Source organism: Nicotiana sylvestris, chromosome 11 (assembly GCF_000393655.2).
Source record: "Nicotiana sylvestris chromosome 11, ASM39365v2, whole genome shotgun sequence".
Lineage (NCBI taxonomy): Eukaryota > Viridiplantae > Streptophyta > Magnoliopsida > Solanales > Solanaceae > Nicotiana > Nicotiana sylvestris.
In genome coordinates, this window is record NC_091067.1 from 21205572 (window position 1) to 21277660 (window position 72089).

General features: G+C 37.1%; 2 protein-coding genes across 2 annotated transcripts; one reads left to right on the forward strand and one right to left on the reverse strand.

The window, feature by feature from the left end:
* The first annotated feature begins 6735 nt into the window (after positions 1 to 6735).
* LOC104220065 (uncharacterized) lies at positions 6736 to 7521 on the forward strand. The gene is made up of 2 exons (XM_070160980.1): positions 6736 to 7126; positions 7235 to 7521. The coding sequence occupies exons 1-2, from the start codon at positions 6736 to 6738 to the stop codon at positions 7519 to 7521; spliced, it is 678 nt and encodes a 225-aa protein (XP_070017081.1).
* A 17712-nt stretch (positions 7522 to 25233) lies between these two features.
* LOC104220064 (uncharacterized) lies at positions 25234 to 28598 on the reverse strand. The gene is made up of 4 exons (XM_009770863.2): positions 28542 to 28598; positions 28185 to 28311; positions 27173 to 27286; positions 25234 to 25532 (listed from the first exon to the last, which is right to left on the reverse strand). The coding sequence occupies exons 1-4, from the start codon at positions 28596 to 28598 to the stop codon at positions 25234 to 25236; spliced, it is 597 nt and encodes a 198-aa protein (XP_009769165.2).
* Between the last annotated feature and the right edge of the window lie 43491 nt (positions 28599 to 72089).

Here is a 72089-nt window from a genome sequence, read left to right on the forward strand (position 1 = left end):
TACTATTTTGTGCTATTATTAGCATGGCTGAGTCGATTCGTACGGCACTACGATGAGACGACCTGAGCAAGTAGGGTATATGATACTTGCCGCTAGATACATAACCTAGTTGACCTTCTTATGTCGGCGATGGTATGGTACTCCCGCTGAAAGGTAAGGATGATTTTCTTATGTTTAGGCCTAAGGAGCCGAAAATGATTTCAATGACTTAAAGCAACTGAAATGAATTTGTATGATTTTATCCAAAATCTTGGATTGGTGTAAGCATTTTAAAAGTTTATATTGTAGGTTATATTTCACTTGGCTTTGGTTCAAAACGACAAGGGTCATGAATTGATAGAATTTCTTATCGTTTTATTTCAAATATTGGTGCATTATTTTTATAAAGTTTGTCCCAAGAACTTAAGTTAGAGAGAGTCCATGACACTTATTGAGTACCGCTGTGGTGTACTCAGCCCTTAGAGGCCCCCTCCAGGGCCCTGCTTATTTTACATGTTTCAGGATGATGTATGATACATGACATGCGGTCAGGTCAGTATGACTCTCTTTCCAAGGTATTATGAAGCACCACTTTTATTTCGTGGTAGCTATCATGTTCTTCCTTATTTTATTTTGTTGGAATTTCTCCAACCGTTGGTTCTATTCTTTATTATAGAGGCTCCATAGATGGTTGTGAAAGGTTGTAGTAACGGGGTTGTACATGACATTCATGGAAGTATATTTATTTTATTTACTCTCATTGTTATTATCATGAAAGGGTGTCATGTGTGATTTTGAATTGGAAAATATTTTATCATTTAACTTGAAAATGTATATGGTTTTCTAGGAGCTTCTGCAGTTAAATTGGTTTTCATGCACATGATTTGGGTGCATCATATGGGTTGGTTCACTCGGGTCAGATAGTGTGTCGGGTGCCGGTCACGTAGATTTGGGTCGTGACAAAAATATACTCTAAAGTTCTGCTAATTTGCAGAGGCTAAATTAGACTTCAAAGAAAAGGTTACACAATCCAATAGCTAGGGACATGTCATTCAACAACAACAAAAAACCTAGTGTAATCTCACAAGTGGGGTCAGGGAGAGGAGGACCTATCATTCAGACGAAGGAACACTAGTTCTATTGGCTCTAAGCCCGCATTCTTCCTAGCAACCGAGTCGATGTCAAAGAACCCGAGCGAGGGCCTTCTCTGTGCATTCATGTACTAGTGCAAACAATATGTTTAAATAGTAGATTTAGTAGTCTGCTTTCTTTCTCCGGGTATGAACTCCTCCCTTGAGGAAGGCCACTGTTGTGGCAATTCTTTCCCCCCGAAAGAAGGCGACTGTGCACTTTTTAAAAGGAAGCTTTAGCATCAGAGAAAGTTAGTTCGGGGTCGGTGAACAAAAGAAGGCTAGATCTTCAGTAGAGAAAGGAAAGAAATCAAAAAATATGGGTGAAAATGCTAGATAAATGCACAGACGTCAACCCAAAAATGGAAATGAAATCAATTACTATTATACCTTCGACAGTATTTTATCATTCTTGCTACCTAGATCACAGTGAAATGGTGTGAACTTTATATTTCAACATAATAGATAATAATTATTTAAGTAGAATGTCTTCGGGGAAAGTTCAAATTCTTCTTCAATATTTTCTCAAAATAGACCCAGTTAATATAGGTTATGTGTAAAGCTAGGAGATAAGAAGTAGGTGTAGTAGTATATATGAGAAAAGAGGCAAGTAGAGGCCATTTAAAGTTAACTTACCTAGGTGATAATCCGTTGCAGATTCACTTGATCTAATCCAAGAAAATTGATCAAGAACCATGAAGATTTCAAAGGAGACAAAGAAGCTCGAAAAGTACTTTACCATGCAACCAGAGAAAATAAGAGCAACACCTGCACCAAATCCAAACAAGTGATTGAATCTATTAGCCTCCTTGGCATCGTAATCTGCAAAGAAAATCATCTAAAACATCAACGGTAGATTCAACAACAGTGATTTCCCCACCAAAGCTCAAGGGCAATGTTTCTATAAACAGAAAGAGTCGTTGATGATCATATTACAACTTGCCAGCACTATAGTTAGACTGGTAAATAAAACCTTCACAAATTTTATATGACCAACTGCAACCGAAAAAAATTGCAGACCAAGATATAAAAGATTGCTAGCATACATAAGAAGGAAACGAAGATGAAGAATCAGGTAAAACTAACCTAATATCACTACAACAAAAACTGACGGTAGCAACAGAAGCAAAAGTGGATTCAACATTCGAACAGTAACAAAAAGTTGCTTCAACTACATCTCAACACAATAGTAGAAGACCTTTCAGTGGCATCAAAACCAACACATTGCAATCAGTTGAAGTATCTATTCAGAAGTTAAACAAATGCATTCACTCACTTAAATTCACCTCGTGGTAGAAGTTAGTTGTACGTAAAATGTAAATTGATTTGAGATGCTATGGACAACTTTATCGTAACGCACTCTTTGTTGTCTCTGCATATATATATTTCTTTGTGCAACTTCACGGTAGCCTCTGTATACCAAGTACAAATACAAATGTACTAAATTTTACTTCCACTTGTATTAACTCAAGTAAGAACTGACATATTAGACTTGTAAACAGATAGAGATTCAAACAGTTCTTTTAGATTTATTATAAGAAGTGCATTTAGACAATTCTTTAAGTTGACTATATTAGACATTTAGGTGCATCCCCTAGGATTCAACAAGCTCTTCTAGTATAAACTAGGAGTAGAAATAACAAAGATTAATCAAAAGAAAACCCAGCACAAAAGAAGAAGAAGAAAAGTTTTTACATTTTCACATTCTCCAAAACGAACACCAACATATACTTATATATAGATAATATTTATATATTATCCAAAAAGGAGATGAACATCTCATAGGTAATGAAAAACGTTAAACTCCATTAACGAGTCAAATGCCAAAACTTCAAATTCATTTAAGGCTATCAACTTTAAAATTATTTAAGACCAAAGAAGCATTAGCTATCAAAGTTAAGGAAATGTTATCAAAATTAACGTTAAGGAAACGGTCATCCAAGACCAACTTTGGTCAGATTCAAAGTTATAAAAAGATAACCGACTTTGATAGCCATTCAATATTAATAAAATATTATATTTAAAGTTATTATAATGTACCATTACACACATTAAAATATTTTCAAATTGATTGTATAATAAATACCCATTAACATAATGTTAAAAGAATGAATCTAAATATCAATTTAAATATTTCTTTTTGAGTTATTAAAATTATTTTTCTAACAATCCCCCACATAACTCAAAAAGAATATTATAAAAAAAATTCAATGGGTTTCACAAATAAGCATAATGCGTCGAATCTGGTGTCTCTTAGACTATGAACCAAACCTAGATAAAATAAGAATAAACTTACAGAACAATTGGTGAAGTTTAAAACTTCTATGAACCAAGAATTCTTTTGTAAATTTAGTGTCTTATCTATCACATTATACTCGCACAAACTTTGTTGTTTGACGCGGTTTTGCTCTAATAGGCCATGCGCGCGCCTGCTTTTTATGAGTGCTCTAGAAATTTTGCCACAAATTCCATAGGAGCGGCCCCACTCCACACTCATATAGGTCCATCCATCAAGTGTATTCTGCAGTGCAATACTGATAATAGGCTATATAGTTGTTATTTACACCATAATTGCCCATGCTTTGTTGTTGTTTTATAATGTAAGTTGCCAATAAAATGCTTTAATTGATACTATTTGGTTTTGCAGGGAATATAAGATGTGAGGAAGCAACATGAAGTGTTTAGAGGCAATAACGTGAAGAAAACACCCACTCAAGAAGTACCCGAACACAAAAGAGCTAAAAGAGAAGGAACGTGGAGAAGAAAAGGCTCAACAGTTCTCACTGCGATTGCCACCGCGGTCCGCGCCGCGGTTTGGGTCAGTGCTTCCCGCGGTCAGCACCGCGGCCGCGACGAGTTGTCCACAGTCTAGAAATTCAAGGAGTCAAAGCGACAATTCGGGGGAAACTATTTGTAAAACCCTTATAAGATGTAGAAACTCGCCCAAGACGAGGGGAGGCTGATTATTGGAGATTACTTTTGCATGAAGAACAAGTGTGAGAGATCACCCAAAACATCATAGTTCTTATTCTCTTCTATTTTTCTTGTAATTTTTCATTATGAATATTTTCGTAGTTTATTCTTACGTTGTCATGAGTAGCTAAATACTTTAATCTAAGGTTTTGGTGAAACCCGTTGGGGATGACTTGGTTATGATAGTAATATAATTTGAATTGGTTGTTAATCTCTATTTGTTCATCTACATTTTGATTGTGGTTAGTTGAAAGGGCCCTCAATTATCCGTTCCTATTTATTATGTATCTTCTTGAGAGAGAGTGCATATTTAGGTAGTTGTTTGAACAACATCACTCCCGGAGTATAGACGAGAGTCATAACCGAGGGTTTAGAGGTTGGATTAGAGATAACGATACCTCGAGTGCAATCTAAAAGAACGGTAATGTGAATCTAGCTAGCGTAGCTTGAGAGAGTGCGTCTAGTAAATTATCATAATTGCTTGAGAGAGATTTATGATAGCTGGTGAGTTCTTGATTGATAGAGATAACTAAGACATCTCTATAAGAAACATACAACCAAGGAAATCACCAACGGGGGAAACCATTACCTTAGACCTTATTCCAACTGTTTACACATCAAGCATAGTTAATTTTCAGCTGTTAATTATTTTCAGTTTTTAGTTGTTAGAAATATCATCAATTGTGAATTACAAAGTTTGGGGGAAATTGATTATGTGAATTTAGTAAATCCGACAAAAGTAATTGATAGGTTAATTCTCTGTGGTTCGACTCTGAGCAAGAATTACTCAGATTATATTTGCTACGTCCGTATGTGTCCTTGTATAAGGCATAGTTTGGCGTTATCAAATTTTGGCGTCGTTGCCGGGGACTTAACGGTGTTATCAATTACAATTGAGAGATGTACAAAAATTCTAAGTGTAGTCAGTTTTCTCTATACCCAATCTTTTTATTGAAATTCTAACGTTTGAGCTCTTGTGGAAAGTAGGTGTATGCCTAGAAGTTCTTCGAGGACTGGAGAACTGCTAGAAGGACTCTCAGACCCTGAGAAAACATTCAGGTCATTGAACCGTGCCAACAAAAGACTTCAACAATCTCAATAATCACACCAACTCGAATTTGACATGGGTGACGTAGATAACGTCAACAGTAACATTAGGAATGAGCCAACTGACTTAAATGTCAGAGGGGTGGCATCTCTTGTGCCCAAAGCTGCACTTTATGACTGGGCACAACCCACAACTGATAATCTGGCCACTGCCATAGCTGTGCCCGCAATTCAAGCGGAGACATTCCAGATCACCAACAACATGCTGCATCTGCTGTATAATAAGGGACTGTTCTCCGGGTCACACATTGAAGACCCACAATAACACTTGAATTTTTTTTGTCAATTTGTATGACCCAAAGGCAGCCAAATGCGACTCCATAAGCTATCAAGTTGCTACTATTTCCATTCTCGGTAACCGGGGAAGCTCAGACTTGGCTAAATTCACTCCATATCAACTCTATTACCACCTGGGAGGAATTAGTCAAGCAGTTCCTAAACAAGTTCTATCCGCCTAACAAGACTGCAAAACAGATTGATGACATATTGCAGTATAGGCAGCAACCCACTGAGTCTTTGCAAGAAACTTGGGAAAGATTTAAAGGGATGTTAGTAAAGTGTCCTCACCATGGCATTCCAGACCAGATGCTCGGCCAGAGATTCTACATGGGGCTAGCTGACAATTTGAAAGCAAATGTGGATGCTTCAGCTGGAGGTGCATTTTTAAGTAAAACATTCATTGAGTGCAAAATCCTTCTTGATAAGATGTCACAAAATTCAGGGTGGATGACTAGAGGTACAACACTGGCATCCATAGTGCATTCAGTTCCTCTTGACCCAAATAATTCGCATGTAGAGAACATGGCCACACTCATGACCCAGATGAGTATATTGACAAAGAAGATTGATAAACAGGTGCACATTGTTGATACAACAAATGGGGGACTGTGTACACCTTGTATTAATCAGTCTTATGCATGTTCATGGAGCGGAGAAGGTGAAAATCAAAGGGCAAGTGAAGATATGAATTATGTCAACAACTATGGGGTCAGAGGCAAGGATCACAACAGTGGAGACCGCAACAAAATCAGCAGTACATGCCTAATATGCAGTAGCCTGGGGGTATGCACCCTCAAACCAATTAGTGCCAGTGCCATATCAGAAACCACGGGGCTATCCACAGCAAAATCAGCAACAATTGACATACCAACCACCCCCTCAGCAGCAAAATAACAACATGGTGAAAATCAGGGGTATGCTTCAGCAACTCATTGGGACAAATAATAAAGTGCAGGAAAAATTGGCAGTGCATGATTCAGCCATAAAGAATATTGAAACGCAGCTGGGTCAACTGTTCATGGCTTTGAACAACCTTCCTCAGGGAACTTTGCCTGCAGACACAAACATAAACCCCAAGAACCAAAACCCGAATCAGCTGATGGCAGTAAGTCTTCGGAATGGGAGAGATTTAGACAGAGAGCAGGAAATTGCACAAGCCAGCAAGGATACTACGCCATCCACTCCAGTTCAATTAGAGGTAAAGGAACCAACAGAACTTACTGAAGTGGTGGTTGAGTAGAGTCAGGAGGAAAAAGGCAAAGAAAAGATGAATGACCAAGTTGCAGAACATGTGGCACCTCTTGTGCCAGAAAATTCTAACAGAGAGAATCCAGCAAGCAATGCACAAAGGGTGATACCTGCACCCTTCCCTCAGAGACTGGTCAAACAAAAGAAGGCAGACCAATACAAGAAGTTCATGGAGATGCTGCGTCAAATTCAGTTGAATATTCCTTTGATGGATGCCTTGAGGGAGATGCCTGCCAAGATGATGAAAGATCTAATGTCACAGAAGTTTGATTTTCAGGATCTATCCACTGTAACTCTAACACAGACCTGCAGCACAGTGATGGCAAAACGGATGGCTCAAAAGATGTCGGACCTAGGTAGCTTCACTATTCCATGCACAATTGGAAGTTATGCCTTTGCAAAGGCGTTGTGTGATTTGGGAGCCATCATAAATCTGATGCCACTGGCTGTGTACACCAAACTGGGCATTGGCATAGCTAGGCCAACTTCGATGCTGCTATAACTGGATAACCGCACAGTGAAGAGGCCCACTGGTATTCTTGATGATGTGTTGGTGCAAGTGGGGAAGTTCGTGTTCCCTGCAGACTTTGTTATCCTGGATTGTCAGGTGGATGAGGAGATACCCTTTATTTTAGGGAGACCATTTTTAGCCACTGGGAGAGCACTGATCGACTGTGAGACTGGGGAATTAAAAATGAGATTGAACGATGAAGAAGTTATATTCAATGTTCAGAAATCTATGAGGAGTCCTAGTGAATATGCTAATTGCTCTCTAGTGGAGGTCGTGGATGTAATCCTGCAATAAGATGATATGACCCTAACTGTAAAAGATCCATTGGAGGCATGTCTGACGAATTTAGAAGAAATGGATGGTGAAGGGTTAGTTTAATGGGTCATGGCACTGGAAGGCCGAGGATTTTGGTCAAGGGAACCTCAGTTCGAGTCCCTTGAGCTAGAAAAAAGGGACACTCCTCCAGCAAAGCCATCAATAGAGGAACCACCCAAGTTGGAACTGAAGCCACTCCTAGATCACCTCAGGTATGTGTTCTTAGGCCCTGATTCGACCTTGCCTGTTATTATATCATTCGGTTTGCTAGATGTGCAGGTAGAACGACTCTTACACGTACTGCAGAAAAACAAGACTGCCATTGGTTGGACTATGGCAGACATAAAGAGTATCAACCCAGCCTTCTATATGCATAAGATTCTACTGGAGGAGGGGCACAGATATTCCAGGGAACACCAGCGAAGGTTGAACCCAAAAATGAAAGAGGTTGTAAAGAAAGAAGTGATCAAATGGCTAGATGCGGGAATCATCTTCCCCATCTCTGATAGTAATTGTGTCGGCCCTATCCAATATGTACCGAAAAAGGGGGGAATGACTGTTGTAAAAAATGAGAACAATGAGTTGATCTCAACTCGTACAGTCACAGGGTGGCGTATCTACATGGATTACAGGAAATTGAACACAGCCACCTGGAAGGACCATTTCCCCTTACCCTTCATTAACTAAATGTTGGACAAGCTGGCTGGGCGATCGCACTTTTGTTTCTTGGATGGATATTCGGGGTACAATCAGATATCAATAGCCCCCAAAGATAGAGAGAAAACATCCATCGCCTGTCCATATAGCATCTTTGCCTTTCGGAGAATGCCTTTTGGGCTTTGCAATGCACCCTCGACTTTTCAACGGTGCATGTTAGCCATATTCACAGACATGGTAGAGGATATTATGGAGGTCTTTATGGATGATTTCTCCGTGGTGGGAGATTCATTCGAAGACTGTCTTTACAACTTAAGGAGAGTGCTTAAAAGATGTGTGGAGACAAACTTAGTGCTAAACTGGGAGAAGTGTCATTTTATGGTACAAGAAGGTATAGGCCTGGGGCATCGAGTGTCCAGTAAAGGAATTGAGGTTGACCATGCTAAAGTTGACGTGATTGAGAAGCTACCACCGCCCACTTCAGTCAAGGCGGTGAGAAGTTTTCTTGGACACGCTGGGTTCTACCGGCGTTTCATAAAAGATTTTTCCAAAATTGCTAACCAATTATGCAAACTCCTTGAAAAGGATCAGCCCTTTGTGTTTTCTAATGATTGTAGGTTGGCATTTGACGAACTGAAGAAGAGGTTGATAACTGCACCCATCATTGTTGCACCCAACTGGGAGCAACCATTTGAGCTCATATGTGATGCCAGCGACTATGCTATAGGAGCAGTCTTGGGGCCGTGAAGAGATAAGCTGATGCACCCGATTTACTATGCAAGCAGAACGCTAAGCGGTGCACAACTCAATTACACAGTGACGCAGAAGGAGATGTTGGTAGTGGTGTTTGCTTTTGACAAGTTCCGATCATATCTGATTGGTTCCAAGGTAATTGTATATACTGACCATGCAGCTCTCAGGTACCTAATTGAGAAAAGGAGTCTAAGTTGCGCCTGGTTCATTGGGTACTACTGTTGCAAGAATTCGACCTCAAAATTCGTGACCGTAAGGGCACAGAAAATCAAGTCGATGATCATCTATCGCGACTTGAATGAGCTGAAAAATCAGTCGAGGTCGAAGATATCCTGGAAACCTTTCCAGACGAGCAGCTGCTCGCAGCCAGTCTTGAGGATGCGCCATGGTATGCAGATTTTGCAAACTACCTAGCCTGCAGTATTGTTCCCTATGACCTTTTATCTGTCCAAAAGAAAAAGTTTTATCGTGATTGTCGCATGTATTATTTGGACGAGCCTTATTTGTTTAGAATCTGTGTTGATAATATGATCCGGAGGTGTGTCCCCGAGGTAGAACAATCTTCTGTTTTGCAGGCTTGTCACACATCAGCATATGGAGGACATTTTGGAGGAGCCAGGACAGCTGCGAAAGTGCTAGAGGCCGGGTTCTTTTGGCTAACAGTGTTTAGAGATGCACACCTATGGGTGAAGGGCTGCGATGAATGTCAGTGAACTGGGAACATTTCCCGTCGCCATGAGATGCCCATGAATCTGATTCAAGAGGTAGAGGTGTTTGATGTTTGGGGGATTGACTTCATAGGCCCCTTCGTCAGCTTGTGGCAATAAGTACATACTTGTTGCCGTGGATTACATGTCTAAATGGGTGGAAGCTGCAGCGTTGCCCACTAATGATGAAAGAGTGGTGATAGGTTTTGTGAAAAATAACATATTCACCCGATTTGGGATACCAAGACCGATCATCAGTGATGGAGGCACTCACTTCTGTAACAGAGCCTTCGAGAAATTGCTTGCAAAGTATGATGTACGCCACAAGGTGGCCACCCCTTACCATCCGCAAACCAGTGGGCATGTTGAAGTGTCCAATAGGGAGATAAAAAGTGTACTAACCAAGACGGTGAATGCCACACGAACTGATTGGGCAAAGAAGCTTGATGACGCACTCTGGGCATATAGAACTGCGTTCAAAACACCAATAGGTATGTCACCATACAAGTTGGTATTTGGGAAGGCCTGTCACCTACCTGTTGAGCTAGAACATCGAGCTTGGTGGTGGGCATTAAAACAATTGAACATGGATCCCGAAGCAGCTGGACAAAATTGACTGATAGAGTTGCATGAGCTGGAAGAATTTAGATATCAAGCCTTTGAAAGCATGAGGCTCTACAAGGAAAGAATGAAGAATATGTATGACAAGCACATTGTGGACAGAAATTTCAAATCCGGTGACAAGGTAATTGTATAATTCAAGGTTGAGATTGTTTCCGGGTAAGTTAAAGTCCCGATGGTCAGGGCCATTTAGAGTGGTGCAAATGTTTGCAAGTGGAGCTGTTGAGATCAAGTCAGAAGATGGGACAAACAAGCTCTCAGTAAATGGGCAAATGTTGAAACATTACCGTGGAATAGCTGAAGAAAAAGGGGATACAGTGATGATCAATTTGAAAGAACCCCAGTACGCGAATGAGGAGTGATGGCTCAACTACTTGCATCGTGCCGCGACGTTAAATCAGGCGCTGCATGGGAGGCAACCCACGAATGTGTTGTAAGTGTAGTATGTAACTTCGTGTTTAAAAAAAAAAGTTGCCAGCCGCGACCGCGACCAGGACCGCGGGAGACACTGCCTGGCGACGTAAAGTCACCGCGACTGCAGTGCGGACTGCGAAAATCACTGAAGCATTGCAAATCCTCTGAGACCGCAACGTGGACTGTGGTGTCGACCGCGGCGCGGACCGCGGTGTCGACCGTGGCGCGGACCGCGGTGTCGACCGCGGGAGACTCTGTCCTAAACCGCGGCGCGCACGACCGCGGTCGGGTACCAGGCGATAATTGTTTTTAATAATTTTTCTTTTGTTTCGTTTTCTTCAACAAAAAAAAATTTCTTCTCTTCAAATTAAAAATAAAACACAACCCCCCTTCCCCTAAATCAAACGTAACTCCCCCCTAAAGTCCCCAAATCCCTCTCTCTCTCTAAACCCTAGCCTTTCCCCCATACTCTCTTCTTCTTCTTCCTCTTTCACAATCACCCCCATCTTCTTCCCCCTAAGGTATGATTCCGACCCCCTTCTCTTTTCTTTCCATTTGTTTTTGTTGTATTATGCTAGTTAATGTTGTTCTAATGTAGTGTTAGTGATAGGATTTTGTTTTGTTTAGTTTTTTCTTCTTCTTTTTAGTGTAATTTCGTTTTTAGCATATGTTTGGTGAAGGGGATGTGTTTTGAATGTCTGGAATGGTGTTGTTGGTGGATAGTTGAATTGGGGAAGTTTTCTTGATTCCCTTGGGGCCATGAATATGAAGAAAAATGCCTTGCCCACAATGTGTTTGAGAAATTGCCTCAATGGAGATATAAGGAGATGTTGTGACATGGTTGTGGTGAAGTCTGAGTAACCACGCATAGTCACACATTTTAGGCTCATCCTAACACGCGTTTCTCTATTTTGACAGGTATTATGAGTTCAGCCCGTAAGAGACGAAACACCGGGTCCTTTGCTAGTGGCCTAGGAGGCTCCTCATGAGCTAGGGGCCAAACCAGTGCACCACGATTTGATAGCACTCAGTTCATCTCTGTAGAAGCAGAGGCAAGGTACAATCAAAAACTTGCCAAGAAGTTACTCCATGAGGTCCATATCGACATGAAGGCATTGGTGAAGGAATGCCCCAATATGTTTGATGAGCTACGGGGGTGTCAGCTGGACATCTTTTTTGAGGCTCCCGAGTAAGTCAATATTTAGCTAGTGAGGGAGTTCTATGCAAACCTGCCAGAACACGAGGACAAGGTTGTGACTGGGCGCAACACCCCGGTTAATGCTTCTATATAGGTCATCCGCAGAGTGTATCGCCTCCCCGCATTCACGGGTGATGATCATTACATCATGGCTAGTCGCCCGATGGTTGACTGGGACAGAATTTTGGAGGTCATTTGTATACCTGGCAGACAACCCAAATGGGTAGCACAACCGACGACTCTGCACTCCAAGTCTCTTACTTGGGAGGCCAAATGTTGGCTCACTATCATCACCACTCGGTTGCTACCATCCAGCAATACCACCGATGTAAATGGGCCACTAGCCGCTATGATCTACTGCTTCATGACTCACCAAGGGTTTGATGTCGCCCGAGTCCTCTCTGAAGAAATGTTCATCCGATTGCCCGAACTAAGAAAAGGCCACTACTTCCCTTCGCTTGTCACCCGTCTATGCCACCTTGCTAATGTTCCTGAGAACTTTCGAGTTGATGGGAAATTACCTAAAAAAACCCTTTCCGGGCGAGAAAAATTGGGCAAGAGGGAAGAGAGCCGGTACAACACAATGACGACTCGTCTGAGTCTGAGGATGAGGCTGATGCTGCTGAAGCTACTGAGATCATAGCCCCTCCTAAAGGGGACGAGGCAGGATCATCACAGCCACGCCAGAGCACTCGCATGACTGATTTGGAGCAGGAAATGACTGGACTGCGGACCTCCGTCGCTGACTTGGGTACCCGCATTGATGTTGTGGATGACCGATAGGTGAAGTCGGAAAAGAAGTTCATGGGCTGGTTGAAAGCTCTGGGTCGCGCCTGCAAAGTGAACCCAGACACTGTTTCGGATCAAGAGTGACCCTTCAGGGAAGTTTCTTTACCTCACTACTTTTTATATTGTCAAGCCATGGGGACATGTCTTTTTTTCTTTAAGTGTGAGGTGGGGGAAACTTCGTTGTATGTTGTACTTGTGAATATTATCTGTTTGTTTTTCTTGGTTTTGTTTTATGTTAGTTGCTTTAGAAATAGAGTAATAGTTTTTTTTAGGAAGTTAAAATAGAAGCGACTTGTCCCAACGATGGATCTCTTTCGGTGGGGTTCTTGAGGGACTAAGTTGAGAAAAAGAAACCCTTAGCATTCTTACACCTGAACGTGAAAGACGCTAGAGTATAGTGCTTAGCTTCAAGGGTTGAATCTTGTTTAAGTGCCTTAAAAATTGTATGTTTGTACCTAACTTGAACACTCAAAATAGAATGTCTTGATAAACTAATCCGGAGTGAGTCGTGCCATGTGGGTGTGAGTATTATTTTATTCCATGCTGTACATTTGATGCCTAGAACTTGCCCTGTGTGTTTGCAAAGCGAAATAGTAGCTTCATTCAGTTTTAGAAGTGATATAAGCATTTCTTTGTTGAGCCAGACATATAAAGTGAACCCACCTGAATGCATTACATCGTAGTTAACCCCGTTGAGCCTATAAGCTTATTTCTTTAGCAACCACAATGTGAACCTTACCCAATTGTTTGAATAACATGCTGTTTGAACCAATTTTCCTCCCTCTCACTAAGCACTAGAATGGTATTGAGATTATGCAAAAACAAAAGTGTGGGGTGGTGGTTTGGTTTTTGAAGTGGAACCATGGAAATAGAGAAAAGGTGCAGAATGTGAAGCGTAAAAAGAGAAGCACCACGAAAAAAAAAATCATATATTTTGTAGTGGTTAATAAGTGGTAGCTTGTACAAATTGCACCTAATGTATGGGGATGTTTAAATAAATGTGGTGGAGTGTTGTCTTACAAAATGATGATCTTGAAGTTCAATGTAATGGTATTAAAAGTGCTTAGGGAGGTTAGTCACTATATCCAAATGTATCCTACTCGTCCCTTAGCCTACATTACAACCAAATAAAGTCCTATTGATCTTAGACTGAGTGGGGCTCGATTAGTCAAGTACTACATTAGGGGAAAGCCTATGGTGTATCTTTGTGGCATGTGAATGTTCTTTTTGGAGAGTTAGCGAATTCTGTCTATTTGAGTTCCTAATTGTTATCACTATCATTATATAGATAGAACTACTCTCTTGTGTGATGTGAGGGCATGTAATTCACAAAGGAAAGGCATCTTGACTAGTGTGTAGAGTGGTTTGAGTAAGTGCAAATGTTACAGGGTACGAAAAACTTGATTCTTGAGGTAAAGGCTGCTCACTACTAGGTGTAACACTTGTAAAATGTTCATGGTGTGAGTCGTTGAGGGAAAAGCATAGGGAATGAATTTTTATGGAGTGTGGTGAATTGCTTGAGGACTAGCAATAATTTAGGTGTGGGGTGTTGATAATAGGCTATATAGTTGTTATTTACACCATAATTGCCCATGCTTTGTTGTTGTTTTATAATGTAAGTTGCCAATAAAATGCTTTAATTGATGCTATTTGGTTTCGCAGGGAATATAAGATGCGAGGAAACAACATGAAGTGTTTAGAGGCAATAACGTGAAAAAAACACCCATTCAAGAAGTACCCGAACACAAAAGAGCTAAAAGAGAAGGAACGTGGAGAAAAAAAAGGCTCAGCAGTACTCACTGCGATTGCCACCGCGGTCCGCGCCACAGTTTGAGTCAGTTCTTCCTGCATCAGCATCGCGGTCGACGCTGCGGCCGCGGCGAGTTGTTCACAGTCCAGAAATTCAAGGGGTCAAAGTGTCAATTCGGGGAAAACTATTTGTAAAACCCTTATAAGATGTAGAAACTCGCCCAAGACAGGGGGGAGGGATGATTTTTGGAGATTACTTTTGCAAGAAGAACAAATGTGAGAGATCACCCAAAACATCATAGTTCTTATTCTCTTTTATTTTTCTTGTAATTTTCCATTATGAATATTTTCGTAGTTTATTCTTACGTTGTCATGAGTAGCTAAATACTTTAATCTAAGGTTTTGGTGAAACCCATTGGGGATGACTTGGTTGTGATAGTGATATAATTTGAATTGGTTGTTAATCTCTATTTGTTCATCTGCGTTTTGATTGTGGTTAGTTGAAAGGGCCCTCAATTATTCGTTCCTATTTATTATGTATCTTCTTGAGAGAGAGTGCATATTTAGGTAGTTGTTTGAACAACATCACTCCCGGAGTATAGACGAGAGTCATAACCGAGAGTTTAGAGGTTGGATTAGAGATAACGATACCTCGAGTGCAATCTAAAAGAACGGTAATGTGAATCTAGCTAGCGTAGCCTGAGAGAGTGGGTCTAGTAAATTATTATAATTGCTTGAGAGAGATTTATGATAGCTGGAGAGTTCTTGATTGATAGAGATAACTAAGGCATCTCTATAAGAAACATACAACCAAGGAAATCACCAACTGGGGAAACCATTACCTTAGACCTTATTCCAACTTCTTACACATCAAGCATAGTTAATTTTCAGCTGTTAATTATTTTCAGTTTTTAGTTGTTAGAAATATCATCAATTGCGAATTACAAAGTTTGGGGGAAATTGATCATGTGAATTTAGTAAATCCGACAAAAGTAATTGATAGGTTAATTCTCTGTGGTTCGACTCTGGGCAGAATTACTCAGATTATATTTGCTACGTCTGTATGTGTCCTTGTATAAGGCATAGTTTGGCGTTATCAAATACACCACCTAAAAAAGGCCATGGATTATTGGATTAAGAGTTTAATAACTCAACCTCACATTCCTTGCAGCCTTGCACTATGTACACATACACCATAGGAAGAGACATACTTTAATAGTGCACATTTGGTCAACTAATAACTTGTTATTACCCATATGAACCTACTTCATGGGATCTCCAATCACATAGGTTGGGTTACCATCATTGTTGATACATCTCAAATTGGCAAAAGTCTCAACCCCTCGATGTTTCACTTATAAGTCAAAGGATCGGCGAAATCCTCTTTTGACTACACATAATATGTATAAATAATTCTCATCTCTAAGCAATTGCTTTATGACATTATATCTTAAAAAAATATGTCTACTTTTCCCATTGAAAGATTTATTTTCTTACAATGGCTATTTCACCTTGGCAATCCCAATTCATCGATACAAATATTGTCGGCTTAATTCCTAGTGGAATACACGCCAATAGGTTGCTTAATCAACTTCCCTGCCAGGCAATTTTAATATCATAACACCCACCAAAGGTGATCACACAACAACTAGCTAGTTTTTTTCCATCTGAATCAGAGTTTCAATATCATCACTATATTATTTCTAATACAGTGAAAAATCCACATACAAAATACTAACTTATAGTATTTTTCAAGTAAAGCATAAAATCATCTCAAATGAAATAAAACTTGACTTCTGTACAAGTGCTTTTTGAACATCTTTCAACACATACAAGAATTTATTTTCTTTTGGTATCTTTCGTATTCAAATAACAAGGTAAATTTTTCTAAACATAGAAGCAACTTTAACTTCTACAAAAATATCTCAAATTAGTAGGAAAGGGGTCATAATTCAATAATGTTTTTACCCAAATTACTAAGAGACCCAAAGCATGATAATTTTTTAGAGCCAGAAATACATATATTTTTTTTATCTTTCATTATAAATTTCCACACACAAAATCTCAATTTTTTAAGGCTTCGTTATAATTTTAACAAATAATTTTTCCTTCTTAGGAACATGATATATAACTCTGGGCATCACGAACCCCACATTTTAAAAAAATCAAGTTAAAGAGATAATTTTTCCACAACTCATAAAGAGTTCCACCAACACAATAATCATCATCTTCCCTTCCATCAAAAAGATCTGTCAAATTCTATTTGACATGAATGATTATCATGTATAGTAAATTATTCACTCTTTCATTCTCATAGAATTAGCAAAGAACTTATACGACTTAGGTGAAATCAATCATGCTTTTATTTGTAACACTCCAAATTTAAAACTTAAATTTGTTGAAATTGAAGAATAAATTTAAATCCACTATCTTAGAGCTTTCAAGATTTCCAAAAATGGATAACAATAAAAGTCTACATTTTGTAGGCTTAGGCGCATATAAATACTATAAAAAGTGTACCTTAATTTTGTGGTGCAATTTATCCTCCATAATGCGATAGTGCACAAAATTGAAACAACAACTTGATTAATATTCTGTAACTCACAAAAATAATTTCAATAAAGAGTGGTATACTTCATAAGACCATTGTGCAAACTTAAAGTGTAGGTTCCATTTTCAGAATTAGAACAATAACTTGGACAACATCAAATTTGATTCTCCATAATAAAAAAATGTGGAAATGTCCTTAAGATTGTTGGAAAAATTAATTATGGAGAATAAGAATTAGCTTGAGACGTGTCAAGGAGACTGTCCTTAAGGATATTTCGGCCGCACAGTGATAAATAAAGTTAGGCATATCCCCCAGGATTCAGCAAGCTCTTCTAGTATAAACTTGGAGTAGAAACAACAAAAATTAATAAAAAAAAAACCAGCACAAAAGAATGAGAAGAAAAGTTTTTTCAGTTTCACATTCTCCAAAACAAACACCAACATATACTTATATATAGATAATATTTATATATTGTCCAAAAGGAAGATGGACATCTCATAGGTAATGAAAAACGTTAAACTCCATTAAGGAGTCAAATGCCAAAACTTCAAATTCATTTAAGGCTATCAACTTTAAAATCATTTAAGACCAAAGAAGCATTAGCTATCAAAGTTAAGGAAATGTTATCAAAATTAACGTTAAGGAAACAGTCATCCAAGACCAACTTTGGTCAGATTCAAAGTTATAGAAAGATAATTGATTTTGATAGCCATTCAATATTAATAAAATATTATATTTAAAGTTATTATAATGTACCATTACACACATTAAAATGCATTCAAATTGATTGTATAATAAATACCCATTAACATAATATTAATAGAATGAATCTAAATATCAATTTGAATATTTCTTTTTGAGTTATTAAAATTATTTTTCTAACATTTAGCACACAATAGACACAAAACTGCAAAATTAAGAAGTATGCGAAAAACCCAGCAAATAACGAAAGTCCAAAACTCCGCAAGCTTAGAGTTTAAAAATACAGTTTTACCACCTGATTTAACACACACCAGTCAACAACGACAACAACAACAACCCAGTAGAATCCCACAAGTGGGGTATGGATAGGGTAGTATGTACGCAGACCTTATCCCTACCCCAAAGGGGTAGACAGGCTGTTTCCGAAAGACCCTCGGCTCAAGATAATAAAAAGACAAAAGGAGAGAATATTAGATTCATCACGGAGATCATAAGAAAAATAGGAACCTAAAATGCAGAAGAAAAATACAAAGCAAAAACGATGGCTAATAAGTGGAACCTGCATCGAAAATAGAAAACAGAAAATAGTAAGAAACGACATTACCCCTAGCTATCTTAGACAAAACCCTATCGGACTAGGCTCACGAAGACACAAAGTAACGGAAGACTCAACTACCTCCTAGCCTACAACCATAACACTTGACCTCCACAACTTCCTATCAAGTATCATGTCCTCGGAAACCTGAAGCCTCGCCATATCCTGCCTGATTACCTCTCCCCAATACTTCTTAGGCCGCTCTCTACCTCTTCTTATGCCTTCCACAACCAGCCACTCACACCTCCTTACTGGAGCATCTATGCTTCTTCTCTGTACATGTCCGAACCATCTGAGCCTCGCTTCCCGCATCTTCTTATCAATGGGAGTCACGTGCACCTTCTCCCAAATATCATCATTCCTAATCTTATCTATCCTAGTGTGCCCGCACATCTACCTCAACATCCTCATTTTTGCTACTTTCATCTTTTGGATATGTGAGTTCTTAAGCCAACACTCAGCCTCATACATCATGGCTGATCTAACCACCGCTTTATAGAGCTTACCTTTGAGTATCGTTGGCACTCTCTTGTCGCACAAGACTCCAGATGTTAACCTTCGCTTCATCCATCCTACCCAATAAAGTCGATCTCCCCAATAAAAATCGATATTTTGTAGGCTTAGGCGCATATAAATACTATAAAAACAAACAACAACAACACACCGGTCACTTGATTGAAAAGTCAAAAATCATGAAGTGAACCAAAAGAAGATAGGGCAAAAATTAAAACAAGGGAAAAAGAATTCGGGACAAATAAGAGAAGAAACAGGCGAAGAGAACCTGCACCACTGACTGAACTTCATAGTTAGCCAAAAGAATACATAAAGGGATAAGATTGAAAAGAAAAAAGAAAAAGATGTGGAGAAACCATTGTATTTCGAAACAGACAATGATGAAGAAAACCCAAAAGAAATTCAGAGTGAAGAAAGAACAAAGGAAAAAGCAGAAAAAAGATATGGGAAAAATTAATTGAAAGTGAAACATACCTCAATTTGAGCGAGAAGAGGAGCATGGAAGACTGTATACTGAGAAATAATCTGAAAGAAATTAATGGAAGGCAGAATACATAGTTTACCCCTGGAACTATGGACCAAATCCCCGTGACACACCTTTTGGGAACAAAAATTACACACTCAACCTTTTCAAAGTGTATCTAATACACACTACTTTTACACTCGTGATTTACACGCATAAGAAGCGAGTGAAGAGTTAACATGTTGTATCTAAATCGTCATCTGGAAACTATTTGTGCAGATTTTTCATTTTTCATTTTTTTATTTTCTAAAAAGATTTCATCAATTCTTTTCCAGGTTCTTCTGTCACAACACTACAACCCCCCCCCCCCCCAGATTTTTCTCCCAAGATCTAAAGGGGAACGAGAAAATACAAAGAACCAGAGTTTCCATATTTGAACACCAATATATTTTGGTTATGACTCGCGATTCAAATCTCCAAATTGACAATTGTTTTTGAGATTGGGTGTTTTTCAGATTTAGATTTTGATTAGCTTCTTGAAATAATAAGGAAGGTGATTTAATCCCAGAATGATTGCTCTTTTTCCAGTTTTGATAAACTAGATATAGAATAATCCCAATCGGGTTTTATTTTTTTCTCTCTAACAACTTTGATATGCAGTCCTTTTTCTGAAGTCTTATTTATATATGGCAATGACGAAGACCTTGCCTATGATCTCATGAACTGGAAGAGACACCACCAGTTTTCAAAATTATAGCACAGACAAATTTGAGTTTTATAACTAAATGGGTGGAATGTTGAACACGATAAAAAAATAGAGAGTAATAGTGAATTTAAACTGTCGGGGTGTTGAATGGGGCAAAGAAAATGAAGATTAGCGGGGAATTTATGCGGTTGGGGTGGTGGGTCTTAAATGTAGTAGGATGAGGTAGTGGTATTTTTTTTTCTTCTTTTTGCATCAGTGTTTCGCTTTGGAGAGTTAGCAGCCATGGCGGTATAGCTTGGGGACGATGAAGAAGATGGAAGAATATTTTGGCAATTAGGATATAATTATAATTTCAAGTATTTTTTATTTTTTACAAAAGGTTAATCACACGTGCCACATTATTATTAGTGCGTGATTACACTTGCTGAGAAAAAAGTGGTCAAACACTAAAGAGGTGTGTATTAGACACACTCGGGAAAGGTTGAGTGTGCAAGGTAATTTTTGTTCCCAAAAAATGTGTCACAGGGATTTGGTCCATAATTCCAGGGGTAAACTATGTATTCTGCCTTAATGGAAACATAACGTGTTAGCTTCTTAAAATACAGGTGGAATCATATAAAAAATACTCACATAGTTTTGCGTGTACAAACCCAGCCATTTATATGAACCTAGTAAAGAATGGCCCATGCTGAGCATGGGCCCAATCACTATATTGCAGATTTGATTTTTTTTTTGTCATTCATTTAAATTTTTGGTGATCTAAGTTGTATGATATCTTACTGTAACTTCAAAAATACAATATTTGTTCCTATTCATTCTAGTTGTAAAGTATTTTGGGCTCTTGCATTTCTTTTAGAGTGGTTTTATCTTTTATTGGTGGTATAATAACAAACCATGGGGTTGTATTTTCGTAATTGAAGAACGTTTTTTTAGCTTCCCTTTTGTCACAAAATTGTCCAACTTGGGTATTCACTTTACTCAATTTATAAAATTAAAAAAAATGATTAAATCCTATGTTCCTGTTCCGTGTTCCTGCATTATTAATAATAGAATGGGCCATGGTGTCTATTTGAATTCATTTATCGCATAATTCTATAAGTTTGAACAGGTTAATTTGTAAGAAAGCAAGTTTGATATGAAATGAATGGATAGCAAAGAGATCGCATTGTTAATTTTTAGTTTGTAAAATAGTTTTGAATTAGGTATCATTATAAATTTTAAAAATATATTAAGATTTTTGAACAGTATTATTTGAAAAAGTACTTTATAGAGTAGAAGTTTGTGTTAGGCTTTAATTAAAAAATATTTTCTTAATATTATAGTAACAATATATGGTTGGCCAAGATTTCAGGAAATTTTATCCCTATTCATTAGAAATCAACAAAGTCCTTTACAGTCTAAATTATGCAGTACATTTAAAATATGATTATAATTAAACCAAAAAGAGAAAGAATGGCTGCTTAGCAACTACAATAAGCTAAAAAGGAAAAACGGTCAGACAAAATAATCCAAAAAACAATTGAAAGTAACTCATTGGTTATTCTAAAAAAAAATAGCGATTTGGAAATGAAATTACAATCTCTCTCACAAAACAATTAATTTTTTTGTATAACCTGATATGGTAGCGCCTACCAAGTAAGAACGACGTCATTCTATACCCATTCGTCGAACCCAAATTAAAAATATATAATAGTACAATAATGTTTTTCTATCCCAAAAATATACCATCTAGGCAATGCCATAATTGATAAGTCAGGCATAAATTAATTTATTTTTTCCAAAAATTATATATTTAGATATTATTTAAAAAGGTAAAATAATTTCAAAAAATTTCAATTTGGCATAGTTAAGATCTATATAAAATTTATCTCTTAAGCATCTAATGTCATTATTGTTTTTTACCAGAAGCAGTACCATTTTTTGCATAAACTATCTACAATTTTTTAGTGGGAGAAAATAACAAACAATACAAAGTCATAGGAATTGTGAAAGAAGATATGTGTAGTTACAATGGATCAATTTAATTTTAGCTAACCAATTTACTGCTCCAATTATAAGCGCTACTATTACTGTTAAAATATATTTTGAATGAATTTTTTTATTTTCAGGTATATCAATGTCAATTTACTAATACTCTAGACAACAACAATAACAACCACCCACTGTAATTTCAAAAGTGGGGTCTGAGGATGATAAGATATACGCAGCTTTACCCCTATTCTGAACTATTCTGAACAGGCAAAGATATTGTTTCTGATAAATCCTCGGCAAAGATACTTTTACTAATGCTTTAGAGATCTATAAAATTAATGAAAAGCTCTATAAAATAAAATAAATTAGTAAAATGATGTGTAAAGGTCTAGTAAGGATCCGATACAATTAATTCAGAGAGGAAAGATGGGTTACAATGTTTTCATAATTAGAACATAAAAAGGCTGACACTGAATAATTAAATTAAATAAAAATTAACATGCTTAATAATCGTAGAATACATATTTAATATTTAAATTAGATAAATTTTAGCTCAAGGAAAGTCTGTTGTTACTTCTATTTTACCGGGAAATAGAATTTCACTTTTGGAAGAATTACTGTATAACTTTACACTGTCAAAGGGTCAAACAACCTTGGACAAGCAAAATTGACTTAAGAAAAGTGCAAGTAAAAGATTCATGTTTTTTAGCCCAAAAAAAAAAGAACACAAAAAGAAGGAACGGCAAATTGTTCTCAAAGTTTGTTATATTTACTCAAATACCAGTGGCAACTGAAGCAATAAAGAGATTACTCAGGGGCATAAGAATTCTTCAAAAAAACGGCGCTGCCAAAGTAACTGTGAAATTCCAGAAATATCCTTATGCCAAGCAGACATGTTGACCATGAGCTGCCTGGTTATTAAGTATAGGAATAGATTTGTAGGAGCTTATGTGAAATGACTAAATCACCCTCGAACTTTATAAAAAGACAATAAGCACACACGTAGAAACTTGAGCTCTTCTAATATATAGAAAAGTAAAGTAAAGTAATAATAAGTAGTAGTAATAGTAATATGTTAAGAAACTAAGGTTCTTTGGTTAAAGATGACATTAACAAAAACATCATGTATATACATGATTATATATAGATTATAAATTCGCTGACTATTTTTAATTTAAGAAATTGAATGGGCTGCTATTTAGCTTAATTCTTCTTTAAACTTTTTAATCATAACCCAAGACGTGCAAGTTTTTTGAACTTCACTTGCTTTCAACAAGAAGCCATCTTTTTCTCTTTGCATATGTCCTTAACAATCTTCATATCTAAAAATGTTCCTACCATAGCACAAAAAACATAGTAGAATCGTGCAATATATGCCCGCCGGTATGCTTGCTGCTCGCGACGAAAGAAAGGAGAGCGACAAGGCTCAGTACAGATAGAAAGACTGGAAACATTCATCTTATATATATATGCATGCAAAACTTCCTTCCTTTCTGGATCAAATTGAAGTGATAAAACTGAAATAGTGAAGCAGAAAAAAGGAATAAATTTTTCATGTGCCTATCCCATTTCTGGAAAATGCTCAATAGAAGCTGCAAGCTCTTTCATGTAGCTGCGAAAATCATTTACAAGCATACTTATAACTTAGTGTCAAACCTTCTAAAAATATTGTCCAGTTTCTAAACACAAGCTTTTTATACAAGTTCTCTCCCTATTGTCTAGTTTGCTCCGACAATAGCACTGCTTCTAGTTCCTTACTGAAGTCTTCGTTGCCATCTTGCTCTTCAGCCACTTCTTGTTGGGAGAACTTTTCCTGCTTTTCCTTTACAATGTCAAGCGAGTCTTTGACAGGCTGATAACGAGCGCCTGTTTGTTGGTAGAATAATTCCTTCTGAGCTTTCCAATCCTCAGCAGTCTTCTCAACTACATCCCCTATCAATGTCTGGTTCTCTGTTATGTGCTTTATATTTTCTACATCCACCATGTCTTTAGCCGCTTCAAGAAGAATCTTGGAATGCAAAAGGAATGCGTGCATTCCTATATACATTCTCAACAAAAGGAATGCAATACTTTGTGAACTAATTGGTAGCTTCACTGCGTCACCATATTCACAATAGCTTTGTATGTACCAAATATATAAATTTAGACCATAAATGATTTTTTTATTACCTCACATAGGATATTGACTTTAGCAAAGGAATACTTCTAAGATAGAAGAAAATTTGACCTGTATTACTCAGACTTGGATAATCCTTTCGAAATAATACAAAATGTGTCTTAACACATGTATAGTATAACAACAACAACAACAACATATCCAGTATAGTCCAATAAGTGGGGTCCAGGGAGGGTAATATGTACGTAGACCTTATCTCCACCTTGAGAAGATAGAGAGGCTGTTTTCGGAGACCCTCGGCTCAAAGACAAAATGAAAATGAGCAGTATCAACAAGCAGTAACAAACAGTGTAACGCATCATTAGTGCTGACAACAAATAGAAAATGACCAAAATATGTTTTCTGTTAAAAGCTTAAGAAGCTCATTGAGGTTACCTCTAATAGCAAGTTCCTTGGCCCTTGCATATTCTGCTGACTTTTGCTTGAGCAAATCCACCTCAAGCTCCATGCCCTGGAATAAATAAATAATACGAATTCAGCACTCTGAAGTCAAAGATAGAGACATGCAATAGCAGGTTTAAGTGACAAGAGACCTAATGAAAGGAATTGCATCACTAAAGCAGCCTCCCAAAAAGCTAACTTGTCCACTTTCTAGTGACAAGTAACAAGCTAATTTGCTTATACTGATCAACTCAAACATTCAAAAAAACTCCCGATCAATGCAAAGAATGCATCATATGGTCAAATGATCCTCTAACAAGATATCTGATTTTTGTACTATTTAAAATTTAAAAAGAAACCTCCGTTGATTTTTTTCCTCTCACAAACAGGCAACTCGAGAATAGTCCATTCTTTTTGTAGTACTTCATTTCACTTGCCCTTTTAACTATCACACTGCTAACTGCTAAGGTAAAAACTAAGCATCCACTCCAAGAAAAAAGAATCATAAAAGAACAATCTTAAGCTATTCTGAAAATACTTGCTAAATTACATAAATACAAACACAGACCCACACAAAAACAGAAACAATTTCGTATTCCAGCAAACAATATCAATCATATTTGGATGGAAAAAATCCAACCAATTTAATGAAGGAAGTTTTACACAGTCAATTGGTCAAAAATTACTAAAATCCTACTTATAATTTTTATTTTTGATGATGTTGCACCTGATGTTTCTTGCAAAATCAGTAAAGTATAGGTCTACTCAAAATTTCCATCAAAATGTTGGCTGAGTTCAACAAATCCACATAACAAACGGTTGCCAGAAAAGTATCAGTAACATACTTTTTGGATGCTATGCGGATACTTGCATTTTGTATTTCCGTCAGTTCATCTAATCTCTCAGCTACAGAGCCTTCATTCACATCCACAGACCCAAAAAGAAACATGTTCCTGTCTAACATACGTTTGACTAAAGCAGGGACTACTTTAACATCTTTAGCCTTTGCCTCTGCGATAATGTTCCGAAGATTCTTCAGGTCTCCTGCCAAATGGAATAAAAAGAATTATGGTAAAACTACAAAGCATCAAAAGCTACTGACAGTTGCACAGTAAACTAAACTGGCAATTAAACACTTGCCAAATTTTGTAAATAAACACTAGCCAAAGTAAGAGTTTCAAAGTCCAAATATTAATTTAAGGAATCCCCAAATAACACAAGAAGGTCTTCCAGAGGGACATTTCTTCTCTGATTGGCACTGCTAGATTAGAAGAATTACATCGGCTACGCACCCACAAACATACAAATTTTTATATCCTCAAAGATCTATAAAGGAATATGAACAGACTGTCATACTTCATTTAAACAAGGGTGATGCTATGCTACATATCAGGAGCAATAAATTATGGTGAACCAGTTCTACAAGTGACAAGGAACATATATTGAACTTGCAAATTATAGTTGAAAACACATACTGTTCAATGGGTTATTTCTGAAAGTGAAAATGAGGGCGCAATGACTTTCCCTGGATTTAGTATTGTCAAAAGGTAGTTTGAGAAATGATAGAGAAAAGGAGATCATTTGGCATCAAAGGAAGATTTAATTGGAGGTCCTGTTGATGTTGGACCAATGAAACACAACCTGTTCTTCAAATGAAATTAAAACTGACATTTAAGAACTTTTTAGCAAAATGATAGTACGAGCTGGTATTGTGATTGGTATCTTAGTAGCATCAATGTATTCCTCACCTAGATTTTAATTTTTCACCAATTATTCAAGCATTCCTTGACTTCTTGTGCTTCATCTATTATTATGATTTGATAAGAAAACTGAATAGAGTGTTATACAGGTTAATGTCCTCAAAGCTAAACCAAGAAAAGGTTTAACTTAAGTCGAAGCAACAACGGTGGACACCTAATAGTGGTCCAATTCCATTCATATAACCTGCAAAAATATAGATACTTGATAGTCCAATTACATGTTTGGAGAACTCTTCAAAGAACTGAAGCAACCTACTTAGAGTATGAGTAAACGATGAATTAACATCCTCACTAGAGCTATTCATTTGATTTACATATACATGTTACGTCATAATTCATCTGATATACAGCATTAATATTGTGTTATAGTTCCGGTAAATATTTTGAAACAAGAATCTAGAAAGTACCTATGATGATATATGCTCCAGACAGTGCCATCACAAAGAAAGAAATTTGCAACTCAATCAGTAAAGTGACTGATTCAGGTTTGATTCTAATATTGTTTGTAAAGATTCGATTGTAATGTTTAATTGTTTCATCTCATAAGACCAAAACTGCACCGCCGAGAGAGAATCACCACATAAAAAGCACTATTTCACGACATACAACAACAACAACAAACCCAATGTAATCCCACAAGTAGGGTCTGGGGAGGGTAATGTATACGCACACCTTACCCCTACCTTGTGAAGGCAGAGACCCTCGGCTCAAGGAACAAAGAAAATAAAGCAACAAACAGTAGTAAAAAAAATGCAATAGAAGCAAACAACACAACATGTAATAATAAAGAACCAGAAATAAGAGAAATACAATAATAGTACTAGTACTACTGGTAAGACTAAGAGACACTAGCGACTACCAGTCATCCTTCCACCCTAATTCACGATATATCATGTTAAAAAGGTTGTGTGTATATATATATACCTAGAGATATATAAATCTTGAAAGGAGGCTTGAATGGTTGCGTCTCATAAAGGCAGTATAGGGAATAAAGCCCACCCAGTCTACTCAAAAGAGAATAAGTAGACACCATGTAACCTGCAATGCATTCAATTCGGTTAATCTAAAGCAGTAAAATATAAAATATCAACCACAGGGAAAGGTGAAAATCTTACACTAGTATGACAGCTCTCTCATAGAAATTTAAGAGAAAATAAACATCAGAAAAAGAATTTAAGGATGCACTCACATTCACTCTGATATCTCTCCAAATACTAAAATCACTTTCCAAAGGCTTTGTTTGGTGTCAGAGCCAAACTTTTACACCTACTGTGCTATCTATCGACATTTACCAGAGCATATGATGACGAGGGAGAGAATATTAGGGCAAATTGAAATGTCTGAGTTGATTTGGAAGAATCTCTCAAGGTTTCTATATTTCTCTTAGAAATCGTGATTTGGAAAAATCTTTAAAGAGTTTGTGTTTCTCTTAGTTTGTGACCCTTCACATTGCTACTCACTGACTGATAAGCAGGTAAAATTTGGTTATAGTAGCACATGGAATGCATCATATTTAGCAATCAAATAAATCTAACAGTCATTTATATCTGTAATTTGTAACTTTTAACCACGTAAATAAATAAGCAAAATGGTGTTCACTTGAACACAAGATTGACTTCAGTTCTATTCAGCAAAAGACAAATAATACAAATCTACTGCTACCTCAGTGCTATAAAGTTTTTCTACATTCTCTCTCTTTCTTTTTTTTGGGTTGGGGGGGGGGGGAGGGGGAGGGGTTGAAGTAGGTGGCATTTCTCAACATTCCTGTAGTTCCATGCACCTTACGATGGTTACGTTTCACATTAAAGGTAGAAAGTTTTTCAAATATAAGCATGTGTATACCACAATAATCAGAATCATTCTCTCCGGATGAAGCTAAAATATGTTAAAATAGGAAAACTAACAAAAAAGTAAAATAGAAAACATTTAGACATACCACTACAGTAGGCATAGAGTGATTGCATAAAGCATGCCTGATCTTTAGAGGGACTCGCCTCAAAAATATAGGAGAACTTTTTAGAGACCCACACTCTCTTCATTTCTGCAAAACTAGGAGATCCACCCTATAAAACACTATATTACTGGTATGAACCATTATGAAAAGTGCAAGATAAATGAATAACATTCATTTTATTTTGGTAATGATGATGACGAGTTGAGCTAAATGAAAGGAATGAGGATCCATATCGCCGACCCCAACTTACTTGGGACTGGGGCGTAATTGGTGTTGCAAGATAAATGAGTAGATCGAAACTATGCTTAGATTGAAGGGAAAAAACAGGCATATTAGTACCTTGGCAAACTCATTTATAAGCTCATCAATGTCTAATTTGAACGGTTTGAGGTCCATATTATTAAAGTTGACTTCTCTTTATGGCCTACAAGTAGAACATTTCTTGATTAAGCTAGTGCAAAGAACATACGCTACTATAGATTCAATATCACTACAGTTAGAAGAGAAGACCGTCAAGAACATACAATAATAACCAACAGACTGCTTTTTGCTACGACTGAGGGGTTGCATTGGTAAAGTAAATAATGATACCATATTTGCAGGTTCATATAAGAATAGCCTAATAAGAATTTCTCATAATTAAACATATTTGTTGCTAATTATTTGTTAAATACAGCGATTGGTTTAAATCATGAACTATTCAGTATTAGCAACAAAACAGTCAACTACAATCTCAAAAGTTTACATATCAAAAGTCTATCACATATTATTTACAAATTTATAAGTTGTAAATAACTGAAATGCATAAATAGGAAAAATTATAGCAGATGCCTTTTCACAATATTAAAATGTAAAATAAAACCCATAAAAAAGAAGGATAACAAAAGGGAGTAGTACTAGAAGCACGTTGTATCCATCCACTAATCTATCACAGTAATTATATATAAAAAACAATTGTCGCACTTTCAAATTGAAGAAACTGATCAACAGATCAGATTCGAACTTCTATGCCCTAAATTGTCTAAGAACTATTACATGGACACAAACCCAAATTACAAAGACCAGAAATGACACACTCGACAAAGATATCTAATTTTCATAATAAACATTAATAACCAAACCAAGGAACGGGTACGATATTCAGTATATATTTACAAATTAACAAACCACTTAAACACAGCATATGAATAAAAATATTACCGTTATAATTGTACTCGATGACTTGTCATATTTTGAATTAGGTACACTTCAAAAACTTCATCCTCCATATAACAAACTAAAGAATATAAAAAATTCTTCACCAATTTTGCTTCACAAGTTAATTTTAGTGTATGCCGTTGAAGAAAAAGCTCTTCCCACTGTTAACGACATGTAATAATAAACTTAACTTCAGAAGTAAATAAACGAGTTTTCAAGTCTCTTGCAGATGTGTTTCAAGATTTAAGAGTTCCATAATTTCAACAATTTTAACCTCCGGTGTAGGGATGGCAGTGGGGCGCGGTGGGGAGGGTGCGGGGCTAGACTTAACCTGTAAAAATTTCAACCCGCCCCGTCTCGCCCCACATAGGAATTTTATGTGATTTTAACCCGCCACGCTTTGACCTGCATAAACCCGCCCTGCCCTGCCAAAAAAAAAATTCTTCCTATTTTCTACTTTGTTATCCATAAAGGGAAGCCCGATGCACAAGGCATCCCGCGTTCACGCAGAGTCCGGGTCGCATACCGAGGAGCGTGTGTTGACAACCATGCTAGCATTAAAGGCTGCTTTCACGGCGAACCCATGACCTATAGGTCAAACGAAGACAACTTTACCGTTGCTCCAAAGCTCCCTGTCTACTTTGCTATCTATATATTAAATAAATTCAGAAATTCTGAACAACTTTCAAAAGAATAATTTCAGGTAATAAATAATGGCTTCTTACACATGCCGATTGGTGCTATGATGATACTGTAACTAAGTATGCATAATTTAAATGCATTACAATCTTAGGAGCAAATAGTATTCATCTGCATTTGTGGGCTATAGATCATAATGTTAATGCAGTCATATCTACTTAATTGTCTGTTCGGTAATTTTTCTTTAGGATTGAAATAAAAGCATATAACTAAATACTAAGGGAAGAAATGTCGCTAAAATTCCAACATAATGTTAGCTTCCAGTATTTTGAAATAAAACCATTAAAGCTGCCAAGAAGAAAACCTTTTTTTTTTTTTTGGGATGAAGTAAGTGGTGTGTTAATAAGAAGGCATTCAGAAGATACAATGATTCCAAAAAAAGGATATATTAGCTCCAAGGAAAGACAAAAACCTATGACAATACTATAGAGCTGATAAGAAATTCTAATAAAGAGACAAACATCAGGCTGTCAAGAAGAAATTTGTAATACAATATGAATTTTTGTAATCCAGAGGCCATCAATTTCTAACATAAAGTAGAATAGATCGTAATGGTTATCATATCATATATTTTTACATTAATTTGTTTTACTGATTATTTCATCATGTAATCTCACCTAACTTATCAATCTAATCTATCCCAAGACCTTCTAAATGCCTGAGATAAAACGTTAATGAACTATATGTCTATATCTAATAAAGAAGCAGACATCAAGGTGTAAATTAGAACGTGAAACAAAATGCTAACTAACCAAAAAAATAAAAATAAAGAAGGTAGCTATGAAGCAATGGCGGAAGAATAAGACCCAGAAGAGACAGCACAAAGAGCGAGAAAGAGGTATTAAAACGCCAGTGGCGGAGGAAGGATTTTTTCCAAAGGATTCAAAAAATTAAAAAACTAAACAAGCAAAGAAGCCAACCATAACAAAAACATTTATATGGTAACAGATTTTATTAATAGAAAGATAAGTTTTCAACAAAACTATAGTGCTAAGATAACCAGACCATAGTTACAAGACTTTTGAAAGAGAAAAAAAAAACAAGTCTTGTGTTAGTTACAAGGACGCAATGAGATCAACTATCTTATAATCTTGAACAAGAATAAACAGAAAAAGTAATTAACTTTATATATATTTGGATATTTAACAAGTTAGCCATTGAATACATTGGCACTTGGTAGAGGGCAATTCTAAAGCACTTATCTATCTCAATTTCTCGAACTCAAGGCCAGGATAGTCAAATAGTCTATAATTTTCAGTTTACTGGGCAATAATATGATTGATACTTTTTGTTGACAAAAAAAAATGTAAAAGTATCTATTTTTCATGAACAAAGTTTAAAACCAGCAAAGCCCAAGCCACATGTATAACAAACACTCATCCCATCTCTTTCAAGCTTCAACTCCAAATTCATCAATATCTACGAAAATCCCAATGCTTACTGTAATTCCAAGCAACTCATTTAACAAAATTCCTAAACCATAAACAAAAAAAAAAGAATACATAGAGAAGGGAACTTACTTACTTACCGGGGAAGCCACGACCGAAGAGGCGACCGGCAACTGACAAGGTGAGGATGAGAAGACGAGCAGCAAGCAGCGGCAAGAGGCAAGAACCTGTGCTCAGCGAATTTTTCAGTTTGAGAGTTATTTTATATCTTTTGATTTTGAAATTAGGGATTTAATACAAATAAAATAGGGATGCATTCGGTTTTCGGTTTGATTTTATATTTTATGTTTTCGGTTTTAAAATAGTACGATCCAATTCAAATTTTAATATTTTTTGGTTTTTGGTTGGGTTTTTATTTGGTTACGTCATGTAAAATAATTTTTATAATAAAATAGTTATATTCCATGGCAAAAAAATAAATATTTCAGAGAATAAGAAGTAATAATATTAAATCTCTTAAATATTATTTTTAATATTAATCACGAGTAAAACTTTTAAAACACGATATTTAAAAGTAATATGATCAGACATAAGAATTCAAAATTTAAATCATAATTCAAGTTCAAATGAGATCAATTCTTTGCTTGCAAATATTAAAATACTAAGAAATAGTGAAATATTTATGAAAGCTTCACAATCAAAATATTACTTAATAAAGGAGAGGAATAAAGGAATCGAATTATGCTTAGCCGGCATTGAACCTATGATCCTTGAATGAATTTGAACCCGTTGACCACTAAGCTAATTTTTAACTTATGTCTGATGGGTTTTGCATATATTATATATACATAAAAAAAACCGTTATACAATATAATTTTTCGACAAAGGAAGGTTCATTTGCCCCTACCCATACCGCACCCGCATAGTTTGGAAAGAACTGGAGTGCCAACCCGCCTCGCCCCGGAAAGCCTTAGACCCCACCATCCCCTCCCACCCTTTCCCATTGTCATCCCTAATCTAGTGTAGATGCAGCTCAAGAGTGAATGTCATACAGCAAATCACGTTGCATCACGTGGTGATTTCTCAAAATGAGGTGGTCATATTCACATATTCTAGAATTGTGAGTAAGATAAATATATTTTTTAAAAAGGGGGCGAACCAAAATAATAGCCTATTTGGCCAAACTTCTAATATCAGCTTATTTTGAGAAGTGTTTTTCTCAAAAGTACTTTTTTAAAAAGTGTTTTTAGTGAGAAACAATTTGCATTTGGCTAATTAATTTGAAACGCACTTTTGAGCAGTAATTAGTATTTGGTCAAGCTTTTGAAAACTGCTTCTAAGTGTATTTTTCTCAAAAGTGCTTTTAGAGAGAAGCTACTTTTTTCTGCTTCTCAAAAACTGCTTCTGCTTCTCCTCAAAAGCACTTCTTTTCCTTCCAAAAGCTTAGCCAAACAACTCGATTTTTGGACATAAGTGCTTTTGGCCAAAGAAAATACTTTTGGCCCAAAAAAAAAAGCTTGGTCAAACAGGTTATAAGTCACAATAGCACAACACAGTAGAGATGAGATGGTTTTGTCTGCGGGTATTACGGTAGCACGGCTACAAAAGAGAAATTTCAGAAACCACTATGTTTTAGTGATTATTAGCTTGCTATAGCTACCATTTACTAAATTACTTTCTATAGATATGTTTTAACTTGTTATAGAGTGTATTCAATGTATTTAAGCTAATGTATTCATGAATCTATATCTATCTATATACTATATTAAAAGCACGAAGACCCTTAGCGAAATGTCGTTCACCTTTTTTACCCTTTAAAATACCTTTCATAATGGATAAAATTGTAACTCAAGTGCTTTCCTAATATTTAGGACGTTAAAATCAGTTAAAATTTATTTTTCCTTACTAAATTAGGTGAGAAGAAATACATATATATTTTACCTTATATATATTATACTAATTGAAAATAGATGAGAACATTTATACGGTGCTTTGAATTGAATTTTAATTTAATTGAAATATGAGGACATGAAATCGCATATTAAGTTAATGTTTTTTAATACAATAGCATCCACATTAAAATTGTTTTAACATGGAATAATTAAATGTGCACTTTAAATATTCTTATTTTAGTCATATAATATAATTAATCCATATTCAATTAAGCAACCAAAATAATTATTTGATGCATGTTTTAATCATACTAAACCATAAAAGCCAGTCTATATTATAAAAGCACGAAACCTCTACAGAAAATAATGATTGACTTTTTATTCTTTAAAAATAAATTTCACATTGAATACAAATATAATTTAAATATTTTTCTAATATTAGGACTTTAAAATCAATTAAATTTTTACTTATTAAATCTTTTTTTATTTAAACTATATAGGAAGTATAAATATTTAGAACTTTAAAATAGATTATATATTAAAAATAAAATGTTTAATATGTACATGCACACACATTAAATTTCAATAATGTTTTATAGTATTTGTGCATCCTATTAGATTTTTATGTTTTAGTAATGCTTTCTTTGCCACGCACGTTTCGACAAAGTTATGTAAATCATAATATTTTTTTCATCTCAGCAACTAAAACCTTACCACTTAGGTAATACTGAAACCTTTGAAAGGAGATAAATTAAGACATAAGATTTAATTTTTAAATTTATGTTATATGAATTTTTTTTAAAGAATCGTAATAAAAGTGCTAATTAAACATGTTTGTATCTTCTCGTATGAACTTGAGAATAGCTTTTGAATAATATTTTTAGAAAAAGTTTTAAATTTTCAAGGTTATGTGTTTTTACTGAAACTAAAAAGGAAGTATAACAACTGGTAAAATTGAATTGATGAAACTAAAAAAAATAGAACATAATTTAAAGTGAATATATTGATAATGATTGAGAACTTCTATGAACAAATTTTTTTCTTTATTGAGTTAATTATATATGATTAATATTTAATTAACTACAGAAGCTTACACTTTATTTTATAATTTAAAAATATATACTTAATTTTCTTACCAAAAATTACTTACTAAGATAAGGAACACGCACAACGCGCGTACACTAAGACTAGTACAATAGGAAAAGCCGGCAGAAAAAAAGGAATTACAGCTAATGTATATACTGTATTCATATGTATTCGCGAGCTGTATTCATGAATACAGTAACAAAATTTGCGAAAAAAAAGTCTTCATCTGTTTTAAAACGATAAGTAAATCAATTAACGCGATAGACTCCTAATATAACTCAACAAACTCAATTATAACACACAAAATTTGTATTTTCAGTTATAGAAAAGATTCTCAACTGAAAAATACCCCAAAATAGAGCAATCTTCAGAGATTCAATCCATCATTTCTTTTTTTTAGTGGTATCTTTACTAAAATATTTTTTAGTGGTATTTTTACAAATATATTTATACATTGAAATTATATAATTACATTGAATACAATTAAATATATAAAAATACATTGAATACACGAAGTATAGCAGGCCATCTATAGTGCAAAAATATATGAATACATACTGCAGATACATTTGAATACATATATACATCTGAATTCATAAATTATATTAATTAAAAAAATATATGAATACATTCTATAGTACATTAAATACATACTGCTGAATATATATTGTTGGACAAAACAGTGAAACAAAGTGAAGCTTTGAAATTATATAATTACATTGAATACAGTTAAATACAGTGAATATATTGAAAAAGTAGAAAAAAAACTAAAAATGGTAAATACAATGAAATACATGGAATACAACCAGATACATTAAAATACAATGAAAAAAGGTAACAGACTTTTCAAGTTCCTTAGCCCCAAAATCCGTCCCTAATCCACCGATATCTACGCCGTTGTCATGTGGGGTGTCGCCACCGGTACCGGCGCCCTCTGAGTCGTTCAGGTAGTGAATCTCTCATTTCTACTTTGAAAATATTGAGATCTGCAGTTCTGGGGCCTTTATCATCCTTGGCCATCAATGGTTCCCTTATAGCAAATACTGCATTTGGACTTCCTGAGGGAATAAATGGCTTCGGTGGTATAATTATGCCAATGCTGCATCGCCAATGGGGCTTGATCTCGACAATGGTCTATCAAGTCCTCCGCCAGTAATTTCCACAAGCTTGGCTAAAAAATTGAGAGAGACAATGAGGATGAATCAGTGAAGAATCGTTGATAGAAAGAAACGGGAAGAGAATGACGTTGTGACAGAGAGAAATTGGAGAGAGAGGTCGTGGGGAAAGAAGTTAACTTCCTATACGATAATTTTGTGAGAGAAAAAAAAAAAGAAAGAAGGAGAGAGAACAATAATACACATCGTATTTAATGCTTAAAGGTAAGAAGTGACATTAAATAGATATTTTGCTATAAAAATTAAAAGATAGCTATAGGAGATAATTTTTTAAAAAATTATTTATTTATAATAAATAAGGTATCAATCTTTGCTACAGGATAGGAGGTAAAATTTCTAAAAATTAATAGCCTCTTGGTCTCGATTAGGCCAACCAGGCCCGTTATCCCATTATTGGGCTGACCCAAAGCTTAAACGACAGGTGATATAAGCATATATTTAGTCCATTTTTGGGATCTTTACATAAATAGCCAATTAAACTTAAACAGTTGTGCACATATAGCCCTTGAAAAATTATCGCTTCCGATTTTCTATTTGCTCATAATCAAAATAAATGCAATAACCTACAAAATTTTAAATCGTGATCTAAATTTCTTTATAAATTTTTTATTTTCTTAAAGAATTTTTAACTCATGGTGTAAAAGGTCTATCAATTGTAAAAAAAGCAAAAGAGGGTCAACAGTTGATAAAGAAGGGAGCACCAATGAAAAATGGGGAAGTGCACGGTTGGTCACTAATAACACATGTATTTATTTTTAAGTCACCGTTTAAAATGTCTTTAGTCTTTAGCCACTGCTTTAATAAACTTTAACTGCCCAGACGAAAATACCCTTCTGCTCATGTCCTTAACTTCAGGACTTCAAGACCACATGTCCTTAACTTTTGAACTTGGAACTCAAACTTCAAAGACCAAGCGTCCTTAACTTTTGAACTTATAAGTCAAAGTTAAGGACTTTGAACTTGTAACTTTAAGTTAAGGACTGTTTGTCCTTAACTTTTGAACGTGTAACTGTAAGTTAAGGACTGTCTGTCCTTAACTTTTGAACTTGTAACTGTTAGTTAAGAACTGCCTGTCCTTAACTTTTGAACTTATGTCCTTAACTATTAAACTTAACTTTAGGAGTTCAAGACTGTAAGCACGTGATCTTTGCCCTATATGAGAATTACTCCCAAAAAAATTCAAAATAAAATGATTTTCCTTGATGTGCAATTTTGAGAATTTTGTGACATTTTTGGGATAATTATTTGTATTTGCCTGTGCATGTTTATTTGTTAAATTAATAAAAATACAAAAATATGTCGCATTTTGCATGTAGGATTTAATTCTACAATTGTTAGTAATTAAGTTTGTTTTACAAAAATTGAAAATTATAAAAAAATAGGCATCTTTTGCATTTTTAGCATTTAATGTCCAATTGTACAAATTTATGCTTAATTATTACTTAATTGTGCGTTAATTGTTATTGGGAGTTAATTTGTGCTTTTATAACTTAATTTAGTTCTATATAATAATTTAAGGATTTTTAGAATTTAGTTTTAGAAAATAAAAGAAGAAAAAAGAGCAAAAATATAAAGAAAATCGGAATGGGGCCTCTTCTTCAATTTCAAACCACAAGCCCAAATAATTGTCCAACCTTCCCCATGACCCGGTCCATCTCCACACAGGCCGACCCGGTCCGCCCCATAACCCCAATACCCAACCCCTCTTCATTTTTCATTTTTTTTTTCAAAAAAAAAAAAACAAAAACAATAAACAAACTCAAAAAAACCCTAAAACCTAAGAAAACCATCTGCCCCCTCTCATTTTCTCTATCTTCTCCAAACTCCAAAACACACACAACCATGGCTGCCTACCGTTGCTTCGTCATCTTCTTCGGCACGCAGCGAACCAGTCCAAAACGAGCTTCACCTCCGGCGACTATGGCTGCCTCCCCCGCGACTGCCTTCGAACCGGTACCTCCCCTTCGTTGCTTCACCATTGTCCGTCGACCTCCCATGTGTACCTGTACTGAAACCTCCTCGCCGTTCTTCAGCTCCCTCGTCGCCATGGACAACTACGCAATTGCTGCCTCGCCATGCTTCAGCTCCCTCATCGCCTTCTGCTTCATCTTCTCCATTGCTGCTGCGTTTCCACTGCTCCATCGACGACGAACAGCTCGTCGACCTTCTCCAAATAGACCCAGCTGATTCTGCCTTCTGCTTCATCTTCTCCGCCCAAACAACCACTCACCATAGCCACTCGCAGAAGCTTCCAGTCACCTGTTGCTTCGTCCAGCAAAACCCAGTCGCTTCTGCTTCATCTTCTTCATTTTGTCGAGCTCGAGTTGAGTGGTCGAGCTCCCGAGCTCCAGCCATGGACGTGGGGCTTCGCTTCACTTGTCTCCATCCAAACGACCAGCTGCTACTGCTTCTTTTTCGCTACGTCCAAACAGACCCCATCGTTGCTGCTTCACGTTTGCTTCACCTCCTTTAGTTGCTTCTTAGGATCGTCTTCGTCGTCGTTTGTGCGAGTTTTGGTTGGGGTCGTCAAAACAGTCCATACATAGTTCGAGTTCGTTGTTGGTCAGTCGTTGTTCGTCGTTTCGATCCGGTTAGTGGATTTTGAGTTTCACTTTTGTCCGTATTTTGTTTTTGTTATTCTCAAATCTAAAATCGGTAAATGTTTGATTTTTGTTTTGTTCATGTTCATTGTTTTGTTAATTTTTCAGTTTGTTCATGAGAAATTGTTAGTTTAATATTTGTTAGATTCAAATTGAAGTTTAATTAGTTATTTCTTCAGTTTGTTTCATGTGTTATGTATTTTTTTTTCCAGAAATTGTTAGCGTTGGTTAAATCGTTTGAATCCGTCATGTTTGTTGTTTAAAATAGATTTAATTCATGTTCATCTTTGTTTGAAGTTCGTTTTTAATCCAGTGATTTAATGTTTTGGTTTTTGATTTGTTGATTTAGTTTGAATCATGTATTGTGTTGTTAATATTGTTGTTTCATTGCTCATCCATTTTGGTATAAGTTAACCAGGATTGGTTCCCAATATGGTTAATTTATTTCCATTAATTTGAAGTTGTATGATTCATCTGTGTTCATATGATTTGTTGTTGAATTTGTTTAGAAATTGGTCATATTGGCTATATTTTGGTTGAGATTGATTAGGTGAATTGGTTATAATTGATGGGGTAGTTTGGTAAATTGCAGTACGTTCAGGGGTAAAATAGTAATTGCAATAAGGTCAGTGGGGTAGTTTGGTAATTGAACATTTTGAATAATTCTTTATGTTAAGCATGGGGGACAAGGTGTAATGGGGTGGGGTTGATATAATTATTTAATATAGTGGAGGACAAGACATAATGTAGTGAGGGGGAATATTGTAATTGTTTATGTTAGGCATGAGGGACAAGATGTAATGGGGTGGGGTTGATATAATTGTTTAATATAGTATGGGACAAGACATAATGTAGTGGGGTGTGAATAATGTAATTATTTATGTTAAGCATGGGGGACAAGGGTTTAAAATAAAAGAAAACATTAAGTAGTGGGGACAAAACATGCAATTGAGGGAATATTTGGGGTTGGGGATTCAAGACTAGAGTCTTGTTATAAATAGAGTCATTTTGACACATTTTATAGGACTTGAACATGGAAAAAGAGACTAAGACTTGAGAGAAAAAAACTTAGACTGAACTTGAAAGATTTTCGAGGATTTTTTTGAGAGAGGAAGACATTCCGAAAATCTCAAGAGTGTTAGAGAGTTAAAAAAAAACAAAGGGAGAAGCGAGTTTAGTTTCGGGTTTAATACACGCGTGGTTTGTTGTTGTTTAGTTTGCTTACAAACTTTTGGGTTTGTTCTATTGAGTTGTTCGGTTTTTCCTCAAAGTTTTCTGGGCCTTGAATCTGATTCGAATTTGTTGCTGTTGGGTTGCTGTTGTTGCTGTGTATTTACACTACTGCTGCTTCTACTGATCTTCATCTTCTTTCCTTGCTTTCCCAAATACCAGGTACACAAACTGATACACTGGTTCATCTTGTAAGCCACTCGAGGCATGAAGCAAACAAATGAGAAAGATGTGAAGTTGTAATTTAATGTAGTCTTTTCCTTCTTTTACTGTCTGTATGTAGAATGTTCTATGCGTTGCCATGCAAACTCCTTAAACAACTCACTTTTGAAACTTAACCATAATAACTCGAAAGTATGTAAATAAAGTAGGACCTTATCTTCATTTATTTTAGAAAACAAAAAAATAGAAAATGTAGTCATGCTAAGATTATCCTTTTAAAAAATAATGAGACGAGCCTCGCCAAATAAAAATGCAAATTGCGGGGCCCTCAATAATTGATCATAATAAATACTTAGAATTTGGGATGGACTGTTTAGTGAATTTCACTGCCTTCCCCAAAGATAATAACGCGTTAGACTCTTTAGGCGCAACTTAATTAAATTACATTCTTAAATTCGGGTGCGCATTTATGTGACTCAAATTCAAATCTCAACGGAGTCGAAATGTGTTAACAACTACGGGTGCATTGATTGTGACGTGGTTCGAGATGCATTTTTACGACGTTGCAATTCTATAAAAAATAAATGATAATAATAAAAGCGGTTTAAACTTAATAAAAGCACATAAGTCACAACATGTATTTAAATCAGATATTTAGCCATTATAACAATTTAAGCGACCGTGCTAGAACCACGGGATTCGAGGGTGCCTAACACATTCCCTCGGGTCAACAGAATTCCTTACTTAGAATTTCTGGTTCGCAGACTTCATTTGGAAAGTCGAAAATTTCCTCGATTTGGGATTCAAGATAAACCGGTAACTTGGGACACCAAAAGTCAAACCTTTCCCAAGTGGCGACTGTGAATTAAATAAATAATCTCATTTCGAATATTGTCACTTAAATTGGAAAAACTCCCTCGCGCATTTAACCCTTCGGGGCGGGCGCGCAAAAAGGATGTGTGACAGCTCTGGCGACTCTGCTGGGGATTAGTAACCCAGAACCACTGGTTCAGGGTTAGAAATTCGAGCTTAGATAAATTATTATATTTGGCTTTATCTGATTTTTACATGTTCGAGCCTAATGTGCTAAATGCTGCTTTTACCGCTTTGATATTATTTGACTGTATATATAAACTGTGCCGAACCCTTCTCTCTTCACCTCCGGGGATGTGCTTACTGGTTGAGACTCCCTATTCTGTTAGTGTCATACCCTGAAATAAAAAAGAGGCTCGGACAAGTTACGAAGCCGGATGGTCTTTTGGTTCCCGGTAAGTTGCCCCCTCCTCGACTCGAGTTGTCCGCTTGGGTACACAGTCTAGAACATATACCCAGGTTATAAACCTAGTATAACGAAACCTCATGCCGGATCCCTAGTAGGAACGCTTATTTGCATCATGTTGCATTTGACATAGGGGACTCAACACAGGGGTTGGGTCCGTCTAGGACAAGCAACCCGAAATGAAAAGACCATCCTGCTGCATCCCGTTTGTTTTGCGCATTTATTTGCTTCAGATCTGCATGCTGACCGGTTTCTGAAATAAAAAAAAATTTAAAGAGGGAAAGAAAAATAGCAGTGTAGGGAGATAACTACTTATTTTTAGAAAAATAAAACTAATGTCCAAGTAGTGTCAAAACCTCGCCGAAATTTTCTTAAAAAAAAATGAAAACAAAATTTGTCTTTTAGTTTGATTTATTAAAAAAAAACATATATAATACAAAAAAATTTCCTTTTAATCACTTTCAAAATCCAAAAAAAAGTATTTGTTTAAAAATTTTTAAAAAAAGGGAAAATTCGAAATTCAAAAAAATATTTTTTCTTTTGTAGTATCTCTTTCATAAATTCAGACTAACAGTCCAAATACTTCCTTAGAAGATTTTTCGAAATTTCAAAAAAAAAGAGTGAAAAGAAGTTAAAGTTCAAAGAAAAAATATTTCTTTAATCGTCGTCTTTTTTCAAAAAATAATAATAAAAATAAAAAAATCGAAATCCAAAAATATTTTCTCCTTTTCTTGTTAAGTATTTCATTCAAAAAAGGGGGTAGTTTATTTCCTCTACGCCGATCGACCGAACTACGCGAGTCTGATTCTTACCGGATGTGAGATACGTAGGCAAACCTCATCGGTTCCGACTCCAATTTTCAAAAAAATCCAAAAATATTTTTCATTAGTTCCTTCTTTAAAATTCTTTCCTTAGAAAATTCAAAAAAAAAAGAAGAAGAAGTTTTTAAAACTAAAAAAAGAGAGGGTAGTTTCCTTCTTTCTGAAGTATTTCATACGGAAAAAGAAATAAAAGAAAAAAATAATAATAAAAGAAATAAAAAAATCAAAATCCAAAATACGGGTTTCCTTTATTTTGAAGTATTTTTCCAAAAAAATAAAATAAAAATCAGAAAAAAGAGCATATATATATATATATATATATATATATATATATATATATATATATATTCGTTCTTTTAAAGACTTTCCTTCTTTAAAAGTCTTTCTTTCGTAAATGTCATAGAATTAAAAAAATTAAAGTCCAAAAATATTTTCATTTTTCTTTAGAAGTACTTTTGTAAATTTTTTTTTTATTTTAAAAAAACTCGAAAATCCAAAATATTTTCTTAAAAGTGCCTCTTTCCAAAATTAAGAGACGACAACCAAAATCCAAAGAAAATATTTTCTTTCTTATTTAGAAAAAGAGAGAACAACTGAAAATTCAAACAAAAATATTTTTTTTTTACTTTTAAAATTCTCAAAGTTCCAATCAAAAGAAAAGGAATTGTTTTTTAGAAGTCTTTCTTTCAAATAAAATATAGAGTCAAGTTCAAAAATCCAAAAAAATATATCCTTTTCTTCTTTTAAAGCATTGTTTTTAGTAAAATCCAAAAGAAACAAAAATCCAAAAAAAAAACCTTTATTCTTTTAAAGCATTTTTTTTTTAAAAAAAAAATTATTCCAAAAAAAAGGAGTTAGTTTACTTACTCTATTCACGATCGCTCGAACTACGCCGGTTTGATTCCCACAGGGTGTGAGATACGTAGGCAACCCTCATCAGGTCCAACCTCCCCTTTTTCAGAAATAGCCAAAATGTCAGAATTTTAATTTATGAGTCAGGTGATGTCGTTTTGTCAAGAATAGCCGAATGTTCCCGAAAGGGACGCCGGAAGGCTGACTTTGCATAAACAGCCATTTTTGGTCATTTTTTAAAAACTTTTGACCAAATTGCCCAATGGCCTTAGGATCCTCGTCCCCGAGGCTCTGCGAGGCCATGTTCCCAATGTCGGGTCACCATTCTGAATAAAAAAGAGTCATAAATAAATCAAGTGATGCTGTTTTTGTCAAAAATAGCCAAATGTTCTCGAAAGGGACGGCGGAAGGCTGACTTTGCATAAACGGCCACTTTCGGTCATCCTGTAGAGTCTGGATCGATTGACCCTCACAGCCTTAAAATCTTCATCCCCGAAGTGCTGAAAGGCCGTGTTCGAAAATCGGATCTCTCTTTTCTAAGAAATAGTCAAATCATTTTTCGAGTCAAATCATTTTTGCTTAAATCACCTTAATAAATGTGCAGGATGAGCACAATGCAAAATGAACACTTGTTTCTTTATTTTTGCACTTGTTTGTCCCGAACTACGCAAGATCTGATTCATGCGGGGTCATGATACGTAGGCAATCTCCATCGGATTCGATCATAGCTATAAAATAAATTGAGTGAAAAAATAAACTGAAAGAAAAGGAGAAAGAAAATTGAGTGAAAAAGAGAAAAGAAAAAATAGTGAAAAAAGAGGGAAAGAGTGACAAAGTAAAAAAAAAGAAAAAGAAAAAAAGAGAGTGCAAAAAAAATAAAAGAGCGGCAAAAACAAGATCAAGAGTGGTTAAAGAGAGGCAGGAATAAAAGAAAAGAGGTACATAGTGAAGAGGGCTAGTTTAAGGCCGGGATGAAACATGCAACCCGTTCAAACACATGGTAGAAGCGTTTAACTGTTTAGGTGCATTGCATCCCATCGTGCGATTTCCTATATGTTAAATGCCTTAAAACTAACAAGGTTGTGTGTGTGAGTAAATTAGCCAGGTTCTGTTCAGGTGATTGGTTTTGTTGGTATGCGGTGATGAGCAGCCTTGCACGCGGCCACAACATTATACACAAAACTGAGCTCCACCTCCCAGAAATGCCCATCCTTACCAAGCTCCATATAGTCCCCAATCAAATGTTCCTCAATACAATCCTTACCCAAGAGAGTCTTTCAAAAGGAATCAGTTCACCCCTATTGGTGAATCATACTAAAGCTTGTTCCAAAAGCTAGTCAGGCGAAGTCTGCTGCAGCCAGTGGCCCCAAATCGGCAAACACCGAGTCCCCCCTCCCCGCATCGAGCTGATACTAAATATGAATACCACTCTGGAGCAGTGGGACACGGTACAAAGGACTGTTGGTCATTGGACCCTCAAAATGGCAGTTGAAGACTTGATTGAAGCTGAAAGAATCGTTCTCCGGGACGAAAAGGTTCCTAATATGATGAACATTCCCCTGCCAACTCTCACAAACGTGCCAATAGACGGAATGATCTGTGAAGCTGAGGAATTTGATCCGGCACTGAAGGCTATTGCAGCCATTGCCGAGACAGAAGAAAAGCCAAAAAAATGATTGCCAAGCCTGAAAGTTCCCCATCAGACGGGAGTCTCGGTAGCCAGTCTTGCTATCTTTTGTGCATCTGGATTGTCTCGGGGTGTGATCCAGATGTTTTACTTTATTGTCTTACTTTCCGATGTAAACCCTTCTACCTTCAAAAATTAAAAAGAAAAAAAAAACAAAAAAAAAAACAAATGAAATTGATATTTCATTTTCCCGGAATGTCTCTTTTCTTAAATCTTGTCAATTTTCTCATTCTCTTTTAGTTCTGTTAAATGCAGATTTCAATAATATGACATGCTTGCGGACTTCATGCCCGGATCTTAAAACTCTGTCAGACCTCGAAATAATGAATCAAGAATTGGGTCGCAATGAAGAATAGCTTAAGGAAACAAGACAAAGAGTTGGAACAACTGAAGGAAAATTGGTTCCCGAAATTGGAAAGGTCCATACATTACAACAAGAGTACTGCCAAAAAGAGTGTGTTGTACTTGGGACACATCGAATGAAACGTCCTTGAAATAACTGTCAATGCAAATGCAGTCAAAAGGTACTATGTTGGATCCTTTATATAATAAAATCTTTTCCGGTTGAGATGACGAAGGCTTTCATTCTCGCTACCCAAACACTATCAACCCTTTGCAAACCCATTTGAGCTGGTTACTCTTCTTTGATTACCCTCTTTGGAACCTGAAAATATTATTGAAAATAAAATGAAAAAAAGAAATTGAAATGAAAAAGAAAAATGAAAAAAAAAAGAAAAGAAGAAAGAATTGGAAAAATAAGAAAAATATATATACAAAAAAAAACAATGAAAATGAAAAAAAGGGAAAGGAAGTGAAAAACAAAGCAAATCAGAAAAAAAATCCAAAAACAAAAATTGCCTGAACTACGTTTGACTTGATTCCGAAAGGATACGTAGGCAACCTCTCCTTGGGGTTCAGTCACACCAAAACAAAAATCCAAGAAGTCCTCCAAAAGTGAAACTGGGGCAGAAGTTATAATGGTTCGGCAATGATCCCGCCCAAAAGATTCTAAAGTTGTAGTTCAATCCAAATTCTTTTCAACCCAAACCTTGTTCAAGTCCTTCTGATCTATCGGCAAAGCGGTTCAAAATGGGAGGATGGAGTTATTTGGATCTGATACAACAAAATGAGAGGAATAAAATGAGAGAGTCTTACTGGTGAAAACCCACACGGGCACCATAAGGCGACGCTAAGCAGAGAAAATTAAAATGAGAGTCTTGTTAGTGAAAACCCACACGGGCACTATAAGGAGATGGTAAGAAATGAAAGGAAAAATGCCAGCTCGTGAAAACCCTCAAAGGACGCCCATGATCGAAAATAAGATCCTCACAGCCATCGGCATCAACAGAGTCCTGGCAAGGTTCCTCGGTATTCAAGGCAAAGTTGTGATGAATTTTTGAGAGTGGGACGGTTTACACAGATCAGTCATCCAGTCCAAAAGGCATGTTATGTTCATTGAAGTCCGCATGTACTCCAGATAAGTCCTTCTCTCCTTTCCCCGAAAGAGACACTTCTAGTTTTAAACTCATTCTCCATTCAATTATTTGTTTCTCTTTGAATCCCTTTTGGTCTAACACTGTTCCAAAACCAAGACAGAGAAAGGATGACAAGACTGATTTACAGGGCTTTCGTTTGATAAACGCTAATGTGCAAAAGGCACCCAGCCTCAGTAGGGGCATCAAGACGACCTTGACTGGCCATGGCAGCCGATGCTCAGGAATCAAAACTCTTGGAAGGAGAAAATCAAATTAAAGCACCTATAAAGGCAATTGAAGTTGAAAGGGTTGATTCCACGTGGATAATCGCCTCAGCGAGAGTCGAAGAAACCAAGGTACCCCCAAATGCTCTAAAATTGAAGTTGGAAGAAAGAAGACGGAAAAGAAAGGCCTACAAAGGCAAAATAAAGTTGGAAAGGTTAAGTCCCACGCGACTAGCCATTGCAGTTAGGTTTGAGGATCAAAAAATCCCTGATGCTCCGAAAAAAAAAAAGAAAAAAAAACCAACAATTGATTGAGCCTGAACTACGTCTGACTTGATTCCGAAAGGATACGTAGGCAGCCCCTCTCTGGGGTTCAGTCACACCAAAAATAAAATCCAATTTTCCCTGAAGTTGAAATTGGGGCCCACCAAATGGTTCCAAAGTTGTAATTTTATCCATAATTCTTTTTACAAAAAAAAAAACAAGTACAAGTCCTTCGGATCAATTGCCGAAGGCGTGAGAAACCAAGAGATATCATGGTTGGAAGCCGATACATTCTGAAATTGAGAGAAATAAAATGAGAGAGTCTTGTCGGTGAAAACCTTCAGGCACCATGAGGCGACGGGAGTAGAGAAATCGAAAATGAGAGAGCTTGTTTAGTAAAAAAAACTTGCAAAGAGTGCTATCAAGCGACAACAAGGAGAGAAATTGAGAGAGGTCGACTAGCGAAAACCCGCAAAGGGCGCTGTCGGCCGAAAAGATGATTTCACCTCAGAAAGTTCCGGCAAGGTTCCCTGGTTTGGGAACTTAAATCCGTTTTGGTTCATGGGGAAATGCAAGTTCATGAAGGTCGGACATCCAGTCCAAAAAGCATGTCATGTCAATTTAAAGTCAGCATGTTTGCCTCAAATAAGTTTTTCTTGTCACGAAAGGGACACTTCTCTTTTAAAATTCGTTTTCTCCGCTCTTTGTTTACCCTTGCCTTAAATCCTTTTCATTTGAACCCTAAATTCCAAATATGTTGGAAAGAAAAGGTGGCAGGACCGGTTTCACGGAGCTCCGTTTAGTAAGGAGCGGAGAAAATCGTCAGTTCGATCCTGACTGATCATGATGATGATTGTTTTTGAAGTCGAACAAAAAAAAAAATAATCCGGCAAATCCCCACAGAGGTCTCCCCTTGTAAAAATCCCCACAGAGTCTCCCATTGTAAAAATCCCCACAGAGTCTCCCCTTGTACAATCCCCCAAAGAGTCTGCCCCATCAAATCCTCAACGAGTCTGCCTTGTACAAATTCCCACAGAGTCTCCCAATAAAAATCCCCACTGGGTTGGCCTCGTAAAGAGTCCCCAAGCAGAATGGGATGAAAGAACCAAAGCCTTACACGGGCAAATCATCACAAAATCCGAAAATGCGAGTTTGATCAGTTTAAAAGGGGTCGCCTGTGAATCCAATCAATGGCAGAGTTTCTCAACAGGAATTAGGCCGAGACCAGGCAATTGGAACGATCAAGGCCACCGAACCAACCACCATTTTCAAACTGGCAAGTTTTCTTTGTTTATGAAAATTGAGACAGGTGCGATCCAAAGCAACCATGCAAAAAGCAGGTGTAGCCCAAAAGAAATGAAGTGCACGAGCGTTAAAACAGCTTTGCAGCAGGAAAACGACCAAAAGGAAGTTTCCCCAGAATTCTTTCATGTATTTTGATAAATAAAAGGAAATATAAAAGGGGAAAAAAAAGACAAGAAATAAAAATGAAAATCCCAAAAGAAAAACAAATTATGGTAGCATAGGACCTCATTCCTCAACTATCCCGGTATAAACCACGGATCTCCCTGGTATAACCCAAGGAGCTTTTTCTATCCAAATCCCCGGCATAACCCGAAGACGCTTTTCCTTTTCCGGCATAACCCGATGACATCCCCGGCATAACCCGATGACTCTTTCCCTTTTCCGGCATAACCCGATGACTCTTTCCCTTTTCCGGCATAACCCGATGACTTCCCCGGCATAACCCGAGGACTCTTTCCCCTTTCCGGCATAACCCGATGACTTCCCCGGCATAACCCGATGACTCTTCCCTTTTTCGGCATAACCCGACGACTTCCCCGGCATAACCCGAGGACTCTTTCCCCTTTCCGGCATAACCTGATGACTTCCCCGGCATAACCCGAGGACTCTTTTTTGGCATAACCCGATGACTTCCCCGGCATAATTCGAGGACTCTTTCCTTTTTCCGGCATAACCCGATGACTTCCCCGGCATAACCCGAGGACTCTTACCCTTTTCCGGTATAACCCGAGGACCTCTTTTCTTCACGGCATAACCCGTGAACCTCCCTAGCATAACCCAGAAGCCCTTTTTCCTTTTCTCCCGACATAACCCGATCAGTTTTCCGGCATAACCTGACAATCCTCCCAATATTAGGGCTTCAATCCCTGAGTTGAGCGTTTTTCCATTTAGCCAGCATTAGGCTCCAATCCCTGAACTGAGCATTTTTTCTGTTAGCCGACATTAGGGCTCCAATCCCTGAGTTGGGCACTTTTCCATTTAGCCAGCATTAGGGCTCCAATCCCTGAACTGAGCGTTTTTCTGTTAGCCAGCATTAGGGCTCCAACCCATGAACTGAGCATTCTTCTGTTATCCAGCATTAGGGCTCCAATCCCTTAACTGAGCATTTTTCTGTTAGCCAGCATTAGAGCTCCAACCCCTGAACTGAGCGTTTTTCTGTTAGCCAACATTACGGCTCCAATCCCTGAACTGAGCGTTTTTCTGTTAGCCAGCATTAGGGCTCCAACCCCTGAACTGAGCATTTTTCTGTTAGCCAACATTAGGGCTCCAACCCCTGAACTGAGCGTTTTTCTGTTAGCCAGCATTAGGGTTCCAATCCCTGAACTGAGCGTTTTTCTGTTAGCCAGCATTAGGGCTCCAACCCCTGAACTGAGCATTTTTTCCATTTAGCCAGCATTAGGGCTCCAATCCCTGAACTGAGCATTTTTCTGTTAGCCAACATTAGGGCTCCAACCCCTAAACTGAGCGTTTTTCTGTTAGCCAGCATTAGGGCTCCAATCCCTGAACTGAGCGTTTTTGTGTTAGCCAGCATTAGGGCTCCAACCCCTGAACTGAGCATTTTTCTGTTAGTCAGCATTAGGGCTCCAACCCCTGAACTGAGCGTTTTTCTGTTAGCCGACATTAGGGCTCCAATCCCTGAGTTGAGCACTTTTCCATTTAGCCAGCATTAGGGCTCCAATCCCTGAACTGAGCGTTTTATTGTTAGCCAGCATTAGGGCTCCAACCCCTGAACTGAGCATTCTTCTTTTAGCCAGCATTAGGGCTCCAACCCCTGAACTGAGCATTTTTCTGTTAGCCAGCATTAGGGCTCCAACCCCTGAACTGAGCGTTTTTCTGTTAGCAGACATTAGGGCTCCAATCCCTGAGTTGAGCACTTTTCCATTTAGCCAGCATTAGGGCTCCAAACCCTGAACTGAGCGTTTTTCCTTTAGCCGACATTAGGGCTCCAATCCCTGAGTTGTGCATTTTTGCCTTTGGCGACATTAGGGCTCCAATCCCTGAGTTGCGTTTTGTAGACTAGAATTTTTTCCAAACCCCTCATCAGTGTTGTAAATTTTCATGGCAATTAACTCACGAAATTTTCCTAGTGAAACTGGGGCAGAAAAATTTCATTCGTTTGTTTTGTTGTCTCAGCAGGTCTGACCCTGAGGTGCATGGATCGAGACGACCTATGGGATGAGTCTCAATCCAGAATAAAGAAAAGAAGAAAAGAACCAAAAAAAGAGAAGATGTTCCCACATATTGGAACAAACGAAGGGCAGGTCGCTCAAAAATTGGATCAAATTCCCGAGCTCCGCCAATCCCGTTTCACTCAATACTGCAGAAATAAACAAGCGCCTACAACTTGCGAGCATCAAGATTCGGATCGAAGTCTGCAAGCAGAATCAGCTAAGACCCAAGATCAAGTTGTAAAAGAATTATAGATAGGAATCTTGTAACTAGCGGTTGACAGGCATAAGTAGTTGGTTCAGTTTCAATTTCCTTTGGTTGTAATAAGGAGGTCAGTAAATTAGTAGTGGCAACAACAACAGCAGTAACTGCAAGCATTGCAATCCCATGGTAGTCCCAGCTACCAAAATTTCCTGAACTACATTGACCTGATTCCTGTTTAGCCCAGAATATGTAGGAAACCTCTGAAGCAAAGGTTCGGTCAAATCTTTTTCAAAAAATGCTTCATATGGAGTACTCGGATGGGCAAAAATCGCTTACTTTATCTTTGCACGAAAACCCTTCGTAATTTCAGGCAAAGAGGGGCAGCTGTAAGCACGTGATTTTTGCCCTATATGAGAATTACTCCCAAAAAATTCAAAATAAAATGATTTTCCTTGGTGTGCAATTTTGAGAATTTTGTGACATTTTTGGATAATTATTTGTATTTGTCTGTGTATGTTTATTTGTTAAATTAATAAAAATACAAAAATATGTCGCATTTTGCATGTAGGATTTAATTCTACAATTGTTAGTAATTAAGTTTGTTTTACAAAAATTGAAAATTACAAAAAATAGGCATCTTTTGCATTTTTAGCATTTAATGTCCAATTGTACAAATTTATGCTTAATTATTACTTAATTGTGCGTTAATTGTTATTGGGAGTTAATTTGCGTTTTTATAACTTAATTTAGTTCTATATAATAATTTAAGGATTTTTAGAATTTAGTTTTAGAAAATAAAAGAAGAAAAAAGAGCAAAAATATAAAGAAAATCGGGATGGGGCTTCTTCTTCAATTTCAAACCACAAGCCCAAATAATTGCCCAAACTTCCCCATGACCCGGTCCATCTCCACACGGGTCGACCCGGTCCCCCTTATAACCCCAATACCCAACCCCTCTTCATTTTTCATTTTTTTTTCAAAAAAAAAACAAAAACAAAAAACAAACTCAAAAAACCCTAAAACCTAAGAAAACCATCCGCCCCCTCTCATTCTCTCCATATTCTCCAAACTCCAAAACATACACAACCATGGCTGCCCACCGTTGCTTCGTCATCTTCTTCGGCATGCAGCGAACCAGTCCAAAACGAGCTTCACCTCCGGTGACTATGGCTGCCTCCCCCGCGACTGCCTTCGAACCGGTACCTCCCCTTCGTTGCTTCACCATTGTCCGTCGACCTCCCATGTGTACCTGTACTGAAACCTCCTCGCTGTTCTTCATCTCCCTCGTCGCCATGGACAACTACGCAGTTGTTGCCTCGCCATGCTTCAGCTCCCTTATCGCCTTCTGCTTCATCTTCTCCATTGCTGCTGCGTTTCTACTGCTCCATCGACGACGAACAGCTCGTCGACCTTATCCAAACAGACCCAGCTGCTTCTGCCTTCTGCTTCATCTTCTCCGCCCAAACAACCACTCACCATAGCCACTCGCAGAAGCTCCTAGTCACCTGTTGCTTCGTCCAGCAAAACCCAGTCGCTTCTGCTTCATCTTCTTCATTTCGTCGAGCTCGAGTTGAGTGGTCGAGCTCCCGAGCTCCAGCCATGGACGTGGGGCTTCGCTTCACTTGTCTCCATCTAAACGACCAGCTGCTACTGCTTCTTCTTTGCTACGTCCAAACAGACCCCATCGTTGCTGCTTCACGTTTGCTTCACCTCCTTCAGTTGCTTCTTAGGATCGTCTTCGTCGTCGTTTGTGCGAGTTTTGGTTGGGGTTGTCAAAACAGTCCATACATAGTTCGAGTTCGTCGTTGGTCAGTCGTTGTTCGTCGTTTCGATCCGGTTAGTGGATTTTGAGTTTCACTTTTGTCCGTATTTTGTTTTTGATATTCTCAAATCTAAAATCGGTAAATGTTTGATTTTTGTTTTGTTCATGTTCATTGTTTTGTTAATTTTTCAGTTTGTTCATGAGAAATTGTTAGTTTAATGTTTGTTAGATTCAAATTGAAGTTTAATTAATTATTTCTTCAGTTTGTTTCATGTGTTATGTATTTTTTTTTTCCAGAAATTGTTAGCGTTGGTTAAATCGTTTGAATCCGTCATGTTTGTTGTTTAAAATAGATTTAATTCATGTTCATCTTTGTTTGAAGTTCGTTTTTAATCCAGTGATTTAATGTTTTGGTTTTTGATTTGTTGATTTAGATTGAATCATGTATTGTGTTGTTAATATTGTTGTTTCCTTGCTCATCCATTTTGGTATAAGTTAACCAGGATTGGTTCCCAATATGGTTAATTTATTTCCATTAATTTGAAGTTGTATGATTCATCTGTGTTCATATGATTTGTTGTTGAATTTGTTTAGAAATTGGTCATATTGACTATATTTTGGTTGAGATTGATTAGGTGAATTGGTTATAGCTGATGGGGTAGTTTGGTAAATTGCAGTACGTTCAGGGGTAAAATAGTAATTGCAATAAGGTCGGAGGGGTAGTTTGGTAATTGAACATTTTGAATAATTATTTATGTTAAGCATGGGGGACAAGGTATAATGGGGGTGGGGTTGATATAATTGTTTAATATAGTGGGGGACAAGACATAATGTAGTGGGGGGAGGAGGGGGAATATTGTAATTGTTTATGTTAGGCATAGGGGACAAGATGTAATGGGGTGGGGTTGATATAATTGTTTAATATAGTGGGGGACAAGACATAATGTAGTGGGGTGAGAATAATGTAATTATTTATGTTAAGCATGGGGGATAAGGGTTTAAAATAAAAGAAAACATTAAGTAGTGGGGACAAAGCATGCAATTGAGGGAATATTTGGGGTTGGGGATTCAAGACTAGAGTCTTGTTATAAATAGAGTCATTTTGACACATTTTAAAGGACTTGAACATGGAAAAAGAGACTAAGACTTGAGAGAAAAAAACTTAGACTGAACTTGAAAGATTTTTGAGGATTATTTTGAGAGAGGAAGACATTCCGAAAATCTCAAGAGTGTTAGAAAGTTAAAAAAAAAAGAAAACAAAAACAAAGGGAGAAGCGAGTTTAGTTTCGGGTTTAATACACGCGTGGTTTGTTGCTGTTTAGTTTGCTTACAAACTTTTGGGTTTGTTCTATTGAGTTGTTCGGTTTTTCCTTAAAGTTTTCCGGGCCTTGAATATGATTCGAATTTGTTGCTGTTGGGTTGCTGTTGTTGCTGTGTATTTACACTACTGCTGCTTCTACTGATCTTCATCTTCTTTCCTTGCTTTCCCAAATACCAGGTACACAAACTGATACACTGGTTCATTTTGTAAGCCACTCGAGACATGAATGCAAACAAATGAGAAAGATGTGAAGTTGTAATTTAATGTAGTCTTTTCCTTCTTTTACTGTCTGTATGTAGAATGTTCTATGCGTTGCCATGCAAACTCCTTAAACAACTCACTTTTGAAACTTAACCATAATAACTCGAAAGTATGTAAATAAAGTAGGACCTTATCTTCATTTATTTTAGAAAACAAAAAAATAGAAAATGTAGTCATGCTAAGATTATCCTTTTAAAAAATAATGAGACGAGCCTCGCCAAATAAAAATGCAAATTGCGGGGCCCTCAATAATTGATCATAATAAATACTTAGAATTTGGGATGGACTGTTTAGTGAATTTCACTGCCTTCCCCAAAGATAATAACGCGTTAGACTCTTTAGGCGCGACTTAATTAAATTACATTCTTAAATTCGGGTGCGCATTTATGTGACCCAAATTCAAATCTCAACGGAGTCGAAATGTGTTAACAACTACGGGTGCATTGATTGTGATGTGGTTCGAGATGCATTTTTACGACGTTGCAATTCTATAAAAAATAAATGATAATAATAAAAGCGGTTTAAACTTAATAAAAGCACATAAGTCACAACATGTATTTAAATCAGATATTTAGCCATTATAACAATTTAAGCGACCGTGCTAGAACCACGGGATTCGAGGGTGCCTAACACCTTCCCTCGGGTCAACAGAATTCCTTACTTAGAATTTCTGGTTCGCAGACTTCATTTGGAAAGTCGAAAATTTCCTCGATTTGGGATTCAAGATAAACCGGTGACTTGGGACACCAAAAGCCAAACCTTTCCCAAGTGGCGACTCTGAATTAAATAAATAATCTCATTTCGAATATTGTCACTTAAATTGGAAAAACTCCCTCGCGCATTTAACCCTTCGGGGCGGGCGCGCAAAAAGGAGGTGTGACAAAGACTACATTTCCTTAACTTTTAAACTTGAAACTATAAGTTCAGGACCATTTCCTTAACTTTTGAATTTAACTTTAGGACTTCAGGACTACATGTCCTTAACTTATGGGAAGGAATTGCATTTCCTGTTTACTCATCACTCTTTTTCTTATTTTCACAACGTCATATCTTAATCTTTTTTTTTAAAATCTGGAACCTCTCCCCATTCTCCTTTTGATTTTGTAATCGTTCCCTTATATTCTTCATGCTTGTTTAGCTTATCAACAAGAACTATAACCAAAGACATTTAACATTCAGTAGCATTAATAGAAGTTCGCACCATTTGGTGCTCTCGTTGACCTTCTTTACCAATGGGTGAAGGTGAGATTCCAAATACACGATTGCGCACCTTAGATGCGGAAATGAAACAGTATAAATATACTGTATTTCCGTTTGGGAAAAGAGATAGAAGAAAGGGTAACACAGTCTTTTCATATTAATTTTAATAGACTAGTGACACTATTGCTAAGCATTAAAAATGCTGGATAAAAAGTAAATACTAGCTTAAACAGTGGCTACCCATGCCATTTCTACATGAAAAATTCACTGAAAGACATTAATAACAGTTCCACACCCAACTTAAAACATTCATTCCATTGGTCATGCAAATATTCTTTTTTATGTAAACATTTCGATTTTGTCCCCTTTTTAAAAAGTTATGCTCTTATAATTTTTAATTTGCTTTACTTTACAGGTAAAATATTAGATTATAATATGACATTTGCAATGGTAATAAAAATTTAGATTGTGGTAAAAAAATTCAATTTGTTCAAAAAAATATTTTAAACTATGATCTAAAATGTCCATAAATTACAGTAGAAAAAAAGATCATTTACTAAATAGTTGTCCCCAACAGTGTATAAAAAATATTTTTTGGGCGAGTCCCAGGGCGAAGCGCAAATATTATTGTGCATAAGTCCTAACATTTTGGGCATAAGCCCATAACTTTTTTCCTAATTTGGAGCCAAAATTACTTAATAAATTGTTTTTTAATACTTAAATACTCAAAACATAACTCATAATAAGTTCTTAAATTTTAAAAAAATCAAAACTCAAAACCTTTTATAATTATTTACCCAATCTAATAATCCTTTCTTTTTTGACATTTAATGAATAAGGAATATCCTTCGTCTGTAAAAGTACAATGCAAGAGCTTTGTCCTCCACTGCTTGCAACTTTCTTCTTTATGAGCATCAAAGGCTCATAATAATGACTTCTTAACTTTCTAAAATGATATGTATACTAAAACTAAGGGTGTACAAAGGAAACCGACAAATCGCACCAACACGATAATCCGATTCAAATCGAGAAAAAAAACCCGACTAAGGTTTGATGTTGGAAAACCCGACCATAATTGGTTTGGTTTGGTTTTAACTAAAGAAAGTCAAACCGAAACCAAACCAACCCAACATTACATATATAGAAATTTTAGATATATTTAATACATAAATATAATTATTGTGATGTAATTTATAAATATTTCTTAAACGATTTCATAATTTTATCTTTTGAGGTATTATTTCAAGGTTGGACTTAGAACTTTTGAATGTTCCAATAAGTTTATAGCCATTAACATTAGTAAATTAAATAGTGCTAACAAAAGCCCAAGCCAAAATCAAATCAATACTAATGCTAATAAAAGACATTCAATTCAATACTACGAACGAGAATGTATTGAATATCTATTTTTTGTTTTGCAATAATTCAGATAAAAATGCATAACCTATTTTTATTTTTTCTTTACCGTTTAATTATGTAATTAATACTTCCTTATTAGTCTACTTATTTTAGTATGACTTAGTACTTTTAGATCATGTTATTTTATTATGGCTTTTTAATTAGAAATATTTATATTACATAATTTTATTGTCTTTATTGTTGAATATTTTAGGATAATGCCATGACATATCTCATATTTTGTATTATTTTCTTGGAAAATACTTTATATAGTTGCATCTTATTAGGACTAAAGAAACATTTTGAGCACAATTTATATGTTTTGTTCTACGAAGATTTTATCGAAAAAAAAAACTCGAAAAAACCCGAATAACCCGAAAACCCAAGAAAACCCGAGAAAAACCGAAAGTAAAAAACACGAGTTTTATTGGTCTGGTTTTTAGATTTAATAACCCGACACAATTGGTTCGGTTTGGTAATTGTAAAATCCGAACCAACCCGACCTATGTACATCCCTAACTAAAACAATCAATGACCCATAAAATGAATTTTCTAGTACTTGACAAGTGATAGCATTTGAAAATCGTTGTTGAGTATTAACTATAACTAGTATTAGTACCCGCACTATGTGTGAATAATTAAAAAGGACGGTCTACACCATAAAGTTTAATATGTTAGTGTTAATACCATCTTTATAACCAAACATTAAAAATATTTTAAGACTCCAATAAAACTTTCATTCCATCTCCTAATAAATGTTCCATAAAAATAATGATACTATACAATTTGATTGATATGAATGTTCCACAAAAAATAATGATGCTATACAATTTGCTTGATATGTAGCACGTGCCTAAAAGAACATTTTTGTAGCAAATGGTCATGACATATTGCAGTGCATTTTTCAGAAGTTGTCCTCTGTATTGAGGTTTATCACTACAAAAAAACATGGGTAAAAACTTAAGAATTTCTGGTGAACCCCTATCACTAACATTTTGGAAAATTGAAAACCTAATTATGCGTAAGACACCTTACATTTCCTAATGCTTTTATTGAAAGTACGAAAATCCCAATAGTTGCATGAATTCGATCTTCCTAAAATAAAAAAATTGAAAGGAAATTGTCACGACCCAGATTTTCCACCCTCGGGAGTCGTGATGGCGCCTACTCGTAGAAGCTAGGCAAGCCACGAAATATAGAAATTCTAACTCTTTCATTTTAATCCTTTTATCAACTTGAAATAACAAGTAATCAACAATTTAAAGATTAACGATAACAGAATAAGCGGAAGACTTAAACAACTATAAATGATCAAAATCAGTACTATAATGCCAATATACTCCTCTACCCGGAATCTGGTGTCACAATATTCACGAACTGCCTATGAGTACTACATACAAATGTCTGAAAAAGGAAATATAGTCTGTCTCGGAAACAAGTAAAAACAGAACATATAATTGGATAGAAGAGAACACCGGGCCTGCGGACGCCTGCAGGACTACCTCGAGATCTCTGGATGGACTGAAGGCTGGCTCCCGAAGTGATACTGTCCCAATGCTGCTCCGGTATCTGCACAGAGTGCAGAGTATAGCATCAGCACAACCGACCCCATGTGCTGGTAAGTGCCTGGCCTAACCCAGGCGAGGTAGTGACGAGGCTACGACCAGACTCCAGATAAACCTGTGCAGTTCAAATATATACAGCGGGAAAGAAAATACAGAAATAAACAAGTAAAGATGGGAGGGGAAACATGCGTTGGGGAATAGCAGGTAAAACAGAATATCAAGAGGATTATAAAGGAATCAAAATCCAACCACTAACAAGAATATGGAATGCAAAGGCAGATTTCACTTTATTTTCACATCTTGTTGCAGGCGTGGAACCCGATCCCATTTCCTGTATCTCGTGGCAGGCGTGCCACCCGCTCCCATTTCATGTATCTTGTGGTAGGCGTACCACCTGCTCTCATTTCATTATATCTTGTGGTAGGTGTACCACCTTCTTCCATTTCATTATATCTTGTGGTAGGCGTACCACCCGCTCCCATTTCATTATATCTTGTGGTAGGCGTACCACCCGCTCCCATTTCATTATATCTTGTGGTAGGTGTACCATCCGCTCCCATTTACAAGACAACAATTATCGCAAGAAATCCCGGCAAGGGAATAATAATATCAAACAAACATCTCGGCAAAGGAACAATGATATATCAATACTATCCCGGCAAGGGAACAATAATATCTCAATAATATCCCGGCAAGAGAACAATAATATCTCAACAATATCCCGGCAAGGGAATAATAATATTAGACAAACATCCCGGCAAGGGAACAATGATAATAATAACAAGTGAGGTACAATAAACCACGACAGAGTCATAACAATTTATAATACAAGACCCACGGGCATACTTGACACCGACATATAGATACTCGTCACCATGTCTATACGTCGTACTCCACAATTAAAACATAGCAAATAGACACAACTCCTAATCCTTCAAGCTAAGGTTAGACCAAACACTTACCTCGAACTTCCACGGCCAACTCAAGCCTCAAACACCACTTTTCCTTTCGAATTCGGCTCCAAATCAATTGTATCTAGACATAATCGACTTAATAACATCAATAAACGCTAAACAATCCAACTCCAATGCTTAATTATAGCTTTCTAATCATTCTTCCCAAAAAGTCAAAAATTGACCCTGGGCCCACTTGGTCAAAACACGAGGTTCAGACCAAAACCCGATCACCCATTCACCCACGAGCCCAAATATATAATTAGTTCCAAAATTCGACCCCAATATGAGGTCCAAATCACAAATAATCAAAAAGCCATAACTCTACCCAAATCCCTAATTTTCTACCCTTAAGAACATGATTTAAGCCTAGAAATCTAATGGGTGTTAATGGAAATTGAAGAAAATGAGTCTAAGGTTACATACCTATGAATTGGTGGTGGAATCCCCTTTCAAAAATTGCCCAATTTGGAGTTTAGATGAAGAAGTTATGAGTTTTGGAAGAAATCTCGTAATGGCTACTGTTTCTGAACTTTTAAAATAACTGGGCAAAATTGGTCATCGCATTTGTGAAAAGCCCATCGCGTTCGCATGAGTTAGGTCTAATAGACCTTCGCATTCACGGAAGACGGCTCGCGTTCGTGGAGCTTTGGCTCCTCAAGCCTATGCGTTCGCAGGCCAGTGGCCGCGTTTGCGATGCACAAAATGGTGACCCCTCCCTAGGCCTTTAACCTTACGCATTCGCGAGTGCATGGACGCGTTCGCGAAGGGTATTCCCCCCTCAGCCTCGCGTTCGCATCTCAAGCTTCGCGTTCGCGAAGAAGAAATCTGGCACCTGGGAGATTTGCCTTATGCGTTCGCGAGAGGGACCACGCGAACGCGAAGAGTAAAATTCCTGGGCACTGAACAACAAAAACCTGCAACGTTTGAGTTCCAAAAACCTTCCGAAACACATCCGAAACACACTCGAGCCCTCGAGGCTCAAAACCAAACATACGTACTAACTCAATAACATCATACGAACTTATCCGTGCGATCAAATCGCCAAAATAACCTAAATAACAACGAATTAAACCTCAAAATCGTTGAAATATTTCAAAACTTCTTAAAGCATCAAACTTTGTATTTACGGTCCGAATCACGTCAAACGGATTCCGTTTCTTACCAAACTTCACAGAGTTATCTTAAATCATATATAAGACCTGTACCGCGTGCCGGAACCAAAATACGGGCCCGATACCAACATGTTATAATCAAAATTCATTTCAAATTCCTTCAAACAATTTCAGAAAATAATTTCCTTTAAAAATTCATTTCTCGGGCTTGGGACCTCGGAATTCGATTCCGGGCATACGCCCAAGTCCCATATTTTTCTACGGACCCTCCGAGACATCAAATCACGGGTCCGGGTCCATTTACCCAAAACATTGACCGGAGTCAACTTAACTCATTTTATAGTCAAAATTTATCATTTTCCATAGATTTTCATATATAAGCTTTCTAGCTACGCGCCCGGACTGTGCACACAAATCGAGGTGATTCTAAAAGAGGTTTTTAAGGCCTCAAAGCGCAAAATTCAATTTAGACACGGTCATCACATTCTCCACCTCTAAAACAACTGTTCTCCCTCGAACGAACATAAGAAGGAAGTACCTGAGTCAGGGAAAACATGGGGATAACGGCTCTGCATATTGGACTTGGACTCCCAGGTCGATGCCTCAGCAGGCTGACCTCTCCAATGAACACGAACAGAAGGAAAACTCTTCGATCTCATCTGACGAACCTGCCGGTCTAGGATAGCTATCGGCTCCTCCTCATAAGACAAGTCCTTGTCCAACTGGACAGTGCTGAAATCTAACACGTGGGATGGATCGCCGTGATACTTCCGAAGCATGGATACATGAAACACTGGATGCACGACTGATAAGCTCGGCGGCAATGCAAGTCTATAAGCCACATCTCCCACTCGATCAGAAATCTCAAACGGGCCAATGAACCTAGGGCTAAGTTTGTTCTTCTTCCCAAATCTCATCACGCCCTTCACAGGCGACGCACGAAGCAATACCCGCTCACCGACCATGAAAGCCAAATCTCGAACCTTGCGTTCGGCATAACTCTTTTCCCTGGACTGAGCTGTACGAAGCCTATCCTGAATAATCCTGACCTTGTCCAAGGCCTCCTGAACCAGATCCGTACCCAACAACCGAGCCTCTTCTGGCTTAAGCCATCCAACCGGAGACCGACATCGCCTACCATACAAAGCCTCATAAGGAGCTATCTGGATACTCGACTGGTAACTGTTGTTGTAGGCAAACTATGTTAAAGGCAAAAACCGATCCCACGAGCCTCCAAAGTCAATGACACAAGCTCGGAGCATATTCTCCAAAATCTGAATAGTCCGTTCGGACTGCCCGTCCATCTAGGGATGAAATATTGTGCTCAACTCAAGCCGCGTGCCCAAGTCTCGCTGATCTGCTCTCCAGAAATGTGAGGTAAACTGCATACCTCGCTCCGAAATGTTAGACACAGGCACACCATGAAGATGAACAATCTCCCGGATGTAGATCTCAGCTAACCTCTCGGATGAATAGGAGACTGCCACAGGAATGAAATGTGCTTACTTGGTCAGCCTATCAACAATGACCCGCAATGCGTCGAACTTCCTCCGAGTCTGTGGGAGTCCAACAACGAAATCTATAGCGACCCGCTCCCACTTCCACTCGGGAAGCTCAATCCTCTGGAACAAACCACCGGGCCTTTGATGCTCATACTTAACCTGCTGACAATTCAAACACCGAGCCACATATGCAGCGATATCCTTTTTCATTCTCCGCCACCAATAATGCTGCCGCAAATCCTGATACATCTTCACGGTGCCCGGATGAATTGAGTACCGGGAGTTATGGGCATCCTCTAAAATCAACTCTCGAAGCCCATCCACATTAGGAACACAAACTCGACCTTGTAATCTCAAAACTCCATCATCATCTAAGGTAATCTGCTTGGCACCTCTGCATTGCACCGTGTCTCTAAGGACACACAAATGGGGATCATCATACTGCCGATCTCGGATATGCTCCAATAATGAAGAACGAGCGACTGTGCAAGCTAACACACTACTGGGTTCAGAAACATCCAACCTCACGAACTGATTGGCCAAAGCCTGAACATCCAAAGCAAGCAGTCTCTCACCGACCGGAATATAAGCAAGACTGCCCATACTGGCTGACTTCCTACTCAAAGCATCGGCCACCACATTGGCCTTTTCCGGATGATATAAGATAGTGATATCATAATCTTTCAACAACTCCAACCACCTCCTCTACCTCAAATTCAACTTCTTTTGCTTGAACAGATACTGAAGACTCTTGTGATCCGTGAACACCTCACATGCCACACCATACAGATAATGCCTCCAAATCTTCAATGAATGAACAATAGCTGCCAACTCCAAATCATGAATCGGATAGCTCTTCTCATGAATCTTCAACTGCCGCGAAGCATAGGCAATGACCTTGCCACCCTGCATCAACACTACACCAAGTCCAATACGAGATGCATCACAATAAACTGTATAAGGCCCTGAGCCTGTGGGCAAAACCAACACCGGTGCCGTAGTTAGAGCTATCTTGAGCTTCTGAAAGCTCGCCTTACACTCGTTCGACCATCTGAACTGGGCACCCTTCTGGGTCAACCTGGTCATCGGGGCTGCGATAGATGAAAACCCCTCCACGAACCGACGATAGTAACTTGCCAATCCCAAAAAACTCCAAATCTTTGTAGCTGATGCTGGTTTAGGTCAGTTCTTGACTGCCTCAATCTTCTTCAGATCAACTTGAATACCGTCTACTGATACCACATGACCCAGAAATGCAATTGAACTCAACCAGAACTCGCACTTAGAGAATTTAGCATATAACTGACTATCCCTCAAGGTCTGAAGAACCACTCTAAGATGATGCTCGTGCTCCTCCCGGCTGTAGGCATAAATCAAAATATCATCAATGAAGACTATCACAAATGAGTCCAAATAAGGCCTGAACACTCGGTTCATCAAATCCATAAAACCTGCTGGGGCATTTGTCAACCCGAATGGCATCACCAAGAACTCATAGTGCCCGTATCGAGTGCGGAAAGCTGTCTTAGGGAAATAGGATACCCTAATCCTCAACTGATGGTAGCCAGATCTCAAGTCGATCTTCGAAAATACCTTGGCATCCTTAAGCTGATCAAACAAATCATCAATCCTCGGTAGTGGGTACTTATTCTTGATTGTAACCTTGTTCAATTACCGGTAATCAATACATATTCTCATCGATCCGTCCTTCTTCTTAACAAACAACACCGGCGCACCCCAAGGTGAAACACTCAGCCTCATGAAACCCTTCTCAAGCAAGTCTTGCAACTGCTTCTTTAACTCTTTCAACTCAGGCGGGGCAATACGATACGGTAGGATAGAAATGGTCTGAGTGCCCGAAGCCAAATCAATGCAAAAATCAATATCCCTATCGGGCGGCATACCCGGCAGGTGTGAAGGGAATACCTCAGGAAACTCACGAACAATGGGCACAGAATCAATAGAAGGAACCTCAGCACTAGAATCACGAACATATGCCAAATAGTCCAAACACCCTTTCTCGAAAATGCGCCGAGCCTTCACATAAGAGATAACACTACGGGTAGAATGACCAAGAGTCCCTCTCCACTCTAAACGAGGCAAACCTGGCAAAGCTAAGGTCACAGTCTTGGCATGACAGTCGAAAATAGCGTGGTAAGGTGATAACCAGTCCATTCCCAATATAACATCGAAATCAACCATGTCCAGAAGCAACAAATCTACACGAGTCTCAAGACCCCCAATCACAACTATACATTAACGATGGACTCGATCTACCACAATAGAATCACCCACTGGTGTAGACACATAAACAAGATCACTCAAGGAATCACTAGGCATAACCAGATACGGTGCAAAATAGGATGATACATACGAGTACGTAGACCCTGGATCAAATAACACTGAAACATCTCTATCACAAACCAGAACCGTACTTGTAATAACTACATCTGAAGCCTCAGCCTCGGGCTTGGCTGGGAGAGCATAACATCGGGGCTGGGCCCCACAACCCTGAAGTACATCTCTGGGACGGCCTGCTGCTGGGTGGCCTCCACCTCTAGCCGTCTGAGCTCCACCTCTAGCACCTCTACCTCTACCTCTAGCACCTCTACCCCCAACCTCTGGCTGGCTGAGTGGCCTGTGGAACACCTAGTGCCTAAACCATAACACGGGAACCCTAATACGAAGAACTGCACGAAGCTCGAGGGCAATACCTAGCAATGTGCCTCGTGTCGCCACAAGTAAAACAAGCCCTCGGCTGCTGGGGCTGACGACTTTGGAAACTCTAAAGCGGGGGTGCACTGATAGAATCTGGTGGTGCACTGTAGGACTGCTGATCAGAATACTACATCTGAGGACCACGGCCACCTGAAACATCGTGAGGAACCTAAAGTACCGACTGAAAAGGCTTAGGAGGAGGGCCTCTACCATACGAATCCCTACCTCCAGACGAGGTACCACTAAATCTGCCTGAATGACGGGGCCTCTTGTACGACCCATGACCACCTCCCTATGACAGAACCATCTCCACTCTCCTAACCACATTGGTCGCCTTCTGGAAAAATATCTCACTCCCAGTCTCCCTAGCCATATGAAGACGAATCGGCTAAATAAGACCATCAATAAACCTCCTCACCCTCTCTCTCTTGGTGGGAAGTATGACAAGAACATGACAAGCCAAGTCGATGAATCTGGTCTCATACTGGGTAACAGTCATAGAACCCTGTTGGATACGCACAAATTGTGTCCGATAGGCCTCTCTTTGAGTAATAGGGAGAAACTTCTCCAGAAATAGCTGTATAAACTACTCCCAAGTCAAGGCTGGCGATCCGGATGGTCTAGCCACGCAATAATCTCTCCACCAAGTCTTGGCAGATCCAAACAAGCAAAATGTAGCAAAATCGACCCCATTGGTCTCAACGATCCTCATGTTCCTGAGAACCTCATGGAAGCTGTCTAGATAATCCTGGGGATCCTCGGTAGATGCACCGCTGAAAGTGGTAGTGAAGAGCTTGGTGAACCTATCCAGCCTCCACAAAGCATCGACAGACATAGCTTCTCCATCACCGGTCTAAGCTACCACACCCGACTGAACTGCTCCAACTGGCTGAATCGCTGGAGTCTGAATCTGGGGAGCTACCTGCTCCGGAGTGCGAGTAGTAGGAGTCTAGGCTCTTCCTCCGGTCTGAGAGACGACTGGTGCTACAAGAAGCAAGCCTGCCCGGGTGACACTCTCCATAAGGCCCACTAGACGGACTAGAGCATCTTGAAGAACTAGGGTGGCAATAAACCCCTTTGGGATCTAAGTTGGGCCCACCAGAACTGCTGGGGCCGGAACCTCATCATCAAAGTCAACATGAGGCTCTGCCACTAGTGCTGCTGCTCGGGGCTGAGCTCTGCCCCTACCTCGGCCTCTAGCACGGCCTCAGCCTCGCCCTCTGCCCCTCGTGGGAGCTACTGCTGGGGGCTCGGGCTGCTGAGCGGTGGTTGAGGAAGCGCGTGTTCTCTCCATCTGCGAAAGAATAGAGTAGAAATTCAATTAGCATTGAGAAACAAAACCGTACGACAAGAAAGAACAAATGTGAAGTTTTCCTAACTCTGTAGCCTTTGGGGGATAATACAGACATCTCCGTACCGATCCCTCAGACTCTACTAAGCTTGTTCGTGAATTGTGAGACCAATGTAACTTAGAGCTCTGATACCAACTTGGCACGACCCAGATTTTCTACCCTCGAGAGTCGTGATGGTGCCTACTCGTAGAAGCTAGGCAAGCCACAAAATATAGAAATTCTAACTCTTTCAATTTAATCCTTTTATCAACTTGAATTAACAAGTAATCAACAATTTAAAGATTAATGATAACAGAATAAGCGGAAGACTTAAACAACTACAAATGATCAAAATCAGTACTACAATGCCCACATACTCCTCTACCCGGAATCTGGTGTCACAATATTCACGGGCTATCTATGAGTACTGCATACAAATGTTTGTAAAAGGAAATACAGTCTGTCTCGGAAACAAGTGAAAACAGAACATATAATTGGATAGAAGAGAACGCCGGGCCTGCGGACGCCTGCAGGACTACCTCGAGATCTCTAAATGGACTGAAGGCTGGCTTCCCAAGTGCTACTGTCCCAATGCTGCTCCGGTATCTGCACAGAGTGCAGAGTGTAGCATCAACACAACTGACCCAATGTGCTGGTAAGTGCCTGGCCTAACCCTGGCGAGGTAGTGACGAGGCTAGGACTAGACTCCAGATAAACCTGTGCAGTTCAAATATATACAGCGGGAAAAAAATACAGAAATAAACAAGTAAAGATGGGAGGGGGAAACATGCATTGGGGAATAGCAGGTAAAACAGAATATCAAGAGGATTATAAAGGAATCAAAATCCAACCACTAACAAGAATAAGGAATGCAAAGGCAAATTTCACTTTATTTTCACATCTTGTTGCAGGCGTGCAACCCGATTCCATTTCCTGTATCTCGTGGCAGACGTGCCACCCGCTCCCATTTCATGTATCTTGTGGTAGGCGTACCACCCGTTTCCATTTTATTATATCTTTGGTAGGCGTACCACCCGCTCACATTTCATCATATCTTGTGGTAGGCGTACCACCCGCTCACATTTCATTATATCTTGTGATAGGCGTACCACCCGCTCCCATTTACAAGCCAACAATAATCACAAGGAATCCCGGCAAAGGAACAATAATATCAACAAACATCCCGGCAAGGGAACAATGATATCTCAACACTATCCCAGCAAGGGAACAATAATATCTCAACAATATACCGGCAAGAACAATAATATCTCAACAATGTCCCGGCAAGGGAACAATAATATAATAACATGTGAGGCACAATAAACCACGACAAAGTCATGACAATTTATAATACAAGACCCACGGGCATGCTTGACACTGATGTACAGATACTCGTCACCATACCTATACGTCGTACTCCACAATTAACACATAGCAAATAGACACAACTCCTAATCCCTCAAGCTAAGGTTAGACCAAACACTTACCCCGAACTTCCACGGCCAAATCAAGCCTCAAACACCGCTTTTTCTTTCGAATTCGGCTCCAAATCAATTATATCTAGACATAATCGATTTAATAACATCAATAAACGCTAAACAATCCAATTTCAATGCTTAATTACAGCTTTCTAATCATTCTTCCCAAAAAGTCAAAATTGACCCCGGGCCCTCTTGGTCAAAACACGAGGTTCGGACCAAAATCCGATCACCCATTCACCCACGAGCCCGAATATATAATTAGTTCCAAAATTCGACCCCAAAACGAGGTCCACATCACAAATAATCAAAAAGCCTAACTCTACCCAAATTCCTAATTTTCTATCCTTATGAACATGATTTAAGCCTAGAAATCTAATGAGTGTTAATGGAAATTGAAGAAAATGAGTTCAAGATTACATACCTATAAATTGGTGGTGGAATCCCCTTTCAAAAATCGCCCAATTTGGAGTTTAGATGAAGAAGTTATGAGTTTTGGAAGAAATCCCGTAATAACTACTGTTTTTGAACTTTTAAAATAACTGGGCGAAATTGGTCATCGCATTCACAAAAAGCCCATCGCGTTCGCGATGAGTTAGGTCTGACAGACTTTCGCATTCGCGGAATACGACTCAAATTCGTGGAGCTTTGGCTCCTCAAGCCTACGCATTCGCGGGCCAGTGGCAGCGTTAGCGATGCACAAAACGGTGACCCCTCCCAGGCCTTTAACCTTACGCATTCCCGAGTGCATGGACGTGTTCGCGAAGGGTATTCCCCCCAGCGTCGCGTTCACTTATCAAGCTTCGCGTTCGCAAAAAAGAAATCTGGAACCTAAGATATTTGTCTTACGCATTCGCGAGAGGGACCACGCGAACGCGAAGATTAAAATCCCTGGGCACTGAACAACAAAAACCTGCAACTTTTGAGTTCCAAAAACCTTCCGAAACACATCCGAAACACACCCGAGCCCTCGGGGCTCAAAACCAAACATTCATACTAACTCAATAACACCATACGAACTTATCCGTGTGATCAAATCGCCAAAATAACCTAAATAACAACGAATTAAACCTCAAAATCGATGAAATATTTCAAAACTTCTTAAAACATCAAACTTTGCATTTACGGTCCGAATCACGTCAAACGGATTCCGTTTCTTACCAAACTTCACAGAGTTATCTTAAATCACATATAAGACCTATACCGGGCACCGTAACCAAAATACGGGCCCGATACCAACATGTTCTAATCAAAATTCATTTCAAATTCCTTTAAACAATTTCAAAAAATAATTTTCTTTAAAAATTCAGTTCTCGGGCTTGGGACCTCGGAATTCGATTTCGGACATACGTCCAAGTCCCATATTCTCCTACGGACCCTCCAAAACTGTCAAATTACGGGTCCGGATCCGTTTACCAGAAACGTTGACCGAAGTCAAATTAACTCATTTTATAGTCAAAATTTATCATTTTCCACAGATTTTCACATATAAGTTTTCCGGCTACGTGCCCGGACTGCGCACACAAATCGAGGTGATGCTAAAAGAAGTTTTTAAGACCTCGGAGCGCAGAATTCAATTTAGAAATTTAAGTTAGTAAGGCTCATAAGTTGAAGAAAATACATCACAACTCGAAAAAATAACATGTAAAAGAGTATGCATCTTTTCATCTTGAATAATTAATTCAATTAAATTAGAATTTTTTGGTTTCTCGCGGTCTGGAATATGTCATAATCTAACAACACGATCCTTCAAATTCCAACTCATTTTGGACATTAATATTTCACTGATATAGTTATAGTTTGGAGCTATACTTTGTAGAAGTTTGTGTGGAAGCTAAACCCTAAGTAATGTAGAGAAGCGAAACCTAAACAAAAGTTGTTTAAATAAAGATTTCTAAGGAAAGACAATCTAGTAAATCAATTTTTAAGTATATGAAATCCTAATATTTAAAAAGGTATGGGTAAATCAATTTGTATGAGTGAGTGCGCAAAAAATGCTACAGATCTTTATTTTTAGCTTTTGGCTTACTTTAATTTTCAACGTTTTTTTTGTGGTTAATTAAAATTTATTAATCACCAAGCCTTAATTTTTCTTGTCTTTTTCCTTTGTCCTATTGTTCATTTTCAATATTATTTCCTTTAATATAATATAGATGTAAGATACACAATGTTTATTTAATTATTTCTTTCTTAAAAAAGAATACCTACAATAACTGAATTATACACAAAATTTAATTAAACATATCTATAATAATGTCTATTGTTCGTAAATAAGGTCAGATACAAAGCTTGTACTAAATATAGAATTATTACTTCAACTTAAAATTAATGTGTAAGATACAAAACGAAATTGTAATTGATTCTTTCTAAAAAAAAGGATACTTACCATAACTGAATTATACACAAAATTTAATTAAAAATACCTATAATTATAGTATATTGGTTTGCTTACGTCTTTTTTTTTGTGTACGACCAAAATATTCTACTTTGGTCATAAAAAAGAGAACATTTTAGTTTAATTAGTTCTTTCTTAAATTTTTCAATCTATTTTCTTTAGTATAATATAGATGTAAGACAAATCAGTTATTTAATTAATTATTTCTTAAAAAAGAATATGTACCATAACTGATTTATACACAAAATTTAATTAAAGATACTTATAGTAATGTATATGATACCTATATTAATGTATATGTTCGCAAATAAGGTCAGATGCAAAGCTTGTACTAAATATAGAGTTATTATTTCAACTTTTAATGTGTAAGATACAAAATAAAATTTTAGTTGATTCTTTCTCGAAAAAGGATGCCTACCATATAAGAAATCCCTAATAGTATTACAAGTCGATGATCCTATAATTTTGTATGGCAAGTGTGAGTAATCATATATTTTCATGTCTCAATGATCTTTTTCTTTTACTTATTTTTGGACTTTGGTCCATAACACGTTTTTGGAAAGAATTTTTTCTTTCCAATTTTATGTCAGCAGAATATTTCATACCTTTTTCTCTTACCCATATTAACTCAAAGCATTAATTTCATATTTCAACAGAATATTTGTCATATGTAATATTACTCCAAATATGGTTAAATATGTTCACAGACAACTCTATTTCATATTTCATTCCCACCAAAAAAATTTAATAAATAGTTAGATATAAAAGAACATCAAATAATAATTTTTTGACGGAAACCATGAACTTATATATAATATAATATAGATATGGCAATATATGTTCAAGTATAGCTCGATTTTATCTTTCTTTCCCAACAGATTTTTTATCCAATTAATAATTAGATACAAAAGAATATCAAATAATATTTTTTTCAATGTTATACAAATAGAATCCAACAAATAGATTTCATAAAAGTGCCAAGTGGCTTTTTCTCAATACGCCACTTGGCTTAACCTCATGCTTCATTACTCTCCTTTTAATATAATATAGATAGATTGAGTTAGATCTTATTTTGCTGCTTGAATTTATTTAATTTTTATACTCAATAAAGTTTTAATATCATAAATAAATTTTAATTTTATTTTATATTTTAACATACTCCAAAATATAAATAGTCATAGATTATCTAAATTTACGTATTTCTGTATTTTTTATTTTTTTATTATAGTTTTATAATGTTTAATTAATTTTTTACTTTCATATTTGTAGCTAATATAGAAGAAAATCTATGAGTGGATCAATATATAGATATAAATATAGATATACATATAGATACAAATAAACATATAAATATAGATATATAGATTAGATTTGTCTAAGATCTATTTAGATTATGTATAAGATTCATTAAACTACTTCCATTAAATATATTTCTATTTATAATTTTTAATAATTAATGTTGTCTTAAAATTGCCAAGTGGCTTCATTTTAGCTTGCCACTTGGCTTAACCACATGCTTCACTACTCGCCTTTTAATATAATATAAATTTTTATCCAATTAATCATTAGATACAAAAGAATATCAAATAATATTTTTTTTCAATGTTATACAAATAGAATCCAACAAATAGCTTTCATAAAAGTGCCAAGTGGCTTTTTCTCAATACGCCACTTGGCTTAACCTCATGCTTCATTACTCTCCTTTTAATATAATATAGATAGATTGAGTAAGATCTTATTTTGCTTCTTGAATTTATTTAATTTTTATACTCAATAAATTTTTAATATCATAAATAAATTTTAATTTTATTTTATATTTTAACATACTCCAAAATATAAATAGTCATAAATTATCTCAATTTACGTATTTCTGTATTTTTTATTTTTTTATTATAGTTTTTTAATGTTTAATTGATTTTTCACTTCCACATTTCTAGCTAATATAGAAGAAAATCTATGAGTGGATTAATATATAGATATAAATATAGATACAAATAAACATATAAATATAGATATATAGATTAGATTTGTCTAAGATCTATTTAGATTATGTATAAGATTCATTAAACTACTTCCATTAATTATAATTCTATTTATAATTTTTAATAATTAATGTTGTCTTAAAATTGCCAAGTGACTTCATATTAGCTTGCCACTTGGCTTAACCACATGCTTCACTACTCTCCTTTTAATATAATATAGATAATTCTACCTTTTTCAATATTATGACCCAAAAATCTAACAATATTTTGGAAAATCATTATTTTTGGTTTGGATATGACTAAACCATTTTGAATAATAACTTTTTTTTAACAAATCTAGATGTTTAAAATGAGACTCAATATTTTTTGAAAATACTAAGATATCATCAATGTAAAAAATTATGAAATCCGTATAAGGACGAAAATATCATTCATAATTTTTTTGAAATTCGGAAGGTGCATTTTTCAAACCAAAGGGCATCACATTCCATTCATACTGACCCATTGGAACATTGAAAGCAGTTTTATACCTATCCGATTCAGATATCTGAATTTGCCAATAACCTGATTTTAAATCAAATTTCGAAAATATAATGACATCATGAAGTCTGTCTAATAAATCGATGAAATATTTCAAAACTTCTTAAAGCATCAAACTTTGCATTTACGGTCCGAATCACGTCAAACGGATTCCGTTTCTTACCAAACATCACAGAGTTATCTTAAATCACATATAAGACCTGTACCGGCGGCGGAACCAAAATACGGGCCCAATACCAACATGTTCTAATCAAAATTCATTTCAAATTCCTTTAAACAATTTCAGAAAATAATTTCCTTTAAAAATTCATTTCTCGGGCTTGGGTCCTCGGAATTCGATTCCGGACATACGTTCAAGTCCCACATTTTTCTACGGACCCTTCGAGACCGTCAAATCACGGGTCCGGGTCCGTTTACCCAAAACGTTGACCGAAGTCAAATTAACTCATTTTATAGACAAAATTTATCATTTTCCACAGATTTTTACATATAAGCTTTTCGGTTACGCGCCCGGACTACGCACATAAATCGAGGTGATGCTAAAAGAGGTTTTAAGACCTCAAAGTGCAGAATTCAATTTAGAAACAAGTGTATGAAAATAACATGTAAAAGAGTATGCATCTTTTCATCTTGAATAGTTAATTCAATTAAATTAGA

Bases quoted from the DNA above. Each gene is read 5' to 3' on its own strand.
- LOC104220065 (XM_070160980.1), top strand. From the start codon at position 6,736: ATGAATGACCAAGTTGCAGAACATGTGGCACCTCTTGTGCCAGAAAAT. The intron at 7,127-7,234 runs GTGATTTGGGAG...ATAACCGCACAG, and splicing joins TGCCTTTGCAAAGGCGTTGT to TGAAGAGGCCCACTGGTATT.
- LOC104220064 (XM_009770863.2), bottom strand. From the start codon at position 28,598: ATGGACCTCAAACCGTTCAAATTAGACATTGATGAGCTTATAAATGAG. The intron at 27,287-28,184 runs GTATGTCTAAAT...AATGCATTGCAG, and splicing joins ACTCTATGCCTACTGTAGTG to GTTACATGGTGTCTACTTAT. The intron at 25,533-27,172 runs GTATATATATAT...TCCATTTGGCAG, and splicing joins CAAGATTTATATATCTCTAG to GAGACCTGAAGAATCTTCGG.